Source organism: Triplophysa dalaica, chromosome 25 (genome assembly GCF_015846415.1).
Source record: "Triplophysa dalaica isolate WHDGS20190420 chromosome 25, ASM1584641v1, whole genome shotgun sequence".
In the NCBI taxonomy this organism is placed as follows: domain Eukaryota; kingdom Metazoa; phylum Chordata; class Actinopteri; order Cypriniformes; family Nemacheilidae; genus Triplophysa; species Triplophysa dalaica.
Window position 1 is genome coordinate 14,892,938 of NC_079566.1, and position 62,331 is coordinate 14,955,268.

The 62,331-nt window shown below is 37.5% G+C and overlaps 4 protein-coding genes across 5 annotated transcripts; all 4 read left to right on the top strand.

Moving 5' to 3' along the window:
* The first annotated feature begins 14,765 nt into the window (after positions 1-14,765).
* Positions 14,766-16,737, top strand: LOC130415678 (endonuclease domain-containing 1 protein-like). The gene is made up of 2 exons (XM_056741542.1): positions 14,766-15,368; positions 15,633-16,737. The coding sequence occupies exons 1-2, from the start codon at positions 15,060-15,062 to the stop codon at positions 16,167-16,169; spliced, it is 846 nt and encodes a 281-aa protein (XP_056597520.1). The 5' UTR covers positions 14,766-15,059; the 3' UTR covers positions 16,170-16,737.
* A 68-nt stretch (positions 16,738-16,805) lies between these two features.
* On the top strand, positions 16,806-36,942 carry LOC130415218 (endonuclease domain-containing 1 protein-like). The gene is made up of 3 exons (XM_056740763.1): positions 16,806-17,648; positions 17,762-18,068; positions 36,572-36,942. The coding sequence occupies exons 1-3, from the start codon at positions 17,325-17,327 to the stop codon at positions 36,940-36,942; spliced, it is 1,002 nt and encodes a 333-aa protein (XP_056596741.1). The 5' UTR covers positions 16,806-17,324.
* A 10,335-nt stretch (positions 36,943-47,277) lies between these two features.
* Positions 47,278-48,790, top strand: LOC130415843 (endonuclease domain-containing 1 protein-like). Of its 2 annotated transcripts, XM_056741814.1 has the most exons (3): positions 47,278-47,602; positions 47,945-48,062; positions 48,234-48,790. In XM_056741814.1, exons 1-3 carry the CDS (start codon positions 47,297-47,299, stop codon positions 48,500-48,502), a joined length of 693 nt encoding a protein of 230 aa, XP_056597792.1. In that variant the 5' UTR covers positions 47,278-47,296; the 3' UTR covers positions 48,503-48,790. The 2 variants fall into 2 exon arrangements, with proteins under 2 accessions (XP_056597792.1, XP_056597790.1); XM_056741812.1 differs by having other exon boundaries at positions 47,945-48,790.
* Positions 48,791-49,860: 1,070 nt separating this feature from the next.
* Positions 49,861-51,155, top strand: LOC130415908 (endonuclease domain-containing 1 protein-like). The gene is made up of 2 exons (XM_056741913.1): positions 49,861-50,228; positions 50,340-51,155. The coding sequence occupies exons 1-2, from the start codon at positions 49,899-49,901 to the stop codon at positions 50,961-50,963; spliced, it is 954 nt and encodes a 317-aa protein (XP_056597891.1). The 5' UTR covers positions 49,861-49,898; the 3' UTR covers positions 50,964-51,155.
* The last annotated feature ends 11,176 nt before the right edge of the window (positions 51,156-62,331 follow it).

A 62,331-nucleotide genomic window follows, 5' to 3' on the forward strand; every position in this document is an offset into this window, starting at 1 on the left:
ACAGTACAGAGACAGCACTAATAAAGATAATAAGTGATATTCGCCTAAATTCTGATTCTGGCAAAATATAATTTACATTTAGTCATTAAGCAGACGCTTTTAACCAAAGCGACTTACAAGTGGGGTAGGTAATGGAAGCAATTGGGACAGCATAAGTACAACAAAAGCATAAGTGCAATCAAAAAGAAGACTGGTCTCATCTAACCTAACACAGTATACAGAATCATTAATTCATACTGTACATTTTTATTTATTTTTTTAGAGTAAAGAAAAAAAGAGTAGAGAAGAAAATGGAGTCAGAACAGATTATCTTAGATTAGATTCAACTTTATTGTCATTACATATATACAAGTACAGTGTAACGAAATGTAGTTTAGGTCTAACCAGAAGTGCAATTAGCAAGTGCAGGATATACAGTGTGAATAAATACAGAATAGCACAGCATAGATCAGTCAGATGTTGGCGGAAGAGATGTGTTTTCAGGTGTTTCTTAAAGATGGCTACAGAATCTGCAGATCTTGTAGCAGCGGGCAGATCATTCCACATAGGTGGAACAGATCCGGAGAAGGTGCGCGAGAGAGATTTTTTACCTTTATGGGATGGCACCACAAGACGCCGTTCGTTTGCAGAGCGTAGGGATCTGGCGGGTACATATGTCTGTATTAGTGAATGAAGATAAGGTGGTGCCGAACCAGTGGTGGTCTTGTTGAGGTCAAGCTGTAAATTCACTACTTTATATTGTAGCAAAGTGTCATTTCTTCAGTGTTGTCACATGAAAAGATATAATAATATATTTACTTAAATGTGAGATACTTTTTGCGCCGCTTTTATTATACACATCCATATTGAACCATTATTTTCATAAATATACATATGAATATTGTAGTTACATATTCCTTCATTTAAATTCTCACAGATCCTACAAAATAGTCTTCTGTCAAACATGATGTCCTTTTTGTCACACCCATATGTGTATATATACAGTTTATACATCCTTTTTTCAAAGCAACACAAGCCGAGAATGCAGAATCCAGAATGCAGGACACAAGAATGCTAAAGTGCACTTGCGTTTTTTAAAGTCTCAACTATCACAGTGCTGAGCACAGGAGTTGAACGAACTTAATCTTTAGCTTTAACACTCTCCAACCACAAATATGAGTAAACACTGACCTTGTGATAACATAATACATGTTTTGATGGTTATGCTACAGCACTGGCCGTGTGAAAAGAGATTATTTTGCACCCTAAATGGAAATATACTGTTTTAGTGCAAGCTTTTGCTGCTAGAGAAGTGTTAAAAAAAGTAACACCCCAGAGTTGTTTGTTACTCTATGGAAGATATGAGTTCACAAGAATTGGCTGGTGTGTCGGTGTTAATATAGTATATTAGGTGCTAAAGTACTCAAGTACAGGGAGGAACATTATTGCGAAAAGGGGCTCTTAGTATTGCGGGACAGTTGTGTTTCATCAGGTGTTTTTATCAGTTTAGTGGTTTGCTGCTGGCGCTGAGCTTTCCAGGCACCGTCTCCAAACTTGATAGCATCACTACGTGTGGTGATTTCATTTTTCAAGAGAATTCTCAAGTAATTTCTGGCATTCTTGAAACTTCAGTCACACTGTCACATTCATGTTTGTCCCTTATTTAGTTTTCTTCATTTTGTCCAAGGACTTTATTTTCCCCACGCTCCATCACCTGTTCCTCATTTATTTTACATGCATCTGTTTGTTATCTTCCTCATCATATGGACACTATTTAGTCTTGGCCTTTTCCTTTGTTCATTGCCTTGTCCACATTGGTGTAAATGCTGTTGACATTTCATTTTGCATACTGTTACATTTATTAAACATATTTTATTGTCGATCAACGCGTCTCCTTCATCTCCTGCACTGTTACAGAAGACACGACTTCCAGAAATGTAATATATCCGCTCTTCAGAGGCTTCCCTGCTGGATCTGAGGCAGGATGGCCGGCCACTGGAGAGCTACATGGAGGAGTTCGCAGGTCTGTGCTCTCTGGTGAGTTGGAGCATTCCATTTCTAAACCACGTATTTCTGGATGATTATCTGCTCTTCGTTATTCTACTTCCTGATGCGAATGAGTTTCTGCTGGAGGACTTTATTAATTGAGCCCTCCAAGCGATGGGCTTTGCATTCTGCGTTGGGGAGCTGATAAGGACTAATTGGCAATTGTCATTCAGAGCAAGTCAATAGCGGGGAATCAGCTCTTGCTCGCCCCATATCCATTCTGAACTCCTCTCCTCTCAATGCCTTGGGAAATGGAGTGGACGCCGAAGCGCATCCTCAAAGTGCCTTGAAAACTTCCAGAGGTCTACGAGCCGGTCATGTCCAGCCTTCCAGAGGTCTTTGAGCCAGTCCTTTCCGGTCTTCCAGAGGTCTTCGAGTCGGTTTCGTCCAGCCTTCCAGAGGTCTTCGAGCCAGTCCTTTCCGTTCTTTCAGAGGTCTTCAAGCCGGTCTCGTCCGGGCTTCCAGAGGTCTTCAAGCCGGTCCTTTCCGGTCTTCCGGAGGTCTTTGAGCCGGTCCCGTTTGGCCTCCCTGAATTCTCTGGGCCTGTCCCGTCCGGTTTACCAGAGTCAATTCACAAGAGGTCAACGTGTCACCAGAAGCCGCTGTTTTGGAATGATGTGCTTTGGGAACTCTTAGACCGGTTGAGCTCATATACTCCCATTATATGTATCAGAGAGTGCTGGATTTACAAAACAATTTTCTTCATGGTTCTACTCATGAAAAAATGTCACCTACATCTCAGATGGCCTGAGGGTGAGTAAATTAGTTTTTAGAGTTTTTGCCTGAACTATCACTTTAATTCAAGATTTCAAGGCAACTTGCTATACAGCTTTTTTGTGTTTTTTTATCAATGATTAAGATATCATGTTTTTTTCTTCCACTAACTCAACGTTTTTAGCTACAAAGACTTAAAGCCACAGTATGGAAGTTTTTTGTTATGAAATATTGAAATCCACTTGCACAATGTGATACTTTTCATCCAGTTGTGTACTTGCATTATTCTAAATAAACGCATCCTGTCCCACATCCACTTTTGGAATCTGGTCCCCTAAGAAAAGTAGCAATATTGATCAAGTAAAACTTTAAAACACTTATTCTTAATTATGTATTCTATAGTCTAGATATCTTATAATACAGAAATACAAAATATGTTAAGATAAATAAATGAAAATTCACATTTCTATTATAAAGGCTATGACTTCAACAAATTAAAACTGTAAGCTAAGTCATGAGTCAATTAAAAAAACATCTTCCTTCAGAGAAGGTCAGATAAGATCAAATGCTTGAAAACACATCCACTCCAATAGTTATATAGTCCGGGTCCCTCTTCAGTTATCTGTCCGAAGTCTATGTGTGTGCACATCAGCTTAGGTCACCCCTGCGTACACAATCTCCATCACTACCGCTGCCCAGCCGCCAGTCTACCGGTCTTCCAGAGGCCCTCCAGCCGGCTCCGTTCGGTCTTCCAGAGGCCCTCCAGCCGGCTCCGTCCGGTCTCTAGAGGCCATCCAGCCGGTCCCGTCCGGTCCTCCATTGGTCTCCGGGCCAGCCAGTTCGGTCTTCCAGAGGCCCTTCAGCCGGCTCCGTCTGGTCTCCAGAGGCCATCCAGCCGGTCCCGTCCGGTCCTCCATTGGTCTCCGGGCCAGCCAGCCCAGGGTTCCATCCTGGAGCCAGCCCCTGGGCTCAGCCCAAATTCTTTTTGGGGGGTTACCATACGGGCACGATGGCCCAATCGGCCAGACCAACCCTCTGGTTTCCCGAGCGGCTGTCACCCTCCAGGCCTCCCGAGAGGCCGTCACCCTCCAGGCCTCCCGAGCGCCCGTCACCCTCCAGGCCTCCCGAACGCCTGTCACCACCCTCTGAGCTGCCGGCTTCTCCCTGGAGCCCTTGATCCTGGGGCTGGTAGCATCGTCCTGGAGCTCCCTGTCTCCTGTGTCCTGTCCCCTGTGCCCCACACGACTCTCCAGGGTGACCACCCCCCTCCCCAGCGGTTGTTCAGCTCGACGTCGCACCTGTGTGGAGGGGGGTACTGTAATACTTTACTCTCTGTTCCCTATGTGTTGTTGCTTTATTCATTGTTTTCACCTGTCCTTGTTCTTGTTAATTAGTCCCGCACCTGATTCTGTTTTCCCTGAGTGTTTTCCCTGTGTATTTAAGTTCTCCCCTTCATTGTATCCCTTGTCGAGTATTGTATTGTATACCTCGTTTTGTCTCCCGTTGTTTCTATTAAAACCCATTGGACTTTATCTGTTGCTCCCCCGTTCGTCTTCCTCTGTCTACCCGTTGTGACAATACTGGCATATCACAGCCTCCTCACTGGAATATTATTAAACTAAATATACTTAACCTTCCAAAACTTTCAATTTCTGAAACTTAATAGAAATTAATTTGTGAAATATTTTCATAAGTTAAGACACAAAAATGATTAACTGAAAATATAAATAAAGTCAAACTGAAACAGACTGATGACTAAAGTCAAATTAACGCGAAAAATATACACAAAAAAAACGAATAAATGTATGTAAAATTCTATAGTTTATTAATTTATTACACTCTGTTATGTATACTATCTGGTGTATACTTCAGCAAATTTATTTTGTATGGATCATGTAGAGTATAGCTGTATTCTAATTCATATATACCTTCATTTATAAAATAAATATATTGGTTGTTTATTTTGTTGTTGTTATTTGGTACTATTTTCATAAGTGTACGTTTTCAAAACTTTAAACTGATCACACTTGTAACACCACTTAACTATCTCCAACTATCACCACTCAACTATCTCCAATTGTCATGCTTTTAACAGCATCTTATTGACAGGCTTGATTCCACAAAGCCACTGGCAACATTAAACGCTGGAGTTAGTTTTTCGTCTCACTATGTCAATATGTTTAATCTCCAAATCACAACACAATGATATTCTGTTTAGTCTTTTTAATAGTGAATTACACACTTTACAATTTCCCCCTTAGAAGTGCTGAAAGTAAAATGCTATAGTAGGTCCCCCTCCGTTGCGATTGTTGCAATCGTGTCTTTCTGTTTGCCGGTGTATTAAACTTCCTGCTGATAACTCAACCACGCTTTTAAAACCACTGTGTGTTCTTTTTTAAAATCAGCACATTCGTAATCATTAATGTAAGTCTGGGATTGTTGCCATAATAACTATCTAACTTCACAAACATTAGTTTGTGTGGTGAATTATTGAGGAAGAAAGGGAGAATACAGTTAATATAATTGTTTTGGATAATAAGTAATGAGAATTCCTGGCCAGCCTTGTGAAAGTCAGTCTAGAGACACTGCCAACAATCTATAGGTGCAACCGGGGCTTGATAAAACTGCAAAAATGTTCATTATTAATTATTATAGTTAACCATCAATGCCAATAATAGGCTCAACTTGTTCTCTGTGACCCATTGTGTGAAAACTAGGCTAAATTTTTTGTTATTAGTGATAAGCATCAGTGTTTGATTTAAACCATTTATTTCGTAATGATTTAGTTTAAGTCTTTGACATGGCCTTAGTCAGTAAAATCAAACTAAATCAAAATGTTTAGATTATACACTCACCTAAAGGATTATTAGGAACACCTGTTCAATTTCTCATTAATGCAATTATGGTGGTGGTGTAATGGTGTGGGGGATGTTTTCTTGGCACACTTTAGGCCCCTTAGTGCCAATTGTGCATCGTTTAAATGCCACGGCCTAGCTGAGCATTGTTTCATGTCCGTCCCTTTATGACCACAATGTACCCATCCTCTGATGGCTACTTCCAGCAGGATAATGCACCATGTCACAAAGCTCCAATCATTTCAAATTGGTTTCTTGAACATGACAATGAGTTCACTGTACTAAAATGGCCCCCACAGTCACCAGATCTCAACCCAATAGAGCATCTTTGGGATGTGGTGGAACGGGAGCTCTTACCATAAGATTCTATCCTATCAATATGGGCCAACATTTCTAAAGAATGCTTTCAGCACCTTGTTGAATCAATGCCACGTAGAATTAAGCGGGTTCTGAAGGCAAAAGGGGCTCAAATACAGTATTAGTATGGTGTTCCTAATAATCCTTTAAGTGTACTTTCACAGGATATTCTTTACAATATGTTGGTTTATTGCCCTGCTGAAAAAAATAATAGAACTCTGCCCAAATCACAATAGATGCAGATGTGAATCAATAGAACACTCATTAATCCTCAAGACATTACTGTCATGATTCCACTATCATGTCATGTTTATTCTTGTTGTTTGAGTGGAGTCATGGCATAACCTATGGTTTTGTGTGAGATTGAGTGATCTTTCTCGTGTCTCGTCATTGTTCCCTACATTTTGTTCCTCGTCAGCTTTCCCTGAGTGCTAATCCCCAGCACCTGTTGCTCGTTACCATCCTCTGTTTGTTTCCCCTATAAAGAGTCCTCATGTTTCATTGTCCTGTGCGCGTTCATTGTATGATGTCCCTTGTAAGCTGTACCTGTATACTGTGTGTGATACCTGGTCCTCGTCTGAGTTGTTCTTGTTCCTGTTCTCCGTCAAAGTAAGTGTAGTTCAGTCAGTGTTAGTGTTTTGTTTCAAGTGCTTGTTTTATTAGTTTAGTGAGTCAGTGTCCTTGTACGTTGTTATAGTTTATATATTATTCTTGTCTTGTTTTCCCCCTCGTGGGTTTTTGTTTTGACCCTTTTGTAGTGTTCTTGTTTTCTGTTAAATAAACCTGTCAACCCCGTATCATCTCGTCCTGCCTATCTCACTGCCTTGCAATTGGGTTCCCGTTCGAGTTTCATGACAGAATGAACGCGCCAAGATTGAACCCAGCAGGCATGGAGGCGAGACGCGCAAGTCAGGCACGTCGCCTGTGTACTGTTCGTCAGGGATACGGCGACGTGCTTGGCTTCGCGGATCGCTTCTTTGAGACTGCAGGGGAGATGGTCCATGATGAGCAGGAACAGATGGTCCTGTTCAATGGTGGCCTCAACCAGCCTCTGACGCGGGAGGAGATGCAGATGCTGAGACCGCTGGGCTTCACCGAACTGATCAGGTACGCCATGAATCGGCCGGAACCCAGGGTCTCAGTCGAGTCCTGCTCTCCTTCTCCGCTGGCCGCCATCCCCGAGGGTCATTCCCTAGAAATCGGGGTCATGGGCCTCTCCCCATCCTCTGCAGTCTCTTCACCACCACCATCTGGTCTCCGTGGCAAACGGGGGAGAAGAAATTCTTCGGGGTCTTCCTCTGAGGCCTCCAACCCCGAACCAGCAGAGCCCTTCACCTCCTTCCTTCAGCCGACCACCAGACGGGTGGGTCGGCTGAAAAAGAAGAGGCAGCGGAGGGCAGCTGGGAGTCCGGTGGTCCCGAGTCCGGTGGTCCCGAGTCCGGTGGTCCCGAGTCCGGTGGTCCCGAGTCCGGTGGTCCCGAGTCCGGTGGTCCCGAGTCCGGTGGTCCCGAGTCCGGTGGTCCCGAGTCCGGTGGTCCCGAGTCCGGTGGTCCCGAGTCCGGTGGTGCCTAACCCCAAATATTTTTTGGGGGGGCGCTGTGGGAAGGTGACGGTCCGTCCGGCACCGAGCCCGGGCCAGAAGCCGCCAGAGGTCGCTGCCCAGCCGCCGTCAAGTCCGGCTGCCCAGCCGCCGTCAAGTCCGGCTGCCCAGCCGCCGTCAAGTCCGGCTGCCCAGCCGCCGTCAAGTTCGGCTGCCCAGCCGCCGTCAAGTCCGGCTGCCCAGCCGCCGTCAAGTCCGGCTGCCCAGCCGCCGTCAAGTCCGGCTGCCCAGCCGCCGTCAAGTCCGGCTGCCCAGCCGCCGTCAAGTCCGGCTGCCCAGCCGCCGTCAAGTCCGGCTGCCCAGCCGCCGTCAAGTCCGGCTGCCCAGCCGCCGTCAAGTCCGGCTGCCCAGCCGCCGTCAAGTCCGGCTGCCCAGCCGCCGTCAAGTCCGGCTGCCCAGCCGCCGTCAAGTCCGGCTGCCCAGCCGCCGTCAAGTCCGGCTGCCCAGCCGCCGTCAAGTCCGGCTGCCCAGCCGCCGTCAGCACCAAGCCCTGTCCAGCCGACGATCCAGTCGGCCTTCCAGCCCTGGTCCAGCCCGGCATTCCAGCCGAGGACTAGCCCTGCAGTCCTGCAGGGGACTAGGACAGTTCCCCCCAGGACTACCCCTGTCAAGCCTCCTGGGGCTCCGCGCCCTGGCGCGTCCCCCAGGGCTGGGACTTCCCCGCCCGGCCCTGCCCCTTCTGGACTTCCTGTGTTTTCTTGTTTGCCCCCGCCCCCCCTCCCATGTCTGTTATTTTTGTTATCTCACCCCAACCCTTTTGTTATCATATCTTGTATGCCCCTTGTCATGTTCACCTTGTCTGTCTGGTTTTTGTCTGTTTCCCAGTCAGTCTTGTCTCGTTAGTTACCCCTTGATGAACACCTGGAGGTGCTCATTAAAGGGGGGGCTTATGTCATGATTCCACTATCATGTCATGTTTATTCTTGTTGTTTGAGTGGAGTCATGGCATAACCTATGGTTTTGTGTGAGATTGAGTGATCTTTCTCGTGTCTCGTCATTGTTCCCTACATCTTGTTCCTCGTCAGCTTTCCCTGAGTGCTAATCCCCAGCACCTGTTGCTCGTTACCATCCTCTGTTTGTTTCCCCTATAAAGAGTCCTCATGTTTCATTGTCCTGTGCGCGTTCATTGTATGATGTCCCTTGTAAGCTGTACCTGTATACTGTGTGTGATACCTGGTCCTCGTCTGAGTTGTTCTTGTTCCTGTTCTCCGTCAAAGTAAGTGTAGTTCAGTCAGTGTTAGTGTTTTGTTTCAAGTGCTTGTTTTATTAGTTTAGTGAGTCAGTGTCCTTGTACGTTGTTATAGTTTATATATTATTCTTGTCTTGTTTTCCCCCTCGTGGGTTTTTGTTTTGACCCTTTTGTAGTGTTCTTGTTTTCTGTTAAATAAACCTGTCAACCCCGTATCATCTCGTCCTGCCTATCTCACTGCCTTGCAATTGGGTTCCCGTTCGAGTTTCATGACACATTACAACTTTTGTAGTAGAAAAATGTGTGGTTCATATGGGATTTTAATGGAAATCTAGAAGCAACAATATCCTTGGAACGACTCTGCCCTTTTCAAAATGTGCTGGAGTCTTCACACTTTTAAAACCCTTATGCAGCTTTCCACAGCCCCTCATTCCCATGTCTTTAATGATGGATAGCATTTAAACTGGGAGGAATCTGTAGAATTCGAAAAAAGACACAGGGATCCAGAACATACAGATGTGACCACTAGTGGAGATTAGTGCAGATACCAGCACCCCCTAGTGTCTGAAGAGAGTGTCGTGAAGGGAAAGGTTTAAACCACACGATGAGCACACAGCAACAAGACTGCACCAAAGAGAAGCACTTATTCAAGAAAAAGAATGCTTCTCTTTGTAGTCGTCCGGATTACAAATGCACACATTGTGAGCAGCTCTGTGGTCACCCTTTGCTTCTTTCTATGTCAATGCTTTCCCAGCACCTGCGTGGCAGTATGATGTCCGTTCTAAAGTTGGTAATGACTTCCTCAATTTTGGTGTCATCGTCAAGGAGAAGCAAATCTTCCCAGATCGTCGCTTTGAAGATTTCTGCAACATGTTGGTCTTTCAGTTTTTCCAGGTCAAACTTCAGCCTGGTGTACTGTGGCTATTTGATGCTCTTGAGATGGAGGCCGAATGACATCATAATGAGGTCGTGGTCACTGCCTATGTCAGCAGAAGGAAAGGTGCAGGTTTTTCTGCTGTTAATGCTTGAACGGAAGCATTATAGTCGATATGACAGTGGTGTTTTCCGTAAGGACTGTACCAAGTCCATCTTCTGGAGCTCTTGTGATCACCTAACGTGTTTGCCAGGACACGGTTATTTAGATGGGAGACTCAAGGAGCCGCAGCCCTCTGTCATTGGTGGTCGTATTCAGTGGTGTAGTCTAGTTTTTTGTAGTGAGTAAACTCTGATTCCTCCCCAGCCTACTCACCCGTCCCAGACTGACAACCCATGAGCACCACAACACTCACAAATGCATTGAGTATGCCTCTATCAGGAGCATTCACAAAGATTTGTTGCAAGCAAGATTTCAATAGCCAATGACAGCTGGGGAGACATGCTGATTTTGTTCATCACTGTTTATTTCATCCAGTTCAGAGTTTCATGTAGCCTCAGATGTTATATACAATCCCTAAAGCACAGGTTTTATCAGGTGCAATTTTCAATGTACATTTGTGATCCATGTGATCAGCTATAAAGTAATTTATTTGTGATTACAATGTCCACATACAGTCAATAATTATATGGAGTGATAGAAATTTTAAACAGGAAATTATGCGACATACTAATACTTTAAAGAGAATGTTATCTGTTTTACTTTGATAAGATTCTTATGTGGGGGTGAATCATATGCATAATACTATTAATGTGATCTAAAAACGACTTAATAGAATGAGATCAAAGAAACTTTATTGTCTTATAATTATTGAGTTATACTGTATATATTACAAATTAGCCTTTGTGGTTTACATATTCCATAAAAACAATTGCATGTTTTGAGTGTGTGTGATGTCAAACCAGTGAGATTGTACTTTTTTAAAGAGGTGCCAATTGTTTAGCTCATAAAAAAACAATATTATGTGACAACAACATTAGAAATCAATTATGAAAGTTGTGAAGTGTGAATATTAGATTGTGATAGCTTTTAGTCTTATTCTAATCTTCAAGTTATTACAGGTTTTCTTGTTTTTAAATTCACATTTCTATGTAACTAAACAGAATGTCACTCTTGCTATCTGACAAGACATTAAACATCGATTTACATTAGGACATCCTCTCTGTAACTGAACTGAGAGTACATGCTGGAACAGCATCAACTGATCACATGTAGGTGCAGTAGCGCCCTCTTGTGGAGAGATGAGAAACAAACTTGTGAAAGACAACAAGTGAAAAGATGAGATCATGTGTCCGAGTTAAAAAATAAAATAATAGCCCAGAGATAATTAGATTGTAGATTTTGAAAGTTGTCAACTTTAATTGACTATATTTTGAAAAAGCAGATCTAAAAAATGGTTATTTTAATGTTTCCAAAATGATTCCTTAAAAATAAACTTCAAGCTATTCTTTAACTAAACAGCCCTCCTTTACTGGTCGTCATCTGTGAAGGGCGAGCTTCTCTTTTCACAAATAAACTTTGTCTTGGAAACCCAAACACCAAAGACTAATTGAGTCTAATGCTGGAATCTCTTTTTCTCATGATTGCTCCACTGAGAAACTCCAGTTATATTCTTGCCCAATCTGCAGAGACCTCTTTAAATCCCAGGGATAAGATTGAAACAGAAGTGTTCAATATATTCATTCTGCTTTGCGCTGCATGGCTTTCCCTGTATGAGTCAAAAGTCAGTGCAATTGCATGCGGTTTATTTGACTCATGTTTGTTAAAGGCATGTCGGAGACTTTTGTGTTTCTAGGTTAACACTGATGAGCATCAGTGTTTGATTTAAACCATTTATTTCAATATGATTTACTGTAAGTCTTTGACATGGCCCTAGTCAGTCAAAATCAAACTAAATCAATATGTTAAAATTACACTTTCTCATGATTTTCCATTTAAAGATTGCTGGCAGTGTCACTGTATACACTGTAATAAATTATCTCTCCCCCTGTCGGCAGATAAGGTCCCAAATGTCAGCGCAAACCCCCCCTCGACAGACATGGTAGGGTGCGCCTATGATCCCAAATGTCTGTGCTTATAACCCCCCACAACCCTCCATCCCCCCCCATCAACAGAAATGTTTACGGGCCTCGGTTGGCACAAACAGACCCCTGTGTATGTGCAATCCCAAGGTTCATACCCATGAATGATTAAGTTATTTATATAGAGCTTTATTGTGTGTTGCTGTACACCCAAAGCGCTTTACAATAATATGAGGGGGTCTCTCCTCACCCACCACCAGTGTGCAGCATCCACTTGGATGACTGAAATAGGCATTGCAAACACGGCTGCTGAGTGCGGTGACTTCTCTAAAGGGAAATATTTTAGTCCATGGACAGACAGCCAACTGGCTCTGATTCACAGATTACAGCATCAAATGTGTTGCTTTTAATCCAAGTCTGTAAACTTCAAAGCTCCTTAATGTCAACAAAAATCCGCTTTAGATAGACCACATCCCTCTTTCAGAAATACAAATTGACTCATTTTAAATGTAAGTATTTGTCCAACAGAATGTTCAAAACAACTATGTCCACTCGCATTCAATTATTTATTCATTTAGTATTTTGTATGTAATGTTTACTGTACACTTACATTTATTCATTTACTGAAGTATCTTTTATTTTATTTTAGTAATGGAGTGGAGCTTCAGTAAACTCCGCTCTCTGGCAGTGAGTTGTGAGTAATATCAGCCGTTAAGTGTCCATGGATTCCCACTTCGAATTTTCACTGGATACAGTAGACAATCTCGCTCAAAAAAAATGATGTAAAATGCTACTACTCCTCTGAAGCACAGACGTGGTTTGCCAGTCTCCTGTCATGTGTAGCTTTAGACGCTCATCTGGTCATAATAAACAGTACAAAAGAACATGTGAGTCTGAAGACCTCCATACATTTTTAACATGATTTCCCATGTTACTAGATAACATGTTACTCTTTAGAAGTTTCTGGCATCTAACATTCACGGGAGTCACTGAATCGGTCATAATGATCTGGACACTGAAGAAAGGAGTACAGTTAGAAGACCATCTACACTCTAAACATGAATATATTTGCATATTTATTAACCTATTTATAAATAACTATTGTGAGGATGATTGATCCATTCCTGCTTTTGAAGGTTCTGGCAGAAGAGAAGATCTTGGCAAACTGAACCAGATAACTGAAAAGTAGAAGATCCATCAGGAGACAACTGTACTTGTCAAGGAAGACAAGGAACATTAAACGCTTGGTTTGATGCTTCTCGCAAGCAAAAGATTATTGTGAAAAAAAAAACATCCTCTTTCACAGAAGAGATCTATTTTTGCTGGCTTTGAAACTGTTAGTGTGTAGGCAATTTAACTATAACTATGCACATAAAAATAATTCTTTTATAAATCAATCTTATGACGTCTCCCATTTTTATGCTTTTAAGAGCATCTTATTGACAGGGTCGGTTTCACAAGGCTATTGTGTTGTATTGCGTGGCCACCTCTCATCTGTTCGTATTGAGAACTCTACACAGATAAATTACAGTTTCTGGTCCCCTGACCGTGTCGGGACAGGAGACATTAGTGAATGTGTCGACTGAGTGCGAATATGAACATGAACAAATATGTTGATGTGTTGTTGTATTCATCTCAGATAAACGCAACATCTAAACCTCTACATGCAGAACAAAAGCCTTTCCTCTATTATAATGTCTATTCTGTGAGATGAAACTCTTATTCTTTCTGATTACTATTGATCATCTGAAAGTGATCATCTGACCTTCATTTGGGTTCAAAACATTGTGTTATTCTTTTTCTAATATATAAACTACTACCTGACTGTTACATGTCCAGTTTGAGTTTCTGTATACTTTTTTTCAGTTTCTACCTTGTGACTTCTCACCCAAGACCCAACTGCCTTTAATGCAGCACAGAAAGACAACAGCCGAGGCCAGTACACATAATTTAGAAAGTGTTGAACGGGGAACAAACCAGTAGCAAAAAGCAGCCTCAATGCGCCCCACAAAACCTGTTGAAAACCGACTTGCGCACTTGAGGCGAGAGGGAGACCAGCGTGTTGACATCATGCGTCAGTGCCACACCGCCACCTTAGTGGAGGGGAACAACACAATGAAAGAGTTTGAAGTAAACGTCTTAAAAATATTTTTCTCCAAAACAAATTTAGTGGGGAGACGTGGGCAACATGATTGTATTCTTAAAAAAGCTGAAAAGCAGATCATTCTCTGCTGTCATGTGACATATGTTTACAGTTCTGGAGTAGGGAGCTTAACATTTGAATGTGCAAATACTCATTAAAAATATAGAAGTAACAACCCAGTGAACATAGGCCTACTGTTACAGATGGAAACTTTTCACTCTTCCATATTTAAACCCCATTCATAATGTGTTAGCTGCTTCCTAGTAAAATCTGTATTATGATGGACATTTTTCAAACAACTCGGACAAAGAAATAAAACAGAAATAATTCAAACGTAGTTTTGTTCACACGTGTTCTGATAAACATAATAAAAGTGAACACTAGAATGCGCTAGAGGGAAATGGAAAATATTTGCAATTTAAAGTAGCCTATTTAAAGGATTAAGCATTAAACATTTTAAATGTGTTTAAATATTTTACCTCAAAGTATTGATATTTTTATGATCGTATTTGAAATTTTAAGTCATGCTTTACCACCACTAACACTAGTGTCACGACACGAGCCCCTGACTGAATGATCACAGTTGTTTAAGATCAAATACCACAATATCAGTTATTACCACTAATATAGAGTGATGTGATAAAATAATTAATAAACAGACTGTGGGATCAAGACCACTAAAGACAGATGCCTGGGTCAACTCACACTGCTTTTGACCAAAATGCGAAATATAAAGAAAACTAGTGAAAAAAAATAAAATTACAATAATTGTCCTTGCTGTGTACATTGACTTGCTTATTGCTCTAGACAATTGCAAATATCACTCAATACATCACAGATTTTTATCTAAAACCGCAAAATAGCCTAAAATTATTGTACTGTGACCTAAGACTTGTGTAATACTGTTTCTTCCCAAATATTTTGCATTCAGCTTCTTCTTTTAAAGAGGTTTGTGTTTTATTAATTCAAGATGCTTGCACTAAAATATCTGGAACAACAGCAACACCAGACCACATTCTACTGAATTAATGTGACAAAACACATGAGGCCGCAGTGTGAGTAACACTTGTGGTATCACAGTGAATGTTGTGCGAGGTCACAGGTTATGGACGGGTGGGTAGGCGGTGTTAAAAATGTGTGTATCTGCCGCTGAAGTGTTTAAGAATTGAGAGGGACGCATTGCTGCTGTATTTCTGCTCTGTGATTCAGTTGAGAGTGAAGATGATGTTTGTCTTTAGATCCGCTGTGTTGTTCATTCTGGTATTTCCAGCCATCGACTCTGAACTTGTAGACTTCAGTAAGTGTAGAGAGTTTTTCTTTGAAGGACTGTCTCCAGTGATTCCTGGCATTCTGGAGAATTCAACCCCCCAGATTGGTCGATACAAAACGATCTGTCAAAAACAGGAGAACAGCTATAGATTTGCGACATTCTATGACACAAGAAACAGGATTCCAGTTTTCTCAGCTTACAAATTCACTGCGGCTGCAAATATCTCAAGAATACGAGACGGATGGATGATTGAGCCCCAGGTGATCTTATTTCATTTAGAAAAGTGTTTAAACTGTCTCATTTCAACTTACACTTAATTCTTAAGTTATGGTCATTTTCATTTCTTTATTTATTTTGGTGGGTTTTGCTTATGAGTTTACTTGAAGATAAAAAATCCTGTTTTTACAGGTTACAGTGGTTACAGGTTTGAATTGACATGTACTGTAGGTGAATAAACACAAATTATGCAATTAATCTAGTCTCCACTTAGTTGTTAATCTTTCTTTTGAATGTTTGTTCTTTAGCTGGAACTCCTCAAGGATGAGATGGGCATGTCATATGAAAATCAAGCCATGGATGAAGACTACTACAATAATACATGTAATGTGGATCGCGGTCATTTGTTTCCCAGCTGTCATTCACCTGATCAGGTCTTCTCTCGATCTACATTCACGTTGACCAACACTGTGCCACAAAAGCAAAGCTTCAATGAAGGCAGCTGGAATCGCATGGAAATAAAGACTAAAGATATGATGGGTAACTACTGCCGTGATGAAATGGATCAAAATAATGTTTTGGCTCATGTGTTGACAGGAGCTGTACCTGGCAACAGTAAACTAAAGGAGCGAGTGAATATTCCATCATTCATGTGGATGACATTCTGCTGCTATAACATCTCCAGTGAGTCGTGGATCTCTCAAGCTTACTGGGCTCCAAATGAAGATGAAAACAAAGCCGACAACATCAAGATTGCTGAAATAAACCTGCAAGAATTACAAAACAGTCTGAGTACAAAATGGGTGAAAATCACACAGCTATTTAATAACAACTGCAAAAAATGAAGAAGCACTCAGAATACTTGAAATGACCGTTCGTTGTCGGTCAAAGCATTTTATTTTGCTCTATAGCTATTTTGGCAAAGTTTGCATATGTACTGTATAAACTAGTGTCCATATATAATAATAATATGCTGTAAAAGTATAAAAATAATGGAAAGCAAGTAATGAATGGAACTGTGTGTAAACTGCCTTTTCTGCAATAAAGTTTGTGCAAGTATTGGTGTGTCAGACTGATCTCATTCATTGGTATAAAAGTGTGACATAATTATATTAATATAGTGTTTATATGATGCTATATATAAAAGACCGTTGATAACACCACAGGCCAAACATCAATGATATTTGTAAGTGAATAATTTTCAAACAAACCAGTCAAATAACATGAACTCATTACCTTGACTTATCCTAAAACTCTTGACAAAATGGCCAACTCCATGCAAATGTGAACCATAAACTTTTTGCCAGAAGGTTTTTGCCATACTTTTCAAATAGTGTTTAAAAAGCATGATTTTCCATAGTCAGTTATCTGCTGCTTTTATAATTCACATCCACAAACATAATAAATATACAAAATGATAGTAGTTTATTCCTTCTTCATTTAAATTCACACAAATCCTACAAAATATGTCTTCTCTTAAACATGATGTCCTTTTTGTCACATGCATATGTATATAAATACAGTTTGTATATCCTTTTTATCAAAGCAACAAAAGACGAGAACACAGAATGCTGGACACAAGAATGCAAAAGTGCACTTGGTTTTTTTTAAAGTCTCTTTCACGTAGTGCTGACCTCCAACTTTAACACTCTCCAACCACAAATATGAGTAAACACTGACCTCATGATAACATAATATATGTTTAGATGGTTATGCTACACCACTGGCAGGTGTGCCAAGAGATTATTTTGCACCCTAAATGGAAAATATACTGTTTTAGTGCAAGCATTTGCTGCTAGAGAAGTGTTAAAAAAAAGTAACACCTAAGAGTTATGATAGTCAGATGAAAACTTGATTTCACAAGAATAGGCGTGTGCGGTGCTTTAGTAGCGTACTCAAGTGCGGGGAGGAACATCATTCCAAAAAGAGGCTGTTAGCATCTCGAGACATTTGTGTTTCTACACACATCAGTTAAGTGATTGAATTCAACACACGTGAGAATGCGTCTGTTAGTCGAGAGTGTCGTCTGCGTGCTGCTGCCGCTGAGCTTTCCAGGCATCGTCTCCAGACTTGAAAAAAGCTTCACTGCGTGTGATGATTTATTTTTTCAGGGGAAGTCTCCAGTTATTCCTGGTCTTCTAGAGAATTCCGTCACGTTGGATAAACGTTACAAAATAATCTGTCAGACATATAAGGACAAGATCAGGTTTGCGACACTTTACGACACAGATAACAAGATTCCTGTCTTCTCTGCTTACAAATACACCGGGACAAATGAGTTCATGAAACCAGAAATTCCACGAATTTGGATGACTGAGGATCAGGTTTGTCTTTATGTTTTACGTATTTAAGAGAAACATATTTTTTTTTGCATAAACCTTATTGCCTATTTATGGCTGTTCATGAATCACTTTATAGTCAATTGTTTTGTCTCCAGCTTGAACAACATTCAGATCCTGAAATGCAATACCCGTTTCAGTATCAGGCTAGGAATGAAGACTACTGGATAAAAGACAGAGGTATTAAAAGTGAAGTTACCCGCGGTACCTTGTTTTCTATGAAGCACACAGCTGATCTTGAAACTGCAGAATCCACATTTACTCTGACCAACACTGTGCCAGAGGAAGTAGGCTTCAGGGAAAGAATTGGGACTCTGGAAAATGAATTTAAGAATTTAATGGACAATAACTGTCTTGATAACAATAATAAGATTGCTGCCTACGTGCTGACAGGAGCCACACCTGGTAAAGGAAAGTTGAATAATAGAGTGAACATTCCATCATTCCTGTGGACGGCGTTTTGCTGTTACAACGGAGCAACAACAGACTCTGGGACTTTTCGGGATGAAAACAAAAAAGATAGCAATAACATTGTGACCATCAAGGACATAGAGAATTTAGAGGATTTCTTAAAAAAATACATGCCGAATAAAGTTAGTCCGACGCTCTTTAATAACAAATGTCAGTTAATTTTATAAACATCTTCAATCAGAGAAGTGCAGAGAAGATCAGATGCTTGGAAATATATCCACTCCAGCAGTCATGTCCTTCTCTCTGAAGTCGAGGCATGTGCTTAAGTCAGCCCTGCGTCCACCATCTCCATCACCTGCAATAGTGATTAAAGGGACAGTTCACCCAAAAATGAAAATTCTTTCATCATTTGCTCACCCTCATATCATAGCATACCTGTGTAAATAACTTTCTTGTGATGAACACAGAGAAAAAATATCTGTAAGAATGTGAGCAATATTCAGTTCTGTGACATCATTGACGGTAGGAAACATTAAATGGTATTCAAAGGTGCCCCAGAACTCTTCGTTTTTTTGCTAAATTTTTCAAAATATCTTATTTTGTGTTCAACAAAACTACTAGTGTGTTGTGTTTAACAGAACTAAGAAATGTATACAGGTTTTAAACAACCTTGGTGGGCAAATGATGACAGAATTTTCATTTTAGGGTGTACTAGCCATTGGACAGCATCTCATTTCTATTTTCATTAGTTTGACATTACCGTCTATCAATTGTCATCTTTCTGTTTACGCTCTGTGACCTGCAATAAAGAAGCTTTTTACTTTGCATCTGTTGTCTGAGTCGTTCCATTACAACTCTAGCACTTATGTCAAATGTTTTGTGTAAGAACTAGGTTTAAATTTATGTGGCGGTCAGAATATTTTACAGACATACTTTGCAAAAAACATTACAAAAAATTGCACTGGTATATTTTAAGACTTCTCAGTGTTGTTTATGATCAAGAATACTCTAACATTTAAAGGAAACTGCCCCACTTACAATAAAATGTTATTCTTTAGCTTAGTGGTTAGAGTATAGCGCTTGCAACACCTCGGTCATGGATTGGATCTCAGGGATTGCATAAACTCTGATACAAATGTATCCAATATGATACAAAATATGAAGTGCTATACTGATGAATAGTTATTAAGTAATCATTTGATTTGTAGAGGGAGGTAAAACCCAAATGTTCACTTGAAATTTGGAGCCAAATTAGAGAAGGTAAAAAATGACGTGAGAAATTTTCCAGCATCATAATTTTAATTTTACACAGAGATCAGTAGTTCTATTAGTACAATCTGTTGACTTTATCAATCCTTGTTGCATTTTATGCCAATGGTGACTGTTGGCATATTGAATTTCGCTGTGTTTGTAGGTGGCGCTATAGAGCCATTTTGTCTAACTTCATTCTGTAAATTTTCACCACGTCATGAGTTTGTTTAGACTCATTAGTGCTCGGGTCATAATTAACATTATGTCGCCCCAGAAGCCAGACGGCCGGTCTGGCCAATCAGGCCATCCTGCCCTTATGGCGCCCCCAAAAAATATTTGGGCTGAGTTGGGTTGCAAGCTTTAGGATGGTGCTTTGGGCAGAATATTTTGTAGGATCTGTGTGAATTTAAATGAAGGAATATGTAACTACAATATTCATATGTATATTTATTAAAATAATGGTTCAATATGGATGTGTATAATAAAAGAGTCACATAAAGTATCTCACATTTAAGTAAATATTTTATTATATCTTTTCATGTGAAAACACTGAAGATGTTATGAAACTCTTTGGTGAAACCCAATTGCAGGCAGAGACAGGACAAGATGGTTTGGGGTTGACAGGTAATTTAATGTACAAAGAAACAGGGACAAAAGAGGCAAAACAAAACCCACAATGGGGAAAAACAAGACAGGGCAAATAATAATGTATACAAGGACGCTGACTGACTAAGAAAACAAACACTTGAACAACACCAACATTAACTAAACTAGACTTACTACCCACGGAGGAAACAGGACTTGGTAGACAAGGGAACAGGATAAACTTCTACACAGCACAAAGCACAACAGCTACAGACAAGGTACATTTTACATGAAACGCGCAGTTGTAATTAAAAATACAAAACAAAATAGAGAACAACCGTGACAAATGTGAGATACTTTATGTGCTGCTTTTATTATACACATCCATATTGAACCAATATTTTAATAAATATACATATGAATATTGTAGTTACATATTCCTTCTTCATTTAAATTCACACAGATCCTACAAAATAGTCTTCTGTTAAACATGATGTCCTTTTTGTCACACCCATATGTATATATATACAGTTTATATATCCTTTTTTTCAAAGCAACAATGCAGGACACAACAATGCTAAAATGCACTCAACTATCACGTATAGTCTTGAGCACAGGAGTTGAACGAATCAAATCTTTACCTTTAACACTCTCCAACCACAAATACAAGTAAACACTGACCTCATGATAATATAGTAAATATGGTGATGCTACACCACTGGCAGGTGTGAAAAGAGATTATTTTACACCCTAAATGGAAATATACTGTTTTAGTGCAAGCTTGTGCTGCTAGAAAAGTGTTAAAAAAAGAAACACCCAAGAGTTGTTTGTTAGTCAAGGCAAGGAAAGGAAAGGCAAGTTTATTTATATAGCTCATTTCATACACAAGTGCAATTCAAAGTGCTTCACATTAAATGAATGACAAAAAGAAATAAAACGTATTTTTAAAATGCAAATGATTTAAGATCGCAAAAACTTTAGATTGTAAGAAAAAATAAAACAGCAATAAAATTTAATAAAAATGTTAGTGTATATATCAAAATAAATTAGAAATAAAAGTGCAGTTGATGTAAACCAGCACAGGTTGTGAATGCACAGCTAAACAAGTGTGTTTTTAATCTGGATTTAAAAGTAGCTTCTGTTGGTGAATGTCTGATGTCTTCTGGAAGCAGATTCCAGCTACGGGTGGTGTAATTACTAAACGCTGACTCGCCCTGTTTTGAGTGAACCCTTGTTATCTCTAACTGACTTGATCCTGATGATCTGAGAAGTCTGTTTGGTTTATATTCAATGAGCATATCTGAGATATATTTGGGTCATAGACCATTAAGTGATTTATAGACAATTAATAATACTTTGAAGTTGATTCTAAAAGTAACTGGTAACCAGTGTAAAGACCTGAGGGTTGGAGTGATATGCTCAGATTTTTTTATTCTGGTCAGAATCCTGGCAGCAGCGTTCTGTATGAGCTGCAGCTGTCTGATGGTCTTTTGCGGAAGACCTGTAAGGAGTCCATTACAGTAATCCACCCTGCTGGTGATGAAGGCATGAACTAGTTTCTCTAAATCTTGGCTTGAGACAAAACATCTGATTCTGGCTATGTTTCTGAGATGGTAGTACGATGATTTGCTTATTGCTTTGACATGACTGCTGAAACTAAGATCAGACTCCAAAATGACACCAAGTTTTTTTACCTTACTTTGTGTCTTTAGACCTCTTAAGTCAAGGTATGTGTTTACCTTTTAGTTTCATCCTTGTTACCAAAAACACTGACTTCAGTTTTGTTTTTATTTAACTGAAGGAAGTTTTGACACATCAAAGTGTTAATTTCATCAATGCATTGGCAAAGAGAGTCAATAGGCCTGTAGTCATTGGGTGACAGGGCTATATAGATCTGAGTGTCATCTACATAGCTGTGGTAGGCAATTTGGTACTTTTTGATTATTTGGCCAAGTGGGAGCATATACAAATTGAAGAGAAGCGGTGCAAGAATTGAGCCCTGTGGAACACCACATGCATGGGTGTCCAGTCAGATTTATGGTTGCCTATGTTCACATAGTAACCTCTCCCTTTAAGGTATGACCCAAACCATTTAAGTACCCAGTTTTCCAGCCTATGTAGGAGTATGGTGTGATCTACCATGTCAAAAGCAGCACTGAGATCTAGTAAAACCAGAACTGATATTTTGCCTGAATCAGATTCAATGGAATATCATTAATTATCTTTATGAGCACTGTCTCTGTGCTATGATGCTGACGGAAACCAGACTGATGATTTTGCAGGTAGCCATTTAAGTTCAAGAATTTGGTCAGCTGATTGAAGACAAGCTTTTCAATGATATTGGCTATAAAAGGAAGATTTGATATTGGTCTGTAGTTAGACAGTAAGGTTTTGTCTAGATTGCCCTTTTTTAGTAGAGGTTTGACAACGGCCTTTTTTAGGGACTCTGGGAAAGTTCCTGAGAGCATTGAGGTATTAACTATTTTTAGGAGATCTGCTTCCAAACAGTTTAACACTCTTTTGAAAAAGGATGTGGGAAGTGTGTCAAGGCTGCAAGTAAATGCCTTAAGATGCTGTACCGTTTCCTCCAGGGTATTGTGATCAATTGTCTGAAATTCAGAAAAGTAACTAATTTCTAAGTCAGACTGACCTGACTGCCGCATGGAGCTTTGGCGATTTCCATTCTGATATTACTGATCTTTTGAAGGAAAAAAGTTGCAAACTCATTGCATTTGTCATCAGACAGCATTTCCCTCGGAACTTGACTAGTCAAGGGAAGACTTGAAGAACTGGTGTGTCGGTGTTAAAAATTAGGTGGTGCAGTACTCATCATTCACGGTGGTTTCACACAGAGCAGCGCGTGAGCACCATGGCAGAGCAGAAGCAGCGCGTAAGCATTTTCCTTTCACACCGCAAGCGTATATACACTGTGCACCCCTGCCCTTTTGTACCAAAGTCAGAAATGCAATTTTGAATTACATTATTTGAATGCATCACTGAGCAAAATATCTTCCAGAACGTAATCCCTTAAACCTCCTGCATCTGCTGGTGAACCAAAAATAACTGATAACAGCTACCAGTGATAAGTGACTGGTCCCCGCTACTATTGTAGCAACATTAACACATGTTTACAGAACAAGCGAGAACCCAGTGTGCCTATAGTTTTCTATTTTATGTTTAATCACGTGCTAGTACGTCTAAGGCCATCTCAAGCAGTACAGCTAACCCATCTAATCTGCAACCTATTATGCATCAAACTAAGATTGCTTTAAGGGAAAAATAAATGGCATCAAATAAGCACTTCTAAACATTCGCTCACTAAAAAAACTAATCATTTCTGATCAACGAATTAATAACCACAATCAACCTGAACTGCAAGTTTTTAAATGAAACATGGCTAGAAGACAACTGCAGTGCAACAGTCCTCATTGAAGCAGCCCCTCCTTTACTTTCATGAGTGACTGAAGAGAAATTAGGAGAGGTGAAGGTGTAGCTGGTTGATTTAAAGATATCTATAAATGCAAGCAAATGTCTTTTGGTCAGGACTTGTCCTTTGAATATCTAGGTATTATCTTGAAAGGTGCCCCACGCATGTTATTTATCATTATTTACAAGCCTCCAAAAACATTCTCCAGCCTTTGTGGAAGAGTTTACAGAACTGCAATCAATGATTTCCTCAGAATCTGACTGTTTTGCTATTGCTGGGGGTTTTAATATTCACATAGATAATGCAGATATCAATACTACAAAAGAAATGGTAACCGTTTTAAACACTTTTGACCTGTTTCACCATGATGGACCCACACACAATCGATGCCACACTCTAGATTTACTCATCAGTGAGGGTCTTAACATCTCATCCATTGACATCAAGGATGTAGCACTGTCTGATCACTTCTGTATTATGTTTGATATATTGATCTCTCCTACCACCGAATTGAGGTCTGTTACTGTCAAGAAGAGATTCATAAGTGAGAACATGAGTGTGCTATTTATGAAGGCTTAGTCTTCAACACAAAGCCTCCCTTTTGATCTTCTCCTTGATTCCTTTAACTCAAAAGTTAAGAATGTCATTGATGATATTGCTCCTGTGAAAGTCATTGAGAAGACTGGCATACAAAAAGCACCTTGGAGAAAATCAACAGTAGTACAGATTATGAAAAGACAATGCAGAAAAGCTGAACGGATTTGTCGGAAGACAAAACTTTAAATTAATTATAGCACCTATAAAGCTTTCAATGTTGAACTTGGCACAGCCAGACAGACCTTCTTCTCAAACCTTATAAACAGTAACTTAAACAACATGTAACAAAACATGTAACAAAAATGTAATTCTTGAGTCAGATCTATGTTTCAGTAGTCATGTTAAAGCGGTAACAAAATCAGCAAACTACCTTCTCAAAAACATTGCAAGAATTGGATATTTCGTTTCCTGTTAAGACTTGGTGAAACTTGTTCATGCCTTTATTACCAGCAGGGTGGATTATTGCACTGGTCTTCTCACCGGACTTCCCAAGAAAACCATTAGACAGCTGCAGCTCATACAGAACGCTGCTGCAGGAATCTCACATGAACAAGAAAATCTGAGCATATTAAACCCATCCTGAGATCCCTACACTGGCTTCCAGTAACTTTTAGGATTGATTTTAAAGTACTGTTACTCGTTTATAAATCACTAAACAGCCTAGGACCGAAATACATCCCAGATATGCTCACTAAATATAAACCTAAAAGACCACTTAGATCATTAGGATCAAGTCAGTTAGATATACCAAAGGTTCACTCAAAACAAGGGGAATCAGCTTTTTTGCTGCCCGTTGCTGGAATCAGCTTCCAGGAGAGATCAGACTCAAAATCATCTTTTTAGATGTGCATTTACTGAATGAGCACTGTGCCTCGTCCGAACTGACTGCACTACATAATCAGTTTATTCAAAACTGTTTAATTTATTTTCTTAATTCGAATGGTTTTTAAATTCCTTGTTTTATTTTTGAGATTACTTTTAAATGATTATTTTAATTTTTATGTAAAGCACTTTGAATTACCATTGTGTATGAAATGTGCTATATAAATAAACTTCCCTTGCCTAATCAAAGCACTTTTTAAGTGGATTGCCTTACTATCATTTGTTACATCCGCCTGTTTCATGCTCCTTTAGATCTATGTAGTACAAGTAATAAATAAAAGTGCATCTTGCTTTAAGGATAAGAAAGCACAAAAGGGTTAACTGACCATGGGAGGGAGTCACTGACACATTTACGCTATATACGCATTACATTTAAGATACACTTGTATTATTAATCCTGTAAATGTGCTGTTGTTGTTTTAGCCAAAAAACTGCTTGCAAAAGTGTTTTTGAGAGTCATTGAGACTGTTTAAATACCAATTGAAAACACTTACATGCTTTAATGGTAAAAGTGTTACTTTTCCTGTCAATCCGCTCGAGTCACAAAAACTGTCTTGCACACCGTCACGCGAAATGAGATCGCGCTCACACAAACACCGCGATGACACCGCGATGACGTCATATTTTGCGCTTGCACCCAAGCGAACTAGCGGATACGTCGAGCATACGTGCACTCGCGAAGCTTCCGCGTGCTACTCAAAAATATGACACTTAGGGCTTTACTCACTTTTATTGCCAGCAGGGAAAGCAAATTTACACTGTTACACAAATAATAAAATATTAACTTAAATGTGAGATACTTTATGTGCTGCTTTTATTATACACATCCATATTGAAACATTATTTTCATAAATATACATATGAATATTGTAGTTACATATTCCTTCTTCATTTAAATTCACAAAGATCCTACAAAATAGTCTTCTGTCAAACATGATGTCCTTTTTGTCACACCCATATGTATATATATACAGTTTATATACCCTTTTTTTTTTCAAAGCAACACAAGCAGAGAACGCAGAATGCAGGACACAAGAATGCTAAAGTGCACTTGCGTTTTTTTAAAGTCTCCACTATCACGTATAGTGCTGAGCAAAGGAGTTGAACGAACCAAATCTTTAACACTCTCAAAACCACAAATACAAGTAAACACTGACCTCATAATAATATAGTAAACATGGTGATGCTACACCACTGGCAGGTGTGAAAAGAGATTATTTTGCACCCTGAATGGAAATATACTGTTTTAGTGCAAGCTTGTGCTGCTAGAGAAGTGTTCAAAAAAAGTAACACCCAAGAGTTGTTTGTTAGTCTATGGAAGATTTGAGTTCACAAGAATTGGCTGGTGTGTCGGTGTTACAGTGGCGGTTCTACATTGAATCACTCCCCGGGCGAGATCCCTTCTGGGTGCCCCCCCACCTACTCCCACCCATCCGAGAGAGAAAAAAAAGCCATGTTTTACCATAACTATATAAGTGTAAGACAAACCTTATATTTCTCAATTGCACAAATCCTTCAACAGAACATTTTAACACAATTCTGCACAAATCAGTATAAGTTTTCAGAACTTAAATATACTCTATGTACATAAAAGTTGCAACATATGTACAATCATGATGTAACACGAGCGGAGAACAACAACAATATAAAATATTAAGAATAATATATAAATAAAATATAGAATAGATATTCTAAATAGCACAAATCCTTCATCACACAAAAGCAAATCTAATTATTACACTATTGCACTAAGAACAGAAAACACAAACTAAAACCTGACCTTTCTGGCCTTCCTTGATGCAAAATCATCATTAATGTCATCATACGAAATCTGCCCCTATTGAGTGATTGATACTGATGATAGCAAGGCCAGTGAGCCATTCTTGAGACATGGTTGACCTCAGGTACGACTTGATCAACTTTTGAAAAGCTCCTCTCTGCTTGAGCCACAGTGACTGTCAGAGTAAGTGCAATCCTGAGAACAGTCCAAAAGTTGGAGTAGATCTCTGATAGATCCTTATCATGCATAAAAGTGATAAGTTCAAGGAAGATGCCCTTGAATTTGCAATTGAAATTGACATCAAAAGACAGTAGGCTACAGTATAACTCTTATGAATTGCAAATTTAAATAAACATGCCCTTACATGGCAAATGTCTGTCATCACCCATTAGACGCTTTATTAATCTAATCTAAGGAACAATTAGCTCCTTGGTTACTGCCTCCAGGGGCGTAGTTTGTGGGGGGGATGGGGGGAAGGTAACCCCCCCAATATTCAAATCCATCAGTTACAACCCCTCCAATATTTCAAAATGAAAATCACAGTAGATCAAATGAAAAATATGTAGAATTACTTTATTTCGTGATGATAAATTTGTTCCTTATCAAATATGAGTTTGTCATAATAAATTAGACAAAAAAAACTCCCCCTCCATTGAACCGATTGGTAACGCCCAACCAATGAGTCGCACTTTCACCAAAACAACGCGAGTGGTGTTTCAATGGGAGAGCACACGGGTAACTTAACGTACGCCAAAAATGAATAGAAGTGCTGCACAGCAGACTATATTAAACTGCTAGTCAGAGAGGGATGCAAAAAAAAATAAAGCATGTACTGAGAATGAGGTATAAGAATATTGTGTAATAATAGATAAGTACACACCATATATGTTAGCAAGATAATCAATTGCAATGTATTTATATATAACTATCAGTATAAAAAGTTACCAAAGCAGCCATCTGTTTTGCTAGTTCATTTTTCAAAAGTGTCTGTAATTATTAATGACAAAAGTATTCACATTGATGTTTGTTTTCTTCCTAAAATAATCTGATTTTTGAACGAATTGGATGAATGAATAATTTAAGTATACTCATTAAAACAGTGAATCGCTGCCGTCTACTGGCGCTTTCAATACTTAATTTCTTTCTTTTTATAATCTCTTCTATGTTAGAATTTTATGAATGAGAACACGAATTTCATAACGTTATGAGGTGTATAATCTCTTAACAAGTTTTTTTTAACAGATTTGAGGTAAATATAGCAGCTAAAATAACAGGCAGCATACAACCCCAGATAGCACACGTACGTCTGCAAGATGTCTGTTAAAGATCACTTCATCTGGAAAGCATCTGCTGTTTACTAACATCTGATAGACATCTATAAGATGTCAGTTTAACATTCATTCTAAATCATTACATCTTAAAGACATCTTCTAACAGGAAACGTCCTTTAGACGTATTGCAGATGAGCAAACACTCTAAAAAATACGTCTGCCAGATGTAAACACACACATCAAATAGATGTCTCCGTGATGTCTGTGTGCTATCTGGGAAGTTCAAATAGCAAATGTTCGTCTTTGAAACGTCCTACACATATGTTAATTTCGTTGTCTAATTACAGGGCCCAACATTAACCCCAATGATGGAAATAAATAATAACTTTACTTGTAACAGTTTTGTTGCAAAGCACAATCTTATGGTGAAATTAGATCTCGTGTTTGTTGAGTAAAGACCGAATTATTGTTGTATAAGCATAGCAAGCATCATAGCAAGAAGGCTAACAAACGTCAGAGTTAACGTTACCACCCATTAACATGAGCCCTTCATTGATGACATGGATAACATTACCGTTATCATACAGAGAGAACGTAGTTGCATACCTTTATCTTTTGCTTTTTTCTCCTCTTCTACTTTTATTTGTTCCTATATTGGGCACCTGACGGTTTAAACCTTTTTCTCTCCATCGCTCTCACTGTGTTTATCTGGCACTTGACAATCAACAGATTTCACAACACTGTCACTCACAACCAGAAGTCAAGACTAAACCACTTCACCTCCACATAATCGTTTTGGGTCCGTGTACGTTTTATTCATTTGATATCCTATATTAAATAAATTAATGGAAACTGAAAGATAATCCGTGTATCATTCGTTCTTTTCATATTCAATTGAGATTCCAAAATCTGAAAATTAAAAAACGGTTTGTTATTTCGTTATTCGTTTATAAATGTGATACCAAAAAACAAATAACGGGTCATTTTTCGTACTTTTGATTTAATGCTCAGATCAAAAATGGGAAATGAAACAAAGGGGACACGACAGATTTTGATTTTGAGATTGAATTTGTTCGATTTGGGTAAGCCGGAAGTTATCTTCGTGTGTGTATGTGTTGCAGTTAAAAGAAGCCTGAAAACCCTCAATCTTGCAGTGATTGACTAAGTAATTTTTTTTGTAATTTCGTATCGACACCCTGGCCGCACTGGAATCATATGCTGATTTAATTAAAGACTTATTTGAAACTGTCAGGACACATAAAGAGATGTCAACTACGCTGCAGAAGATGGGTATCCAGCGAAGTTCTGAAATGAGACGAGGCTGAATCCAGCTTCTTATTCGCAGTTTCTTATTCACGCTTAGCTTCTTAGGGACCATCTCGCGTTTCTCTTCTTTTACGTTTTTAAAATAAAAACTTTTTTGTGTGTGTGTTTCTGTGTGCGCGCGCGTGTGTGTGTGTCTGTTGGCGTGTGTCTGTGCCTGCCTGCGTGCGTGTGTGAGAGAGAGTGCACAGAGGATGGGCTGCTGCTCGCTGTCTAAGTCATGACCTGCTGAATGCCCCTTGAGATGACCGTGAACTTCACGTGGAACCTCCATCACCCACTCCCCTTAACATTCTCTATATTACTTTGATCGAACAGTTTTTTTAGGCAGCCTATGTCCACCATGAATATTAATCGAATCCAAAAGTACCTACATGTTTGAAAGTGCAATATTCTGGTGCAGAACATGCAGTACGGTTTATGCATGAGTAATTTACGTGTATATTTGTAAAAAAAACATAGTATACACCGTTTTGTTATACTTTGCATATATATAATTAACTGTTTTTATTCTATATATTTATTTTTTCTATTTCCTTTGTTTGTCTATACTGTATTTTTTCATTCTGAGCTCCTGAAACCACAACACGTTGCTTGTCTTTGTGTGCACAATTTGAAAATAAAGCTTATTCTAATTTTTTACTGATCCATTGTTCTTATACAATTTATTATACTCTTGTTGGTCTTAGCCAGTGCATTATACACACATTATATTACTGCTATGTAGTTACATGTATATATATTTAAGTAAACTTTGACACAGAACTGTGTTTTTGTACAAGTATGTCTTTGATGGTGCGTTAAAAGTTCCACAGCTAGGTTACACCTTGTCTTGATGTCTACCGTCATGCAAGAAAACAGTTTTACTGTAGCATTTTTGGGTTATTGGACAATTTGGGGTGCCATATCTCGAGTTCTTTGAGGGTGCGTTAGACGTTCTACATTGGAGTTATACCCAGTATTCATGACTAACATCTAGCCAAAAAGCAGATATTTTTATTGTAGCATTTTGTAGCAGAACTTCGCTGGATACCCATCTTCTGCAGCGTAGTTGACATCTCTTTATGTGTCTTGACAGTTTCAAATAAGTCTTTAATTAAATCAGCATATGATTCCAGTACGGCCATGGTGTCGATACGAAATTACAAAAACAATTACTTAGTCAATCACTGCAAGATTGAGGATTTTCAGGCTTCTTTTAACTTTTTGCAAATGCGGCAAACTTCCAAGTGCAACACATACACACGAAGATAACTTCCGGTTTACCCAAATCGAACAAATTAAATCTCAAAATCAAAATCTGTCGTGTCCCCTTTATTTCATTTCCTATTTTTGATCTGAGCATTAAATCAAAAGTACGAAAAATGACCCGTTATTTGTTTTTTGGTATCACATTTATAAACGAATAACGAAATAACAAACCGTTTTTTAATTTTCCGATTTTGGAATCTCAATTGAATATGAAAAGAACGAATGATACACGGATTAAAGATGACTCGTTTTTTCATTTTTCGTTTAGTTCAACAAACGAAAAATTAGATTTCGCCCCGATTTTTCATTTTTCGTTTGTCGTTTAAAAAACGGATTTCGGACTCAATATGGGATTCGTACATGTGGGCGGTGCTGTCACGCCCCTTTCACCCGATTGGTCAAATCGCTCACCATCCTGTACGGACTTAATTCTACCCATCAGATTAAGAGTCTGTACGAGTGCGATACTGACAAGTGTTTGCACTTTAAAATATGTTTACTTGAACCACCAGACAGCCTCGCATATCTTAGACCCGCTAGGTTAAGAGGGACGTGCTCACTGGACTTTCTCTTGTTTTCTGTGCACCTTGTCTCACAGCAGTTTTAGGCATTGTTATGTTTTTTGTTATAAATCAGAAATGACAAGGATGCATTTTCCCGCGATAGAAAGTGGGTTTGATTGTTTCCCCGGTGTGGGCGTGGCCTAAATGCGCTCTCTCTTTATGCGCTAGCTCAACTTCAAAGTCTACTCCTGATGCAAGTTGGGCCAATTTTCACTTATTTTAATGTTTATTGTTATAAAAAAGTGGATGAATAGGCTCTATATCACGAACTTTGATACAGATCATTTAGATCAAACTCCAAAAATTCCATGATGACCATAATTCTTAATGCTGTCCACAAGAGGGGGTGTCAGCCTCTTTCAATCTAATTTATCCACTCTCCATACAGATAAAGTATGAATATGTTGTAGCTGTATTTCTGAGAACAAACATCACACATAAGGAACATCATGAATCTGCACAGCTGGGAGCCGGCATGCAGATGTGTATGTTAGTTTGTAAAACACAAAATTTAATTCTGCAAAAAATTATTTTATTCTCACAACATCACATGTAACCAAACTAAATGTGACCTGAAATGTTTTAGAAATTTAAGTCAATTTATCACAAATAATTTTCTTTCAACAGCGACAATTTTATAGTACAAGTTTATGAACATTGCTGAACTTAAAACAGCATTCTGTAATGATGATTGGGAACATTCATCGATTCATGTTTAAGGAGAAATAGTTCACGCCATGAAAGTGAAAGTGACCGATTAGTCAGGTATGGTGACCCATACCCGAAATGTGACCTCTGCTTTTAACCCATCCAGTGATTAGTGAGCACACACACAGCAAGTGATGAACACACGTACACCCGGAGCAGTGGGCAGATATCACTGCAGCGCCCGGGGAGCATGTAGGGTTAAGTGCCTTGTTCAAGGGCACCGCAATCGTTACCCACCGGGCCTGAGGATCGAACCGGCAACCTTCTGGTCACAAGTCACAAGGAGATGGTGGTCTAGTGGGTTAAACCACTGAACTGGTAATCAAAAGGTTGCTGGTTCGATCCCAGCAGCCACCAGTGTGTCCTTGAGCAAGACACTTTACTCCATGTTGCTCCAGGGGGATTGTCCCTGTAATAAGTGCACTGTAAGTCGCTTTGGATAAAAGCGTCTGCCAAATGACTAAATGTAAATGTAAGTCCAACTCTCTAACCATTAGGCCATTATGACTACTACTAACCGTAATTGCCCCATCAGTTATATTCCAAAAATAAAAAATTCAATCAATATTCTTCTCCCCAATAATTATTGTGATCCGAGTAAATTATATGTACAGTATGCATGTATGTATGTACAGTGAGGGAAATAATTATTTGATCCCAACACCGATTTTGTAAGTTTGCCTGCTTACAAATAAATGCTGGACCTATAATGTTTAGGTTTATTTTAACTGATAGAACCTGAAAATCAACCAAAATATCAGTGGAAATAAAGGTTATAAATTGATTTGCATTTCAGTCAGTGAAATAAATATTTGATCCCCTACCAACAAGCAAGAATTCTGGCCCCAAAGATTGGTTATGTGCCTACATGGCCCACAGATTAGTCCTGTCACTTTAAGACAGTACTCCTAAATCATCTTATGTATATAAGAGAGGCCTGCCAACAGAATCTGTATCTCCCATTTCAACCTCTCCACCACTATGGTCAACCAAAGAGTGGCTTAAGGAGACGCACATTAAATGTCCTAGCCAGTCTCTAGACCCTAGTCCTATAGAAAATCTGTGAAGGAGGTTAAAACTACAATTTACTGAGCGACAGCCAAGAAACCTTAAAGATATAAATCGTGGCCTAATGGTTAGAGAGTCGGACTCGTTACCATAAGGTTGCCGGTTCGATCCTCACGGCCGGCGGGTAACGATTGTGGTGCCCTTGAACAAGGCACCTAACCCTACATGCTCCCCGGGCGCTGCAGTGATAGCTGCCCACTGCTTCGGGTGTACGTGTGTTCATCACTTGCTGTGTGTGTGCTCACTAATCACTGGATGGGTTAAAAGCACAGGTCACATTTCGGGTATGGGTCACCATACCTGACGAATCGGTTGAATCTTATCTTATCTAGATTGACAGAGGAGTGGACTCAAATATATCCTGACACATGTTCAAACCTGGTGACCAACTATCAGAAATGTCTGACCTCTGTGCTGGCCAACAAGGGTTTCTCCATCAAGTACAAAGTTATGTTTTGCTTGGGGATCAAATTCTTATTTCACTGACTGAAATGAAAATCAATTTATAACCTTTATATAAAATTTCCCCCTGATTTTTTGTTGTTGATATTCTGTCTCTATCAGTTTAAATAAACCTACCATGAAAATGATGGACCCTTCATTTCTTTGTAAGCAGGCAAACTTAAATCAGCAGGGGATCAAATAATTATTTCCCTCACTGTATGTATGATTAACAATAGTTTTAGCATTTGTCTTTTGTTTTAGTTTTTAGTTTAGGCATCGACTCTTTGTTTCCAGTTTAAAATAACAGCTTTATCTAATTGTGAGAATCTACATATCACTATGTTTTGGAAATGTTTGAGGGAGAAGTGCGTGTGTGTGTGTGTGTGTGTGTGTGTGTTTGGTGGTGGAATGACTATCTGTAGGTGACCAGATTTATAGATATGCTAACCGTGTTGTGCCTAAACTAGGGCTTCTGTTGTCTTACAGTATTGAAGATATGCTGTGAACTGGACATCCATGTGTACTGTAGATATTATCTAAATTATCTTTGGCTTATTTGTATCAGTACCTATTGTGTGATTGCTCCTGTTTGACATGTCGCTTATTGCTCCCTGACCTCTCTGTAATACTCTTTGGATAAAAGCGTCTACTAAATGACTAAATGTTTATGTAAATATATAGTTCTATCATTTTGGTTTTGTAACAATTTCTGAACCAGCTCATGCAGACCGAATGAGAAACCCAATTATAAAGCAGAGTTATATACACTGCCCGTTCAAAAACAGTCAACAACAGCATGAATTCAACTAAGCAAATAGGTAAGAGCCTCCCATTGGATTTGAGGTCTAGGTTCAACAACGTTATGTGCCCAGAGAATGAGGTCAGTTGACTGAATGATCAAGTTATGCCATCAATGGGTTCTTTCCTTCCTGATGGCACGGGCAGATTTCAACATGACAATGGCAGGATTCATCGGGCTCAAATTGTGAAAGAGTGATTAAGGAAACATATACATCATTTTCACTCATTGGCCTCCACAGAGCCCACACCTTGACCCTATTGAGAATCTTTGGGATGTGCTGAAAAAGACTTTGCGTAGCGGGTAGACTCTCCAATCAATACAATATTAGTTTTTATCGTTTAGATTTTGTAACAATTTCTGAATAAACTCATGCAGACCGAATGAAAAACCCATTTATAAAGCAGATTAGTTTTTGTTGAGAAAAACCAGCACATCTAAATTTTCAGGTGAAAGTCGAGTCTGTAAAGTACCCTAGGTGTCGACAGAGACACTTACATACAGATGTCACGGTTTGTGAAGCAAACACTCAAGACAAGCAGATACTCCAAACTGGTATAATTTAATCCACAGAGACACAGGAAAAAGCACAACACCATAAACACATTCAACAGCGGACAAATAACAAGACCAAAGGAATAAGACAGTAAACAAGGGGTAGACAAGTGATGGGAATAGTGTCCAGATGATGGGGATCAGAGTTATTCTGCTAGTTTTTTTTTATAATTGAGGAACATAAATTGCTGAATTGACGAAATGCATGCAGCAGGCAGTGAGTAGCTCGACTGATGCAACTCTGTCAAACACCCGCAATGCCCCGTGAAAAAGGATCTTTGTTAACGTTTTTACTTATGCTATTACACATGTATGTTTTCTATGTCTGCGTGTCAGCAGAGACCTTCTGTAGTACTTCGAAGAGGTCACATTTCTTATTCTTGACTGTCTGTGTCTTTTAAGTGTTTATTGTAATGGGTGACTTTTGTTGGAAAGATACTATATCATCATAAATCATCATAAATTACTGTATACAGAGGGATCTTCAACCCTGGACCTGGTGAACTACCGTCCTGCAAATTGCAGCTCCAACCCTGCTTCAGCACACCTTTCTGTCATTATCAAGCTACCCAGGTGTGTTTGATTGGGGTTAGAGCTGAAATCTTAAGGAGAGTAGCTCACCAGGAGCAGGGTTGGAGACCCCTGGTATTCAGCATACTGCAACTCTTAAATGTCGTACATTGCAACAGATATGTCTGCTTAAATATCACGCACTGTTAACAATAAGCAGTGGTTCGCGCCGACATACTTGCAATAACTTAAAAATGACTAGAGGTGACTCTTATTCTGCCTGGCAGAATTAAGGCCGTACAGGATGGTGAGCGATTTGACCAATTGGGTGAAAGGGGCGTTACAGCACCGCCCACATGTACGAATCCCATATTGAGTCCGAAATCCGTTTTTTAAACGACAAACGAAAAATGAAAAATCGGGGCGAAATCTAATTTTTCGTTTGTTGAACTAAACGAAAAATGAAAAAACGAGTCATCTTTCAGTTTCCATTAATTTATTTAATATAGGATATCAAATGAATAAAACGTACACGGACCGTTTTGGATTACCTTTTTTTATTAGCCATTTCACACACACAATTCAGAAAAAAATCATGGAAAATATAGGTTAGTGCTTTAATATTATGAATGAAATGTGCGTTATTTGGAAGAAAGTCAAGGTGTGACTGACTTTAGCCCACTAAATGGCCCCTCCTCCTTGTCCACTCCCTTTGGGAAAGTTGAACTGTCCATCGCGGGCGCGGCCCCTCCCCTTTACACTTTTCACACAGCTTCAGCGCTTCTCAGCAAGCAGGGGCGGCAATTTGCCAATTCCCCACACAGACAGTTATATTATAGATAATAGAAACCCGTTTAGCGGCGCAGATTATTTTTCTTTTTCAAGTGCTTTTGCCGCCCCCCAAGTGTCGTGAAAATGTGCCGCCCCGGGCGGCTGCCCTGTTCGCCCGTGCCTAAAACCGCCACTGCGGTGTTAATATAGTATATTAGGTGCTAAAGTACTCAAGTACAGGGAGGAACATTATTGCGAAAAGGGGCTCTTAGTATTGCGGGACAGTTGTGTTTCATCAGGTGTTTTTATCAGTTTAGTGGTTTGCTGCTTGTGCTGAGCTTTCCAGGCACCGTCTCCAAACTTGATAGCATCACTACGTGTGTTGATTTAATTTTTCAATAGAAGTCTCCAGGCATTTCTGGCATTCTCGAAACTGCAGTCACACTGTCACATTCATGTTTGTCCCTTATTCAGTTTCCCTCGTTTTTGTCCAAGGACTTTATTTTCCCCACGCTCCATCACCTGTTCCTCGTTTATTTTACCTGCACCTGTTTGTTATCTCCATCATCATATGGACATTATTTAGTCTTGGCCTTTTCCTGTGTTCGTTGTCTTCTCCACATTGGTGTAAATGCCGTTGACGTTTCTTTTTGCATATATACGGGGCAATTCATTAAATATATTTTTATCGTCTATTATTGCATCTCCATAGCCATTCTGAACGCCTCTTCAGTGCCTCAACGCCTTGGGAAACGGCTTGGACGCCGAAGCGCATCCTCAAAGTGCCTCGAGCTGGTTCTGTCGAAACTTCCAGAGGTCTACGAGCCGGTCATGTCCAACCTTCCAGAGGTCTTCAAGCCGGTTCTTTCCGGTCTTCCAGAGGTCTTCAAGCCGGTTCTTTCCGGTCTTCCAGAGGTCTTCAAGCCGGTTCTTTCCGGTCTTCCAGTGGTCTTCGAGCCGATCCTTTCTGGTCTTCCAGAGGTCTTTGAGGCGGTCCTGTTTGGCCTCCCTGAATTCTCCGAGCCCGTCCCGTCCGGTTTACCAGACGTCAACATGTCACCAGGACACACTTTTTTGGAATGATGTGCTTTAGGAACATGCTGAGCCCATATACCCTCATTATATGAAGAAGAGAGGGCTGCGGATTTACCAAACAATCTCTTTTATGGCTCTACTCAAGAAAAAATGTCACTTACATCTCAGATGGCCTGAGGGTGAGTAAATAAACATCAAATTGGAGTTTTTGCCTGAACTATCACTTTAAATTTCAAGGCAACTTGCTGCACAGCTTTTTTGTGTTTTTGTGTCATGATCAAGATCACATGTTTTTAAAACTCAACGTTTTTAGTTACAAAGACTTAAAGCCAAAATATGGAAGTTTTTTGTTATGAAATATCCAAAAATTCATTTAGTTGTGTACTTGTATTATCCTAAATAAACACATCCTGTATTTATCCACTTTTGGAATCTGGCCCACTAAGAAAAGTATTTGAAGACCCCTGCTGTATGCAATATTGATTAAGTAAAACTTTAAAACACTTATTCTAAATTATGTATTCTATAGGCTTTATATCAAATAATACAGAAATACAAAATATGTTAAGATAAATAAATGAAAATTCACATTTCTATTATAAAGGCTTTGACTTCAACAAATTGAAACTGTCAGCAAAGTCATGAGTCAATCTGAAAAACATCTTCATTCAGAGAAGGTCAGATAAGATCAGATGCTTGGAAACACATCCACTCCAATAGTTATGTAGTCCAGGTCCCTCTCCAGTCATCTCTCTCCAGGTGTGTGGACATCAGGTTAGGTCACCCCTGCGTACACAATCTCCATCATTAAACTGATATTTCATCCAAAAATGAAAATTCTGTCATCATTTGCTGACCCTCATGTAATGTCATACCCAGTAGCGTTGTTAACCACCATGCAAACCAGGCAAATGTGTTGGGCCCCGCAAGCTTGGGGGGGCCTCTAGTGGCTAAAAGCGGTGAAATCATTTGACGCTTGATTTAGACACTCAGATATACACAATGAAGCTCACATACACATATTTTTATTAAGATCTGTAGATCTATTTTTAAAATCTATCAATTTAAGCAATCGCTGTTGCATTTTATGCCAATGGTGACAGTTGGGATATACAATTTTGCTGCTTTGAAATTTTGTAGGTGGCGCTCTAGAGTCACCTACAAACCCTCTTCAGATGTAAATTTCCCCACCTCTGACCTGTATGCAAACTTTCATGAGTTTGTTTAGACTTGACTCGTGCATGATTAACATTATTCCCTTGATCCAATTTTTCCTAGAATTCAAAGAAATATAGAATCTATTGAATGAGCTATTCAGAGAAAGAGTTCATGTGTCTCAAGCCCTCAACATGTTAATGTGTAAAATACACTAGTGCCAAAAAGACACTGCAATGGTCATGTTAAATGCAGTTGTTTTGATAGATGGAAAAAAGACCAATGTGTAGTTTCAACATCATTTTTTCTTTAGACATAATGCGTAAAGGAAATACTAGAATTTTATAAAATTGGCCTGAATTTAGTTTTTTAAGTCTGAATATATGTACATTTAAAGGGTTTTCTCACTAAGCCATATTTAGATCCTCACATCTCCAAGAAGCACTTCTGGTTTCTTTATTTAATTTTTAAATCTCACCAATATACATAAGTCTTTAATCTAATTTGAAAATATGTTTTCTAATTCATATATAGCTCCATAACTGCATGCGAAATAAATGGATTGCATTGGTTTATTGGTACAGTAATACAAATAGAGAGGCAATGAAGTCATCTATTCACCTGTTCTCCATCACAAGCTGTTTCCATCTCTCCACAAGAGGTCAGTATTGCACCAACAGGTGATAAGATTATCACAGCTTCCCACAGCCAGTGTCATAAACACATTATAACTCTTACTGTTAAACATATACAGCATCAGATGTTCAGACGGCACAAAAGTGATATGTACAAAACAACAACAAATCTATGCATTCATGCTGTGAAATTGAAACAAAAATCACACTGAATAGTAAAGGCAGCACATTACAGGTATTGTGACTTGATTGTGTTGTGTGTGTGTGTGTGTGTGTTTGTGTGTGTGTTTGTGCGTGTGTGTGTGCGTGTGCGTGTGTGTGTGTGTAGGTGCTCGGACTTTTGTTTTCTCAATGTCTTGGAGACTTCTTTACATTATTGAAATATCAAAACGGTCGCACAGTACAACATCCTTAAAAGCTGCTGTAGTCTTATAGATAATGCTTTGTACTTGTAGGTGTGTTTTATTACAACGTATAACATACAAGAGACATTTTTTTAGTAATCACGTAGACGGTCTTAACTGACCTTCACTGTGATGAGACATCTTCCAGTCAACCTGATGCCACCCGAAGACTATAAGAGAGAGACTTCTTAGCAGCACATCGCAGGTAAATCGAAATGTTTATAAATTAACTATAAAAAGAGATTCACTCTGTTTCAGAGTGAATCAGATTCTAGAAATGCATTATAAGGCATTGGATGATAAATTTAATTGCTGTTACTATATTTAAAATCCAAATAAATGCAAATGAGTGGTTTGAACAAAGAAATGTGAACAAAAATACTTATCGATTCATCTAATGCATACTATTAATATAAACATGGAAAACAAATTGCCTTAAAAAAACAATCTGCATGTTCTCTTTAAGAGCCTCGTGATGCTGATGAGTTGTTATATTCTGGATCATCTCTTACCAAAGCACAGAGTTTGCTACCGATGATATGTGCTGAACATCTTTTACACATTTTTAGTGAGCATTTTCCAGGTCTGGTACCAGAAACGGTGTATCTATTTAACAAATCTTATAGTAAGTTAGGTCATTCATTATGAACCTCATTTTTTAATATAGGACAGAAAAAGCAACATTTGTGTGCCATGTATTTGATTTGGTGAAAAGAAACCTACAATGTCTGTTCTCTAAACCCCTTTTGTGAATGATCTGTGTTCTCCTGAAAGGGAAGGATTCATTCGGCAAGACTCAAAAAATGTAGTATGCATTAATATGTAGCTCTGACTCCGTTGCCCGCCCCCTCATAAGAAACCCAAAACAGATCATCGGACAATATGGGTGGGATTCCTGTTATCACATAGGTGGAGGGCCTTACCCATATAGAAGACCAGAGCCTACTCTCAGGTCTGAAACAGAACATTATGATCATACTACTGTACATCTGTCAATCAAGGGTGCAAAAGGCCCATCGGAATTGATGAGCTTAGAAAAGTGCTGCAAGTGTTAAGAACTGAGGCCGTCTGTGGGCATCATCGACATTCTCGTTTGAATTCTTACTTTATTAAAGTACTTCAAAGGGACTACAGATGTCCCTGTTCAAATACTGAAGAAATTTCTTATGTGGAAGAGTCTGTGGAAAGTGTAGAAAAATGTTTAACCAACACAGATGACAAACTGAAAAGCCTCTTCTTAAGACTTCAAAATAGCAATTCTATGACTTATGACGTGAAGAAAGTGAGGTCACTGTATTTGGTCCTGCTTCTGACAAGTGCATCACACGTCAATGCCATTGAAGAAATGAATGGTGGAATAGTTCCTTATCGGTGAGACACTGTATCATGCAGAAGGTAGCAGGAGATTACAGAAAATAAATAATTATATTGAGGAATTCAAAGATGGGACAGTGTGTAAAGTCATGGGCTCAGTGCCTAATGAATGTGACAACAACAGAGCCACAAGTGGAAAATAATGCTGCGAAGTCATGCAGAAGCTAGAAAGGTCAAGAAGAACATTGTGGAAGGACATTCTTTTTAATATTTCATTTTCAAGTTTGAGGTGTCGGAAACCAATTGTGTGTGTGTGCAGTAAATACAGACAAAAGAAAATGTTTAATGGTAAATTTACAGAAAAACAAATTTGTCATATCTCTCCCAAATAATGTAGAGAGAGACTGATTTGGTGTGTTTTGGGAAACAATGTCAAAGGAACTTTTTTAATGAAATGAAGAAAACATGTTTTCTTAAACCTTATGGAGAAGTTATAATCCTTTGTATTTATGTGTTTTAATAGTTGGTGTAATAAGTTTGAACTTTCTTGTAGCAACATATATAACTGAGATCCTTAAAAATATGCATCAAACAACTATGTGCTTAATGATTTTATGATTATTTTTTACACAGATTTGGAATATGACACATAACTGTTACTTTAGCTACAATGCATATACTGTATTCCCACTAAGAAATTACACTCTTGAAGATGAACGGGAGCTATTTTGATGAGAATCTTAACAAAAGTTCAAATTAAGCACAATACATGTTGATAAACCTATTTAAGTTATTATATATAAATAAGCAAGTACTTTTAAAGTTTATAAATACATTTAGTGTGCAGTAATAGTACTTTATATTATACACTAAATACATTTAAAAAGTATTAAAATCTAATTTAAGACAGCATACTTGCTGAAAGTACAATAACTTTATTTCACATATGCTTCAGTTTATTCATTATTACAACATTATAAGTGTACTTCTGTCAAGTTCTATAAATGCACACTCAATAAAAATTATGTCGAAAGTCAAACTTAATTGCACATTAATATAAAGCACATTTTAATAAAGTGCACTTAAGTGTGTTTTAGAAATATATCTTTAAAACTGTACTCTCTTGAATGACAGAATGTCATTTTGCTATCTGCAAATACACTTTTAAAAAGTGTGATTTGATCATTTAATTCACACTAAAAGTACACATTCAATACAATTAAATACACATATTTTTCACAAGGGAGTCGGTTTTGGCAAATTTGCATCACGTATCACATTTACTGTTGTAGTAGATAGAACAAATGGACAATAATGTTGTATAAGCGTAAAGCCCTACACAGCTCTACAATGTAATGTAATTGTAAAAGGTCCAACTGCTTCATTCTCATCACAAATTGTAGTAATGTTGCCTGGATATCTGCCATCAGTAATGTTTAAGTCAGAGAGAGATCTGCAAGGTCTGTTATGAGAAGGCCAAAAACATTAAACGTGCAGAAAATGAACACTAGGGTGCGCTAGAGGCAAACATTTGCATTGCGGGATATTGCTCCTCATGATGTTGTATTGATATTTTCATGATGTCTGAGATCAGTTATTTCAATAAGTTTTCTGAACACAGAATCAAGATAACGTACACTATTACTTTATTTTTATTTTTTAAGTGTTATATACAACTCATCACAGTTTTGAATCTAAAACAGACACAGAACAGTGAACATGATTATGTGACATAAACACTCATGTTGTTGTGCTGTTTTGTCATTTTTACAAAAGTTGTATTTGGCTTTGTGTTTAGGACTGGAAGATGCTTGCATTTAGAATGTCTGAGCAACACTGACAATGTTCGACAGGATTTGATTTGCATCTCTTATAAGTCAAAAAGTAAATGAAAAACATGACTGAGTATCATTCAGTGTGGGTGTGGTGAGGTCACAGATCTTTTGACGTATGGGTAGGCGGTGTTAAACACGCTGGTGGTGTTTAAGGGTTTAAAAAGATAAATTGTTCCTGTATCTTTGTGATTCAGAGTGAAGTGAAGATGGTGTTTTACACGAGAGTCTCGGTGCTGCTCCTGCTGACATTTCCAGCTGTCATCCCTGAAGTTGTAGACTTCAGTAAGTGTAGTGAGTTTTTCTTTAAAGGAAAGTCTCCTGTGATAACTGGCATTCTGGTGAATTCAAAACCCCAGAATAATCAATACAAAACGATCTGTCAAAAATATGAGAACGCTTACAGATTTGCAACATTCTACGACACAACAAACAGGATTCCAGTTTTCTCAGCCTACACAGTCACTGTGGATAGACAGATTGAGAGACCAGATGATACATGGATGAACGAGCCTCAGGTGATCTTGATACTATTTTGTTTATTTCTTCCTCTCCGGTAGGATTCATTCATGATTATTGTGTTTGAATTGTGAGCTCTTTACACTGTACACCCTGTATTTGCTGCCATATGCTGATACATAGATTAACTTAATGTAATAACAAATGTAATATTATGATGAAATCACTACATGACAGGTCAGTTTCCTACCAAAGATAATGATATTCAGTGCTTGTTCTACTTCTCTTAAAGTAATATATATATAAATATATAATCATACACTCATAATCAATCCTGCATGCTGTAGCCTACCACGAAACACAAAATGTTTAGAAAAAAGCTAAGGGTGAATCAATCTTGACGAATGTAATCTTTAGCCTTTAATTTAATCTCTTCTTAGTCTACTAATATCTTTCTTTTAAACATTTGTTCTGCAGCTCGAAGTGTCCAGTGTTGAGATGGGCATGCCATATGAAAATCAAGCCACAGATGAAGACTTCTTCAATAAAAGTGATAATGTGAATCGTGGTCACTTGTTTCCCAGCTGTCATTCAGGTGATTAAGTCATCGCTCGTTCTACATTCACATATACCAACACTGTGCCACAGAAGAAAAGCTTCAATGGCGGCAGCTGGAATCGCATGGAAATAGACACCATACAGTTTATGGCTTTACACTGCCGTGACAAAAATGGCAAAAAAGTTTTGGCCCATGTGTTGACAGGAGCTGTGCCTGGCAAAGATCTACTAAAATATAGAGTGAACATCCCATCATTCATGTGGATGACATTCTGCTGCTATAACAATGAGTCACCATTCTCCAAAGCATACTGGGCTCCAAACCAAGATGAATATAACGACAATTTAACAATCACAGAAATAACCCTGCAGGAATTACAGAAAAACCTGATTAATAATAAGATTAATGTCACACAACTATTTAAGAATGACTGTAAATAAAATAAATGTTTACATTTTGCCGCAAGTAAAGATACAGAAGCAGAAATAAAACAATATTTTTTCTGTTTGATTAGAGACTTCTGTCAAACATTTTATGCTCTTCTTGCATCACCTTACAGCCAGCTTTCAACTTAAACATTTACAAATGCTTCGTAGCACACAAACAGTTAATATAGTTTCAACAAATTTACTGCAAAAAATATATAAACTGAATAGAAAGTAACTGGTTGAAAATATGTCTGTATGTTAAGAAATGGGATTGTGTGTATACTGTGTGCCCTTTCTGCAATAAAGTTTGAAAAGTGCAACAATGTTTGTAAATCAGACTCATCTCTCTTATTGGTATAATATGTGATAATTATCACTACTGCATAATGTTTATATTGTATATAGTAGGTGAGAGGTAACATCATAAGTAAAATCAGTTTTAATTATTACAAAATAAATATAGATCATATTTGTATTAGAACATTTATTTCCTGATGAACACAGAGCTCAAAACCACACAGATTTACACCGCCCACCCCTGCATTGACTATAGTAGGAAAAATTACAATGGTAGTCGAAAGTGCCCCAGAAATGTTTGCTGTGATATATTCTTCCAAACATCTTTCTCTGTGTTCATCAGAACAAAGAAATGAATACAGATTTGGAACAACTCGAATGTTAATATTCGATGACTGAATATTTTTGGTTGAACTATCCATAAATAACAAAAACGTATATAAATAGCAAAGTATATAATATGTTGTAATGTTTTGCACAAGAGCTATAAGATCTAACTTTACTTGATCCGCTCTTGTTGTGGGCTTGTGGTCATGAAATTGATGTTTGTGGAGTTTTCATCGGTCTGTAACTGTTGTGAAAGCATTTAAAAATCATAATTTATTGCAGTACCTTCACTACTAACTACTATCAGTAACTTCTATAACTAATAACAAATAGTGTTCGATCCTCAAATTCTGCCATTATTATACTGTATGTCTTGTTGTGACGATCCTGTCCTTACTGTTCTTATATTTAGTGCCTTGTTGACAGGGTTGTGACAGTACTATGTGTCGTTTGTATGTTTTGCTTTGTGTGGAGACACGTGGCGGTCTGCTTCAAAATTTCACCGCGTGTCTTCCTGTTTTCTGTATAGCTCCGCCCCCTTGTTCCCCCCTTAGTGTTTAATGTTCAGTTTAATGTTAAGCCTTGTCACCAGCCCGTCCCGATCCTTTTGTAATCTCAGTTTCCTCCTATTTACTGTCTCTGATTCCCTTACTGTTCGGCGGTTCATACTGTGTGCCGCTTTGTGTCTTGCCCTGCGTTACCCTTCCTGACGTGCTTGTTGATTACATGTTTCTGTGGACTTTCCTTTGTTCCTGTTTGCTTTAGAATTATCCTTTGGATTACCGATTTTGCCTGTTTTTTTTTTGTTCCCCTTGCGGGAAGTATTTCATTTTGAAGTCTTCTATTATTTACAGTGCTTTTCCCCATCGAGGGTGTTTGTTTTAGTCTTTTGTAATAAAGTCTTTTGTTCAACCCTTCACCTGCCTGCACTTGGATTCTGTCCACCGTTCCTGATACTTCTAATGTTTTAATGCTACTTAATCAGTAGTAACACATTTTAATGTTACTAAATACTTTCAATATTACTAAATTGGGCATTATCCCAAATTTGATGTGTGAAAATGTGCTTTAATGGACTTATTGCACGTATAGCCTCGTGACATACTTCCAATTTGTGGCTCATTAAATTCCGGTTATATACTATGTATATACTTCCTGTGAAACCGAAATCATTCTAAGGATTCTTAAGAATTCTTTATTATTTTTTGTTATTTCGAGCATATGATTTTACAGGTTTATAGAAACCCTGTCCAAACTCTTACACAAAGTAAATGAAAAATATTTATTTAGGTGATGTACACTTCAACAAAGGATTAATACATAGGTAATGTATAGCTGTTTGCATAAACAGCTTTAGAACTGCATGTTAGAGGCATGAACTCAGTTTTTCACCTTTTCTCCATCACAAGCTTTGTCTCATCTCTCCACCAGAGGGCACTGGTGCACATGTGATCAGTACACGATCTTGACCTTACCAGCAGGGGGCTGCCTTAAAAAAGCTATTCTAAAATTTAAATGCCTTATTGTAATTGTTTCTGAAGCATAATAAAAACATAAAAAAACAAAAAAAAACTGTTCTAACGCTCTCACGGCAAATGTCAAATTTCTCGCAATGCTAACACTGAGCTAGAGGAAAGCGAAACCATAGAAGGAGGCTGATGATCAGAAAGACATTTTTACGGAATAGTGAGTATGACAAACCTTAACTCTAAGTTTTTTTAATGTATTTTTAATGTAAATCGATTTCAGATTATAATAAGAATTTAAGTATGTGAACAATATGCCGTAGTGATCCCATTGGGGGTCACCTAACAAAGCTTTGGAAACGTGCCAGCCTGGGAATCAAACCATTGAGTTTTAAATCTGGCTCTCCAACCATTAGGCCACAACTATCTTTGACCCAATGCATCAAATATTGCATAATAAGTGAACAAGAGTGATGATAGGCATTCCTCTGGAGTTAAAATACTTCACTTTAACTGTTGAAAATTGTGAGATGTGTGTATTTTATCCAATTCAAAGTATATACAATATTTAATATAACTTCATAAGGTTAAACATGAAGTTGCTTAATTGCAATGGGTGAGATGGGAGGAAATGTAATTGTATTATTGCTGTAACATTCTAAAATATTATATCTAGTCTGTGCCTCCACGCCCACTTGACGCTCATCAAAAATGCACACATGAGCAGACACCTCCTATAGCTTAGTAACATTTCCTTAAAATAACTAACTGGAACATTGAGAGTCTTCAGAGAGTGAGTTGCTATGGTAACTTACACATCCTTAAAGTTATCTCCGTTTTGAAACTGAAAGTATGGGGTTGTCCGCTAACTTAAAATTACCGGGGTATGTCACATAACCAGCTTTCTGGAATACACCCCTAGAATATTTAAGCCAGAGGTATGCAAAGGTCTGTTATGACAAGGCCATTAACATTAAACGTACTTACCACTAGGGCGCGCTAGAGAAAGTGGAAAACATTTGGGTAGTTAACAAATGAATGTGTGTGTGTGTCAAACTATAGGAAAAACTATCATAATGTATGTGAGTTTTATCTTCACTGTTGTTTTAGATGAAAAAAAAATATTTTTTACATATTATTAACAGGTTGTTTTCAAATGTTTTGCCATCACACCATGCCGCAAAAGGAAAGGTATATTTGAATTGAGAGTTATATTACATAGCGGTATATTATAGTTTAATTCTTAATACACAAAACTGTACTAAACATACTGGAGCAACAGTGACAATGTTTACAACTTTTTGTTTAAATTAAAGCAAAAGAAAACAAGATTATGCTGCAGTCAGCAACACTTTAATTCTGTGATATCATTCAGTCAGTTTCCTGGTAAAACTGTGGGTTGGTCAGCATGGTCACAGGTTTTGGGCGTGTGGGTAGGCGTTGATAAACATGCTTGTATCTACTGCTGAAGTTTTTAAGAGTTGAGAGAGACTAATTCCTGCTCTGTGATTCATTTATGAGTGAAGATGATGTTTGTCTTGAGCACCGCTGTTTTTTTCATTCTGGCATTTCCAGCCATCAACTCTGAAGTTGTAGACTTCAGTAAGTGTAGTGAGTTTTTCTTTAATGGACAGTCTCCAGTGATTCCTGGTATTCTGGTGAATTCAAACTCTCAAAATAACAATTACCAAACGATCTGTCAAAAATATGACGGCAGGTACAGATTTGCAACACTCTATGACACAACACACAGGATTCCAGTTTTCTCAGCTTACAAAGTCACTGCAGATGTAAGGAACAGCGAAACTACTGTTTGGATGGAGGAGCCTCAGGTGATCTTGAATGTTTGGTTGTTTTTTCCTTCTCGACTGTTTGATTTAGAGAAGAGTATTGTGTTTCAGTTGTAAAGTGCGTTCTCTTTATGCATCTCCTGTCATTTGCTGAGTAGATGTAACTTTATTTTGAAAGTTATTAATTATAAAAGAGTTTGTTGGTTATTAAGGGCTTAGGTTGAGTTTTCTGTCAGGGCTTTCTTATATCTTGGGCTCATTGTAATTGCCTTAAAGTAATAGTTCTAAAAATAACTGTTATTGGCACATTGACAAAGTGATCTCTCTTTTGTATGATGCTTCGGATAAAAGTGTATTTCCTACTTTTAAACATTTGTTCTGTAGCTCGAGCTCCCCAGTGATGAGATGGGCATGCCATATGAAAATCAAGCCACAGATGAAGACTACATTGACAATAATTTGGATGTGAATCGCGGTCATTTGTTTCCCAGCTGTCATTCAGGTGATGAAGTCATCTCTCGTTCTACATACACACTTACCAACACTGTGCCACAGAAGGAAAGCTTCAATAGCGGCAGCTGGAATCGAATGGAAATGGAAACTATAATGCTAATGGCGGAAAACTGCCATGACAGTGAAGACCAAAATAAAGTTTTGGCTCATGTGTTGACAGGAGCTGTACCTGGCAAAAATAAACTAAATGAAAGAGTGAATATTCCATCATTCATGTGGATGACATTCTGCTGCTATAACAGTTCCAGTGAGTCGTGGATCTCTCAAGCTTACTGGGCTCCAAACCAAGACGAAAATAAAGCTGACAATGTCACAATCAATGAAATAAGCCTGCAGGAATTACAGATATTACTGAATAAAGAATGGGTGAATGTAGTACAGCTATTTTACAGCAACTGTAACAAGAAAGTAATATTTCACTGGTATTAAAAAAAAACAGATAAATATTGCTTGCAATGACCATTTGTTCTTTTTATTGGACCAGAGAATTTTGCGTTTCATGCACTCTTCAAGCATAATTTTACATTCATCCTACTTTTAACTCAACATAAAACTTTTTTAACATTTACAAATGCTTCTTTAAAAAGATGTAACAAGTTCTCTTATATGTATTGTAAATATAAGTCATGAAAAGAAGCATTGTATATTGCGGCCGAAATCACATTTTTCTTTTGCAATGTCTAAGCCATTTTGTAGTATAAACAGTGTGTTCACATAGAAAACCTATTGAAAAACATGTACATTAACTGTCTTTTTTCTTCAATAAAGTTTGTACAAATCCAACTCCTCTCAAACATTTTATAAACTGTATAGTAGACAGGACATAACATCACAAGCTGATCTATCAGTAATCTCATTTTAGATAAATCAGTAAAATAAAGCACATGTAGCTCTCAAGCACTTTTAACAACTGAATGATAATATATCTTGTGTGTGTGAAAAGCAGCAGCAAAATAGTCCAGTTTCAGTTAAGCTGTATTCCAGTCAAAACTGTCCTCACGTCGCCTATTATCAAAGCTGCTGCTCCACATGCTCATGCTTCAGAATCTTTGTGAACAGTCTGCATGTTAAGTTTTTACAACATGTCAAATTATGATTTAGTTCATGGAAGATGCGTTGTTTGTAAAGCAACAGAGTATGCGTTTAAATAAATAAATAACATAAAGACTTCAACCAGCTTAGTACATTTTTAAGTTAAATCCATTGAACTTTTTTTTGAACTGACTGTATTTTACAGTGAAAGCAGCTCAATATAATTAAAGTTCAATGGATTTAATCAATCTTATTTGATTTAACTTAAAAATGTAAGGCAGCTTGAATAGTCATTTTTTAAAGTGCTGCAGGCAATTATCAAAATAGGGCAAAGATAATAGGTCAAGGTGAGTAGAGCTCAGGACAGGACACAAGAATTCTAGAACAAAGTATAATTTTCATAGTTTTGAAAGAGCCATGATTTGAGTAGTGCTGTCCTGTTGTTCAGAAAATTACCCATCATCCACCCTAATTATGACTAAATTTGTCTAAATTTGTTTAAAGTCTAGGACGAAATATCGACAATAATGGAAATTCTTCTTCATATACAATGCAGTATATGTGGTACTTCTTTATTGGCAGGTCTGCAAAAATAAATGTTTTAGTGAAGGCATGTTGGAAAATATAAAGCTGCCTTTGGAATTTTTTGGTTCACAGGAATATTGTAGGTGGGTGTGCTTGTGTGTGTTGGTAAACTATTAAAGTGCATGAAGGAGGAACATCAGCACTAGAAGAAACTGCAAGCCTTGCGAGACCTTTGTATCTCTTGTGATAAGGTTTAGCTTGAACACGGATGAGAATGCGTCTGTTAGTTGCCTGTATAGTCTGTGTGCTGCTGGCACTGAGCTTTCCAGGCATCGTCTCCAAACTTGAAGACAACTTCACTAAATGCAGTGATTTCTTTTTTCAAGGGGAGTCTCCAGTGATTCCAGGCATTCTGGAGAATTCAGAGCCACAGAATAATGATTACAGAGTAGTCTGTCAAAAATATAGGAACAAGATCAGGTATGCAACACTTTACGATACAAAGAAGAAGATTCCTGTTTTCTCTGCTTACAAATACACCGGAACAAAAGTATTTGTGAAACAAGAAAGTCTGCGAACTCGGATGATTGAGTTGGAGGTTTGTTTATATTTCTTTGCACATTTTTGAGAAACGTGTTTTTGTATATGCTTCGTTTCGTAAACCTTGTCCTCTTACTCTTATAACTTGTCCTTGGCTGTTTTCTTTTAGCTTGAACCCAAAGATGCTGAAATGCGTGTGCCATTTGAAAATCAGGCAAGAAATAAAGACTACTGGATAAAAAACACATATAAATATTTCCCCGGTACATTATTTTCTATGAGTCACACAGCTGATGAAGAAACTGCTGAATCTATACTTACACTCACCAACAGTGTGCCGCAGACAAATGGCTTCAGGGATGGAATTTGGAATCTCGTGGATCAAACAACTAAGGAAAGCATGGAAAATGACTGTATAGATAACAATCACAACTTAGTTGCCTATGTGATGACAGGAGCCGTACCTGGTAATACAATGTTGAATCAAAGAGTGAACGTTCCATCATACATGTGGACGGCATTTTGCTGCTATAACAGTGCAACAACATCATGGGTCTCTAAGGCTTATTACACTGAAAACAAACGGAAAAATGTGACCAAGATCAAACTTAAGAGCCTCATGGATTTACAGGAATTTCTAACAACAAAATTGGGTAAAAAAGTTGAGCTGTTTAAAAACAATTGCAGTCTGGATGACTCAAAGTTCAGACGCTGGATTCTACCAAACCGAAGACTGAAGAAGTATATTATGCGTGCTTCAGAGCGGCACGGCGAAGTTCATTACCTGTCTTAGAATGGTTCAACATGCATCCTTTCATCAGATGGAGATGGACAGAACAAATGGATCCTTCATTGCATGTGCTGTTATGATAATCTCCAGCAATACATCCTGTTCTTTGAATTAAAAGCTTGAATATGTATTGCTGTCTTCTTCAGCAGAGCAATGTCACCTTTTTTGGATCAAATGGCTTTTCTAGAAATTGTGTATTGCAATCAAATGCTTAATCATCAAAAATGAATCTTAATAAAGCTTGCAAGTGCAAAAAATAGCATATCAGTATCATCTTTGTGTGTCTGTTTGTTTGTGAAAATGATGTTGCACAAATTGAGATTCCAACGGGTAGACAAGCTTCTAAACCATAAGGGACCGGGGATCCATTAAGGGATTTATTCATATTTTCTATGTACACTGTGATATTCACATCTCTTAATATTCCCCTGAAAGTCGGATTCCTTTGGGTTTTAGCAGATCTTTTCCTGTTATCTGTGATGCAGAACAAGTTAGTTTATAATCTGTAATTTAATTGAGACTAAGGCTGTTTCTCAATATGCGTTCTTCAGTGGTCTTGTGTCATCAGTTCCAATGCTTAAGAACACAAGAACAGAGAACGCATGAAGTACCAGGATGTGATCTTGACATCAATGATGCATCGAGTGCTTCCTTGTACGTAGTAAACCCGCTTGAAGTCCCAAAGTCACTGCAGCGCATCCATCCAAGTTTGTTGATCCGAGGCTGCCTCGCAAAACCGGTCTCCACGGGAACACAAGAACGTTCTTTGTGTTCTTGGAATTGAGAAACGGCCTAAGTATAAAAGAATGTGCTTAAACTTAAACACACAGCTATATTCAATGTATATTAAGTTATTTTATTTTACTTCCACCAAAATCTATTTCATAATTGTTATTTTTTATTTATTTATTAACAGGTTACTTAATGTCTCTAAATGATTTCTTGAATTTCTTAAGAAACACAAACGCTTAATTTGTAAAAGAGAAGTGAAAGCCAAAACAAATAAATGCAACATCATCACATTAGACAAGACAGTAGGTAATTCTGCAAAGGGTCATCTTGATTTCCATTAACTTCAGAGTTTAAAATAATGTGAGTTCCAGTGCTATTCATTTACGGTTGCACAGAACCACAGACTTGCAATGATGCATTGATTAAGTAAGAAGTCTTTACCACTAATCACTTAGCAATATGCCAAAAAAACACTAAACATCTCAAACAATCTGGTAACCATCCAGAAAACTTTTTTGGATATCTGCTACATAATGATAAAACTAATTCTTGTTATTGTGAAACATAGAAACAGAAACATCACAAAGTCAAATTTGAATCTGTAAATTAATATTTATTTTTAATGTTTAAAAAGATGTTTACATTAACAGTATTAATAGAACCCAGAATTCACAAGCATTCACATACAGTAGGTGTGAGATAACATTGATATGACAGAATACTATTATGAGCACAATAACCTGCAATAAAGACTGACTAATACGTTTTGTAATAAGTTTTATAACAATTTATCTTCATTTTGATATTTTGAAGTTACTGATGAGCTTTTTCTTAAAAAATAAGATACTTTGGAAAAAATGAATGGCACAAAATCCACGCCCATATTGAAATCTAGACTAGTGCAGTTAGTGAAACAATTTGCCACAAACTGGAAGGACTCTTTACATGTTGCCCGTAGAGTCTCTGCCAGTGGTAACCTGCCGACATTATTAATTTTCATCAGTTCATTTTATTTATGTCCCAGTGAAACATCTTGGAATGTGCAGCTTTATTTGTTGTGTTGACGTAATCTCCTATGAAACATTTAAAGAGTGCGAGACATATGAGTGGCCCTGGACGCTTTTAAAATAACCAATAGCTTTTTGTTTAGGATGCAGTCAGTCTGAACCTGGCAAAACTGCATTTAACAGCGTGATAACCACAGTAGTGCAAAAGTCTATAGAAAAGAATTGGAAGATCAATGATATGTCATTTGAAACTTGTTATTTATGTTGGTGAGTGACAATGACAGTTCATTGAGTGCAGGACGAGCTGCTTTAATGTCTGGCGAGCCTAAGCATGAAAAAATATTGTTGTGAATAGTTATAACAAACACACAGCTACATTTTACATCTTCACACCGTTGTGGGCTTCTATCAACGAAACGTTGAAGCAGGGTGCCCACTTGATGACACCAATGACATACCTTACCCTCCTTTTTTCACCACATCACGCCGAATGCAAATATCAAGAGTTTCATACTAAAGGGATTGAAATATTGTTCTATTAGCTTTACTGATAAGCATGCCATTGAAAATTCTTATATACCGATTCATTCCTCCTCCTCCTATCCGTTTCTGACATTTGATAGTTAACTGTAATAATAAACAATGAACATTTGTGGAGTTTTATCAAGCACCAGTTTCACTAATATATTGGTGGCAGTGTCTCTAGACTAACTTTCACAATGCTGCCCAGGAATTCTCATTACTTATCATATAAAACAATTATATACATGTAAAATAAGTTCTCTCTCCCTTTCTTCCTCATTTAATGATTCACCACGCAAACTAACCTTTGTGAAGTTGACTAGAAAATATGGAAACAATCCCAGAGTTACATTAATGATTACTTATATGCTGATTTTATTAAATGTTACACAGTGTTTTTTTACATTACCTCTTTTACATTTTTGTAAAGAAACAGTTGAAACTGGTTTAAGGATGGTTAACTTCTCTAAATTATTTATTTCCTACGAATTACAAACTTCTTATTTGTAAAAGTGCAATTTAAGAATATGAAAGCAACATCATGACAATCTGTAGTTTAAAAACAGCATCATTTAATCTGTAAAAAAGTATTCTTATTTTTCCATGAACATTGAATAAATCACATTGTCTTATAACCTCTGAAAACATTGAATGTTACACCTGTCAAAACAATGGAGTGAAGCAGTGAGTGGGTGAAGAGACTAAAATTGATTGCAAAAATGTTCTTATTGGGAAAATGTAACAATATTTTAACTTTGTCTGTTTAACTGTATGTAAATGTAATTAATAAAAAAATGAATTGTAAATTTGTACGTTTTGGGCCTATTTGTGATGAAACATAAAGTTGGGAGTCATAAAGTCATAAAGTCATCTTATCCCATGGGGCAAATATCCCATCTGGAAGATAGGTATTATCAGGCTATGGAACAGAAAAATGCTCCTGTATGCTGTATCTGGATAGTCATCTTGGAGAACTCATGAGAGGAACAATTTATTATTTTAATGTAATAATCTACTCTACAAACAACAAACACACAACATACATAATTGAATGCTTCCATCATGAGCAGAAAACATTTAAATATACATTACCTATACATCAGTCTTTTTAAAAGTGTCTTTCCTTCCAATTTTTATAATGTTTTTAATAAGAATAATATTCATTTTGAAACTGGGAGGTTCATATTTTTCATTTGTTTTCACAGGATTTCCACGACAGTTTGTTGAGGGATGCAAACGGATCCTCTACATGCGAAACTCATGCTACAATTTGCCAGTAAATGAACAGTGTTCTTAAAGAGGGATTCTTTACCATCTCACCCGCCTATATGCAGGGACATGGAGATGTTTAAATATAACCATATAGAGAGCTCTATTATATTATTATATTATATTATTATTATAAAATCTTCACAAGGTCCCCAATATTCTCTCCAGCAATGCAAGCAACAGTAGATTAATGTTGCATGTTGTCATCACAGACCTGCTGGTGTGGACATAAAGTCTAAATAACATAGAAAAGATACATTTTCCAATGTGTTACGACATCTTTCAGTGTAAGAGGCAGTATTAAATTCTTAGAAACAGGAAAACTGGTTGCAGATTTGAGATGATGCTGCATTTATATTCTTGAAATGTACTTCTCTTTACAAACGAAGTTCCTGTTTCTTAAGAAATAAATCATTTAGAGAAGTTAACCATCCTTAACTTGTTTGAGTTGTTTCTAAAACACTGGTAAAACCGGGAAATGGAAAATGTCAGAAACGGAGGCTTTTTGAAGAAGGTATAAAACAGTAAATAATGTTAAAATACATTCCAAATATACCTGTGTGTGTACAAGTGATATTTTTATATGTTTATGCTCGATCTGGATGGTATTCACTTAAAATCAAAAGCCCTGCTGAAAAGAACAATGGAAACCCATTAGAAACTATCACAGAAATTCTTATGGTTTCTATTTAAATACAATTATGAACTATTAGCCATTCTTTGCACATCACATTGGTGCTACAGAAGTTAAATTTTTTGTAGCGCGGGCAAAACAGTTGTAGCACAAGTATTAAACGTCTGTTGTCATCTTGCAGATCATCACACGAATAGGCAGGTAACTGATAAATGACATTAAAGTTACATACATGGATAAATTAGGGCCACATCTTTTTAAATGTACCTAAATTTGTTTTTAATTTTTTAAATTCTGTACTATACAATAGGAATAGTCCTATTGTAGTCCTATCCTTGATCAGTTTTTTTTATTTGTATTATTATTATTATTAAAGTCCCTTGTTAACCTTACCCACTGTCGGTTTGGTTCTGATGCCTTATCACATTAAAGTTTTTTTTCTTCATTGTTCTATGCTTATGTGACAGGAACAGTAAAAAGTTAAAATGAAAAAAAAAGATTTCACTGAAAGTCTATTTTACTTTATCTTTAAGCAATAATCAACTTGTTCAAATTCCTGGTGAATTGGATAAATGTAAAGATTTACACTGGCAGCTCTCAGCAGTTTTGGGTTTACTGTTCATCATGCCAGTCAAATAAGCTTATTGACGAGGTTTTACATATCAGTGTAGCGTACTTCACTGACAAATGAAAAAAAAACACTAACCCTCTATCTTTCCCTCAACAAGTATTGGTCTGGCCTTTGTTGAAACTAGTAACTTTGTTTTAGCACCTAATGTATTATAGCTCCATTATGACATGTCGCTATATTGCTCCCTGAACTCTCTTTAACTCCTTTTGGATAAATACTTCTGCTAAATGACTAAATGTAAATGTAAGATAAGTTAGATCAAATAACAAATAAGAGAGAGGACTGAATGAGAAGACATTTGCAAAACGAACAATGCTTCAGTATATGAAGAGTTAAGATGCGAAAGGCTCCAAGCGCCATCTGACATTTTTTTCTAAAATGATTAATATTTTTATGGGGCTCTGATGCTTCAACTAAAAGTTATTTCACTTCAATGGCAAACAAGATGTATTCTATGTCATTAAGGTGTAATTTTGATAAAAAAGAACATTTCACATGGCCATTTTGCATCTGAACTCTTCTTACGCTTATGCAGTACAGTTGGGCTGTAAAACATTGATAACCTAACCATGTCTCCAGAGGTGTCTAAAGACCTTTAGTACGTATGAACCTTTATGTTAGAATGAATCTAAATAGACATCGGGTCCCCTCACATTGAAAGATGAACGCAGTTCTCATCTTTGGATCAATTTTCCTTCTGAGCTTTTATGTTACAGCCCTTTTCCAAAATGGATTAAATCATGTTCCTGGAAATTCTACGAACAATACCCCATAATGAGAACAAACCATATGTACATGAGTATTCACAGCCTTTGCCATGACACTTTAAATTGAGCTCAGCTCCTCAGTGAAAGGCACATGAAGTTTCCCAAAAGACATCTGGAGGACTCCCTGACGTTGAGAAACAAGATTCTCTGGTGTGATGAAACTAAGATTGAACCCTTTGGCCCAAGTGTTATGTTTGGAGGAAACCGGCACCGCTCATCACCTGCCAATACCATCCCTTAATTGAAGAATGGTGGTGGCAGCATCATGCTGTGGGGATGTTTTCAGCAAAAGGAACTGAAAGAATAGTAACTTTAGCTCTAACACTTTACAACATTAACATTATCATAAACAAAAAATTCAAGTACTTTGTAATTTATTATGTTAACTTGTAGTTTGAAAATGAATAATGCTATATATGTTGTGTGTATTACACACAGTTCGGATGTTTGTCATGGTTAACAGCCAAATCTCACGCAGACACCACAAAACTCGCAATCGACTTTGTTCTCACGCTGTCCTGCCCACACATTATCATCGTGAGCAAGGCTCAACCATTTCACCTGATGTCTCGTTTAGTAAAAGTTGTGAAATAATTGCCTAATAGCTGCCTACACAAGAAAAAACTTTTTCGTCTTTAAACCAAACGTTGAGGTCTTCAGCCGGCATAGAATAAATCCTGTATGGCTAATCTAACTAAGAGTCTTTGCATACCAAATCTCATTGCATTTTAGTTCATATAGTAGCACTTTTAAAATAAAAGATCACAATTTGAATTCATTGAATTTTACGCTCAACAATGCGATTTATCAGAGAAACTTCATGCAATTAATTGCAGTTAACATTTTGTATTGTTGCCCGGCACTACTTGTTTACGGTAATTGTCAGACAAAGTAGTTGTATGGCTTTAATCCACAAATTGTTTAATAAGTTTGTTTAACCGACTGATGTTTCTGTCAATATTTACGTGACTTAAATTTTCTAACCCTGGAAGTCTCTGTTTTATAAACGTTTATTTTAGAACAATTGTTTCAATAAACCGAAATGTTTTTTAACTTATGTTTTAAATGTTTGAAGTGCAACCGTTGTTGTGAGCAGAAACACGTGAAAAGAGAACTTTAAAATAGGTCTGAAAATATTTTGTACTTTGGATTTTTGACTTATATCTTCTTCAGCTTCATTAGGAACATTACACTTTTTTATTCTCTCTATATTCAATTCAAGTTTATTTATGGTTCATGAGAAAAAAATTACAATACTAATATTTCTTGGATTTATTAAGGAATAAATATTCAATGCAAACATTTTTTAAATCTTCATTTTTAAAACCGTAAGGACAACTTTTAACTCTTAATACAAGGGAAGTCGGCAAGCGATACACGAAGTGTTTTTTAATTATTTTAATTCACAACTTCACAATTTCTGTTCATTAGAGTTTGTTCTGCAGACTGTTAATACCTAAATTACATAAAATATATAACTCTTACAGCACAGCTACTATCATCTGTTAATAGAAAAACCCCAGACGAGTCAGGTATTAATATGAAAATCTTCTTACATTTTGTACTATTTCTCTTTTTTAATATCTTGCATTTTTTGCTATAGGGTCTGTGCTGCGATCTGCCACTGTTTGTCAGAGACTACAGTATGTCTTCAAATAGAGTAATGACATTTGTTTATTTACATAGGCTATAAAAAGATTCAAGTTAACATTTGTGTCAATAATATTTTGATTGTGTCATAAAATGTGTTAGTTTAAGTCCATGTCAAGTAGCTTAACTGAGGCTAAAGAGGATCTATTGTCAGAAATGTAATATAATTAGGGCTGCCAACAATAACGCGTTAACTTATGTATGGCGTTTATTTTGACCCAAAAGTCGTGCGCAAGGAATCCGCTCGCGCACATTCGATGCAAACGCTCATAATGATATACACGCGTGAAAAAGCTGCTCCGCGAGGGTATATTTATACACCTCGAGCGCGCACAAAAGTATCCGCGAGCGAAAAAGAATAATCAAATAATTGCAGTACTAATGTCAGAATGTTGCCTTTCATTCATAAAATTATGTTGTCAAAGATATATGTTGTTTCTACATTTATTTGGAAGTTACATGTGAAATAATTCGAATGTAAAAATATATCAAAACATATGTGTGATTAATCGTGATTAACCAGTTTTTTTATCGATTGACATAAATATACTATACACAACCATGTCTCCAGAGGTGTCTAAAGACCTTATAGTACGTAATGAACCTTTATGTTAGAATGAATCTAAATAGACATCGGGTGATGTTTATGGTGATAAACCATAATAACCATATGGTGATGTTTTCAGCGACAGGAACTGAAAGAATAGTAACTTTAGCTCCAACACTTATTAAAAGAACTGTTTTGTACTGATAGCTCAATCTGACCCCATCTCCCACTTCATGCTTTTAACTGCATTTTGCTGACAGTGTCAAATCCCAACCTTTACAACATTAACATTATGATAAACAAAAAACTCAAGTACTTTGTCATTTATTATGTTAACTTGTAGTTTGAAAATGAATAATGCTGTATATGTTGTGTGTATTACACACAGTTCGGATGTTTGTCATGGTTAACAGCCAAATCTCACGCAGACACCACAAAACTCGCAACGCTGTCCTGCCCACACATTCTCATCGTGAGCAAGGCTCAACGATTTCACCTGATGTCTTGTGTAGTAAAAGTTGTGAAGTATTTGCCTAATAGCTGCCTACACAAAAAAAGTGTGAAGAAAAGAGGCACAAATCCGTCTGCTTTGTCCACTTTTGACCACTTCTGTCCTGATTTCTGCACGAAATATCGGAAAAAATATACATTTACCCTGGCTGTATAAATGTATTTGCTTTATTAGATATTTCATTCGAATAGATGAAATAAGTGCATGCAATGTACCAGAGATGGTTTTATTAAAAAAATGCTGTCCTTAGGTTAACAAAATAGATTGTTCTGAGGAAATTAAGCACTTGACAAAATCAGGTTGAGCAGTTTAAAACATGGGTATGGGTAAGGCGCTATATATACAAATTATTATTAGTGTCTTCTCATAGAATAATGGCATTTGTTTAATATTGAATGATAATATTGAAATGATTTGAAGACCTACATGTTTATGTAAGTGTGTTGCTTAGATCTGAGTGTTTGATGGACTGCTGTTTAAAAAACTTTTCTCTCTTTCATCTGTGTAACTCCACTGTTAATCTTTTTGTTTTCAAGTTTCAAAAAGTTTTCACAGCACCATTTGGTATTTCATTTAAATACATTTTATGAGTAAGTATTTGCACTTTGTAACTAAAAACGTTTTGATTTATGTGTGCCCGTGTCTGTTCATGGTGAAAAAATATAAAAATAAAGATGCGATGCAATTAAAACAGCTTAACTCTCAATAAACATCAAACAATGAGTTGATGTCAATAAACATTATTATTTATAAATGTATTAAGCAAGGGGTGGCTACTTATTATTCCATTATATAACATTCAACAACGAATTTTGAACAACTAGCAAATACCAAACAATGGCGCCATCTAGCTGTAGAAACGATGACACACAGCTGACGTGATTTCCAGATGCGTGGTGGTTTGTTAAAACTAAAGCATGATATATTTGAATCTAGTTTGCTCAAGAAAGCAAACTTACTAAAATACAACAGTTTAGATAAATGGAATTGTTTTAGATCACTGACACGAGTCACATAACATTAAAACACATCCGAAGGTTTTGATGTTTTATGTGCAGGTCTAATAAAACGTTTCATCGTGAGGCATTTAAAAGAAAACACAGATACTGAATCTGCTTTTTAAATAATAATCAATTACTTGCTCTGTCAACACAAAGGAAGAATTTTGTTTCAAAATACAAAGGCAATAGTCTATATACCATCTATTCGCTGCGGCACCTTTCCTTCTGATCCGGGAGGACGAAGCGTAACTAACTTAGTCACATGAAGACCCACTGAAAGGTGTCCGACGAGTAAATAAATAATTAAGCATAAAAAACTAATTTACCAAAGACGAATAAGAAATTAAATCTTCAAGTAAATGTGCACGTTAGAAATATTTACCCAAACGTACATGATATTATATCGTGATTATGCTCGCGCTACCTCTATCATGTTTCAGAGCATTGGCGCCCCCTGGTGGTTCAGGGTGTTACGTGTAGTTTGCAGGGACAAAGAGAGGTATACTACGTTCATTCAACCATCTAATGTCTATGCATTTAACCACAGACAGCCTTTAAGTGGTGACTTCCCAGACAAGGATTAGTTTAAACCAGGACTAGGCCTTTGTTGAATTAGGATATTTAAATCTATTTAAAAAACAAACTTAACAAAACGTTCTTGATGTGCATCTTGAGACAACACAATCATATATTTTAAAATAAAGACAACTTTTAAGTTAGTCTGGGACTAGGTTTAAACCCTTTTTTTTCTAATCACATCGACAAGACAGCCTTGATTTTTTCTTTGTTTCAAAAACATTAAAGCAAAAATAATCATTGAAACATTTGTGTTTTTAAGATAGTCTTCTAGCTTTTTTGTGAACTTTCCGTTTTAAGTGCATCACTTCATTACATTACTTGATTCATTTTGAGTCAGTTTCACTTGTTTGTCACGTAACATAATTTTCAATGAAAATAAGATTTCAAATGTAGATTAAAATGTAAAGTAGAATTAGAGAGTAGTGGTTTTAGACATCACTGTTTTAGACACTACACACATTCTGAACATTCAGCTGCTTCTCTGTCAGATATTATTGTGAATGAACATAATCCATCTGTGCTTGTCTTTTTGTTTATTTTTGTAATCATTAATGATTGCATCCCCATGTATTTCATGCAGGTGGCTGAAACCTAAAGATTCTACAGATTGTTATGATGTGTTTGTCAGTCTTCGTGAATTTGCCTCTACGGGAGCTGAAAGGCCCTTTTAATGGTTGGTTAGACACATGTTGTCATGTTGTGGCCCTAGTAAGCGATTTAAGAGATATCAGTCTTCCCCCATTCATATATAAGACTTGATCTCATATGACTGAAATAAGCACTGCAAACACGGCTGCTTAGTGCTGTCACTTCCCTTAAGAGACTTTAGTCAGAATCTGGACAGATAGCCACAGGGCTCTGGTTCACAGACACAAGGGCAATATTAATACATATAAATCACATAATCTGCATTTCATTTAAATCTCACTGTGATTCAGGGAGAACTCCTCACTGAAGGACTTAAAAGAAACTTTCTGAGTCTCCACAGTGCTACCCGCTGAGCCACCATTGCCACAATATAAACTAGTCGTTGTAGCTCCTGACTGTGACTGTTCCTTCCTGTCTGTATTAATAAAACTATATCTTAGGTGACATCTATATTGTCACCACAGACTCAACTCAGAGGGCAAATGTTCTAAATGGGTACAGTATGGATTCAATCTATGAAAATGCCCGATTACATACAAACAAAAACAACATGCAGAGGCAAGCGCTTGGAATCCAAAAGTGAGACCATTTATCAACTTTTTGTCACAAATTCATTTTCGATCTTACATTCATCCCTTACATTAAAGAAGTTTATTTGAGTACGTTACCATATATATTTTAAACTATATAAATAAACACCTTTTTTAAATACTGACTAGCACATTTTAAGAATGCTTGAACTGAAAAGTAAATGTAGTCTATACTTCAGTCTTTGATGTTGACCTTGTGTTTACTCTTTTGACTGATTAGCTGCTTGAATACTTTTGGTATACATAGTTTCACATATGATAACACTCTCACTTATAAAAAAAC

Excerpts from the sequence above, each read along its gene's own strand:
- LOC130415843 (XM_056741812.1), top strand. The coding sequence starts at position 47,297 with ATGATGTTTGTCTTGAGCACCGCTGTTTTTTTCATTCTGGCATTTCCA. Across the intron at positions 47,603-47,944 it reads TTTGGATGGAGGAGCCTCAG|CTCGAGCTCCCCAGTGATGA; the intron begins GTGATCTTGAAT and ends TTTGTTCTGTAG.
- LOC130415678 (XM_056741542.1), top strand. The coding sequence starts at position 15,060 with ATGATGTTTGTCTTTAGATCCGCTGTGTTGTTCATTCTGGTATTTCCA. Across the intron at positions 15,369-15,632 it reads GATGGATGATTGAGCCCCAG|CTGGAACTCCTCAAGGATGA; the intron begins GTGATCTTATTT and ends TTTGTTCTTTAG.
- LOC130415218 (XM_056740763.1), top strand. The coding sequence starts at position 17,325 with ATGCGTCTGTTAGTCGAGAGTGTCGTCTGCGTGCTGCTGCCGCTGAGC. Across the intron at positions 17,649-17,761 it reads TTTGGATGACTGAGGATCAG|CTTGAACAACATTCAGATCC; the intron begins GTTTGTCTTTAT and ends TTTTGTCTCCAG. Across the intron at positions 18,069-36,571 it reads GCTGACAGGAGCCACACCTG|CCATTCTGAACGCCTCTTCA; the intron begins GTAAAGGAAAGT and ends GCATCTCCATAG.
- LOC130415908 (XM_056741913.1), top strand. The coding sequence starts at position 49,899 with ATGAGAATGCGTCTGTTAGTTGCCTGTATAGTCTGTGTGCTGCTGGCA. Across the intron at positions 50,229-50,339 it reads CTCGGATGATTGAGTTGGAG|CTTGAACCCAAAGATGCTGA; the intron begins GTTTGTTTATAT and ends GTTTTCTTTTAG.